The sequence below is a fragment of the Eublepharis macularius genome, chromosome 9 (assembly GCF_028583425.1).
Source record: "Eublepharis macularius isolate TG4126 chromosome 9, MPM_Emac_v1.0, whole genome shotgun sequence".
In the NCBI taxonomy this organism is placed as follows: domain Eukaryota; kingdom Metazoa; phylum Chordata; class Lepidosauria; order Squamata; family Eublepharidae; genus Eublepharis; species Eublepharis macularius.
In genome coordinates, this window is record NC_072798.1 from 59010128 (window position 1) to 59071075 (window position 60948).

At 42.9% G+C, this 60948-nt stretch overlaps 1 protein-coding gene across 5 annotated transcripts; it reads left to right on the forward strand.

The window, feature by feature from the left end:
* Positions 1-32583: 32583 nt before the first annotated feature.
* Positions 32584-60275, forward strand: CSRP2 (cysteine and glycine rich protein 2). Of its 5 annotated transcripts, none has more exons than XM_054988911.1 (7): positions 32590-32665; positions 41121-41257; positions 47913-48031; positions 50819-50987; positions 58545-58674; positions 59478-59571; positions 60002-60275. In XM_054988911.1, the coding sequence occupies exons 3-7, from the start codon at positions 47920-47922 to the stop codon at positions 60076-60078; spliced, it is 582 nt and encodes a 193-aa protein (XP_054844886.1). In that variant the 5' UTR covers positions 32590-32665; positions 41121-41257; positions 47913-47919; the 3' UTR covers positions 60079-60275. The 5 variants fall into 5 exon arrangements, with proteins under 5 accessions (XP_054844883.1, XP_054844886.1, XP_054844887.1 ...); XM_054988912.1 differs by lacking the exon at positions 32590-32665 and adding an exon at positions 32676-32788; XM_054988908.1 differs by lacking the exon at positions 41121-41257 and having other exon boundaries at positions 32584-32665.
* Positions 60276-60948: the final 673 nt, after the last annotated feature.

A 60948-nucleotide genomic window follows, 5' to 3' on the forward strand; every position in this document is an offset into this window, starting at 1 on the left:
GCTGTGTGCAAGGTCACAAAGGTTTCTTAATATGAATTTGAAGATAAAAAATCAACAGAGTCTTGTTTGGCACAATCATTTTCATCTGTGTTGGAATATTGTTGTTATTTACACAGTGCAAGTGAAAATACAATATAATCAACAGCTAAGACATTCAGTGAGCAAAGTACAATAATGAACAGCAATTAGGACATTCAGTGAAAGAGATACAATAGGGTATGGTAGAAGAAATTCCTGTGAATGCATTCACAATGTATATTCACAATTTATTTGTGAATGCAAATTTCCATCTCAAACGTTTCCCTTCAGCGTGAGTGCTGAACTGCAGAGATTTTTCTCCATATCTCCATTGTTATAGGTGTCTTGTCGTTCTGGGGTTTATTCATTGTTCCCCTCTGTTTCTCATAACTGGTGGTTTGGGAAAGCACAGATAAATGACCAGGAAACCACAAAAAAACAACAAATGGATAACTATATCATGAGGAAGATCAGAGATAAACTACTGCAGTTTAGCATAAACCACAGGAAAACATCTGGGTGGAAGATCCCATGTGTCTATCTCAGTATCTAGCCCTCAAATTAAGAAACTGTCTTGTTTTCTGCAATGCACATATCAAATAGATCACTTTTAGGTATATTTCCCAGATCCTGAACAAATACTAGAATGAGAATGTCACAGTTATGCCATATCTATAAGGTCTTGCACCATAAATGCTATCTCTGTGTTGGTAAAATATTCCAACAAACTTGTGAACATAACAGCAGCAAGAATAGGCCACAAATTATTACTTTGCACCATTCCAGTCTGCAAGAAACATGCCATTTCTCATATTTTGTAAATTTAAACTGATATGCTTTTTAAAAACATGATTTTCTTCTGTTGTTTATATGTTTTTATATGCTCTTCTGTTGTTTATATGCTTTTTAAAAACATTATTTTCTTCTGTTGTTTCTTCTGACATATATGCCATGAAACTATCAGCCTCCACAGAACTGAAATAAATTCATTGTATTTAGAAACTGGAGCAGTCATAAGATAATGTAGTCAGATTTCCAAATATTTAAAAAATTATCATACTTTCCCCAGACCACTTTGGTTTTCTTTACAGAGAAGATATAGAGCATTGGAATGTATTCCATCAGCATGGTGGGCCAACTTTCTGTCCATTCTGCTTAAAGCTGCAATTATTTATTACGCCAGTGATGTAATTTTAGTTGTTTAACAACTTGAGGTCCCATTATCAAGTTATTACAGTTACAAGAGTTTTCATTAAGTGACTTGAACCTAATTGCACAAACCAATCTGGGCCTGCATATATTTGGCTACGCCAATTACGAATGCAAGAACACAGGAAAAAAGTTGAACAGCTTGCTTCAGATGTTAACTGTCCACTCATTCTGAGATGCCATCATTAAGGAAGAATTAGCACTGCTTCTGCAGAGGGAGTTTTTGCCTGATCAGTCTTTAGAGTCATTTGCAAATGTCATCAAACACACATAAAAGGATAATCGAGTAGATATTATCCTACACCATATTATCCTACATTTCGAGTTATGATTAGAATGTGGAACTAAAACTTGGGTTCAAAAGCTCAATCAGCCATGATGCAGCTCAGATAACCTCAACCTGAACTACTTATAAGAGTTGTTGCATGTATAAAAAGGGCAAGGGAGAAATGTACTTTGAGAAACAGTGGGATAAAAATGAAGACAGACAAAATTCCACAATTGTGGAATTGTGGAAATTGTGTAACATAAAAATGAAGACAGACAAAATTCCACATGGGGATTTCTCTCCAACTACAACACAGTACCTGCAAGTCCTGGGGAAAACCTGCTTTGTTCCACTCAAATGAGGAAATGAGGAGTGATTTAAAAGAAGTGTGGGGTGGCTTAAAAGAAGACCTCTCTGTTCTTAGACAACATAAAGAGAAAGAAAAGGACTTGGTTTTGAAATGGAGAAGCTCTGTATGATAGACAGCCCTTCACTCCCTCACTTTGAGGCAGATTTTCTCACCAAAATTCAGTTTGCTTGCTTTGGCTGAGCTCCCCAAGTAGCATATTAATCTTTGTGGTTTGAAAGTTTGTTTGTCCCACCCTGACTGGGCTTTTTAGCCCAGCCCAGGAACTTGATAGGAGAAGCAGGAGCCCTTCTCCTTCTTGTTGAAAATAGCACTGGAAATTGTGTAACATTCAAAAAGAAGCAATGATTTGTTTAACAAGCAGGGACTGAATAAGAATAGTCAGGGAATGAAAGTGTAGAAATAAAATTTTGTTGGTAGTACAGAATACACACAGATACAGGCAAAATAGTTTCCTCAAAGCTTAGTTTCTTATCTTCTTGGTTCTTAGTAGTGAGCGGTGCTTTACTTAATACTTTAGTTACAGCAACAATGTTTCTTCACAGAGTTTCCTATGACAGCTCACGTTTCCTAGAGTTAGTTTAAAACTGTTTTCCCTTCACAGCATATCCGGGGTCCTCCTCAGAGCCAAATCTCTTTTAGAAACTAGGTGGGAATTAATCTTCTTCTCTTAACAAGATATAACCCTTCCTCTTTTGGCTTGAGAGGGAGTCTCAATCATACGCTTTTTGTAACCAGTATCTGAAAATACCGAATAAAGATTTTCTTCCTTTCATTAAACAGAGATCTGTCCATACTACATAAATGCCTAAACTGGTCCATGGTAAAGAAGATATAAAAAAGACAAAAAGAGACTCCTGCCTGGATCAGAATAGCAAGCAAGATTCCCAAGGCTTTTCTCTACATCTAGGGTAATTCGATGGCCAAGAATGGCCTAAGATTCTTTCAAGTGACATCAGTTATAAATCAACCATATGACTTCAGCTGTTAGGGTGACTGTTTAGACTTCCTTCCACTCTGGAAGTCTCTTGAACGGCCATCAGTCTATTCTGATGAGACCTGCTGCCAGCCTCGCTACTGTTATTCTCTCCTCACTGTCTATTACAGATGTGAAATAATTGCAATCAGAGTACTGCTCGCTGAACTTGGTGGCCGTGAAAAGCTACTCTGTTCAATAGCTCTCACCAAGATGCCCTATTGCTTCCTTGTGATAGAGTCATTTATTCACAGCGTATTAAACATACAGAGTAAATCATGCAGGATCATCAAGGCTGAAGCCCAGCGGCAGACTTCTGTAACAATTCTTGCCAATATCATCACCAGACAAATGCGAGCACTTGAAACATGTTGTTTTAATAGTTTTAATGTATGTTGTTTTAATAGTTCTTCTTGGTTTCAAATGGGACTTTAAATACTGTGCGACTTTAAATACTGTGCGATGGATGAACTGTTCTCTATAGAAAATATCTCCAGCAAATCATGCTGAGGTACGTTAAAAACTCTTTCCCCTGTGTTCAGTATTTTTGTTTTAAGAACCAGGTAATTTATTGCTTTAATTAATTCCTGCAATTACTAAGAAAATTGAGGTAAAATCTAGCATGAAAAAGATGAGATCAGAGATGTACCCAGAGCCTCTGTTCTGTGGTGCATTAATAATAGGAACTCGCCTCCCTCTGCCCCAATTTCCCACCATTATATAAAGAATGGTTGACTTCTGAACTCCCATCAAATGAAATATTAATACACTTCCAAGCACTTCTTGGGCTTTCATCAGTCTTCCCAACATTGTGGCAAAACTCATATTCTTGAATGTAACTGGACTACTAAAGCAAGCAGACTTACGAGGCCATCATTAGCAGAGGCACTCCTAAGTGTTGGTTTTGCTGTTCCCTGGAACTTCAATAGAATAAGCCCTCCTTCCCTTCCTCAGTATAGCACTGGTTAGCCCAACACATTGGATCCTGGTATATATAGGAAAAGATCTCAACATATGCTGCTGGTGCTATTCCATGCTTTGGATGTGCTCAGAGGGACACTTCTGAGGTTAGAGGGCAGACACATTAGGCCACTTGGGTAACACCTGTGTGTTCAACAGTAGTCGAGTGCAAAGACCCCATCACTTTATCACTGTACCATAAAAGGTTTCACCTGCTTAATTTTCATGGGACAAGAGCAAGGCTAGAAAAAAAGATGGCAATTCTAAGTGCTGCCTAGCAAACCAAATATGGTATTTGCTGAGATAGGCAACTCCCAATAAAGACAAACGTCCCGTATGGGAAAGTAAACAAATTAAACCACTATTTTTATCAGGTGTGAAAACACCAACGAAATCAAAGTGTTGTAATACATAAACACAAATTATGCCTGTATTTGGCATGCAATGGAACTGTAAGGATGGATACACTCTCCTCCAATTACAGATTAACCAGTCCATAAACACAAAACACCATAATTAGTCCTGGTGTGACTTCTTTTGTGGTGGAATTAGTCCTGGTGTAATTTCTTTTGAAAATATTTGGTGATCCCCACAGAAGTGGGATGAAAATAAATGATGATATCTCCCAACAGGATTCCGGATGTTTTCCTGTTTCACTGCATTCTTGTTCACGGGAACAAGATAGGCAACTCAGCATGCCTTGGACATCGGGGGACTCGGCATGTGTTACTCTTTTGATAAGTAAGCTGCTTCTCTTTGTCTAAGGTGGGAACGCCTCCTGACTTCTCTCCTCTGTTTATTTTTGGAGATTCTCATGGCCTTCCAAGGGGAAAGATGTATTTTTCAGATCTCGTGCCATGAAGGCCTCATCCACACACCCCCAACCAGCCTCAGTGAACTAGTTGGCCGTGGTATAGGGCAAGTAACACTTCATACAAGGCTCTTTCTTTCTGTAAGATACTGTTGTGAATTGAATCTTCCTCAATAAATGGTATTTCTTATTTTCTACAATTTAATTACATGAGGATCAGGGCTTTTTTTCAGGGGGAACGTGGGGGAACAGAGTTCCGGCACCTCTTGAAAATACTTGGCAAAAGTGCTTGGAAATAATATGATTTCAAAGAATCCCATGTGTTTCTTCCTCATTTTCCTCATGAGAGTTCTGCCACCTCTTTTCCAAGAAGAAAAAAAACCTTGATGAGGATTAATTACTGCACTCTGCAGAGGAAGGCAAAGGCAAACCACCTCTGCTTCTCAGGTGCCTTGACAGCCCCTGCTGGGGTAATGTGAGGGCGGCACCATTAAATGTGAGGGGAAATTGGTAAGTTCCCCTCACTTGGTAACCATAAGTCTGTTGTGATGACAGAACTTTACGCATACAATAACTGCACAGCAGGAGAAAACACTTCTGACTAGTAAACTCTGCTACCAAATAAAATAAATAACTATTTCTAATAGTATTTACTGTCAGTATTCTCCAAGGGGAGGACAATTGTGGCTTTTTGTACCTGTTGTAGTGAGTGATTCTTTATTACAGCACTTAGCCAGTACATTTACCATAAAAATTTAAGTGCACATTTTACAACCATTAAAACATGGAACATACGACTATATACAGTTTAAAACATAATTTCCTAATATCTATCAAAATTTATAAAAACCAGGAAGTCAGCATAGTTCTAAGCAAGCAACCAGAATGGAGGTCTACATTCTAATTTGTACCTGTTGTAGTTTCCAGACTCTTTCAAGAACTGTTCCAGTAGATCAGTGGTACTTGACATGTTGCTGATTTCTGTGTTACAGATTTTAATGTTGATTGCAGGTTTAACTATTTTTCATAACCTTATGACTGCTGGTCATTCATGTTTTATGATTAATTCTGGTTGTGCTGCTGCTAGTTGTTAACTTAGGTTTTCAGTGTTTATATTGTATATACTTTATTTTGTTATTCAATTTTAATTTGCAAACTTCTTTGGGTGTTGTTTTAATAGAAAGGTGGGGATAGAATTCTCTAAATAACGAAATAAAGAGCAGTATTAGCTGACCCTCTGAGTTACAAAGGCATGAATGGTGACAGCCAGATCCCTAGAAAAACAGGTTTTGGATTTAACTCTGTATGCAATTCTTGAAGTCTACTGGCCCGTGCATGGGATCCAGCTGTCATTTCTGCTGACAGAAGGACCTTTCAACATGGAATGGGACTTTCTCGCCTCTCTGTGCTGTTGCAGCCCAAAGTGCATTGCACTCAGGGTACAAACTCAAGAGCAGCATGAATCATGAGTCAGAGGCCGGCATTGGAATGAGGGAATCAGGAAAAATTGTCCCTCTCTTCCATTCTCAGACATTCTGCTGGACCCAACACAACACTAGCTCACCCTAAAAATTACTGGAGTCAAACTTTGTCTATGTGCTGAGTGACAAAAAGCATAAAAGAGATGATAGCACTATCTTTTGTGCACTGTTGCAACCTTCTAAAATACAAATTGGTCCTGCAACTTTCATTATGAAGCATATAAAATCAAAACAAACTCTTTCTCACAGACTGGATATTAATCAGCATTGCTTTGTTAAGGAAAGTGCCTTAGGCAGGGGCAAAGATTGATTTTGCTGTCTTTCTGCAGCTGTTAATGATGGTGTTAAACATCCTAATGTCATGCAAAACAAAGGGGGGGGGCGAAAGTAGAAAAGCCAGTGAAGCAACCTTCTAGTGTCAGTTACAGCCACTGGCCTATAGAGTTGCAAACTGCTGCTTTGCTTAAATAGCTGAGCTCTAGTAGGAAGATTTCCTAAAAGGCTACCTCCATTATAATACCTCTATAATTCAAAGATGTCAAGAATAACTTTTCTGCTATGGGAACTACCAATACATCATCAACATAATTCTACAAAGGACACCAGAATGACATTTTTCTTTCTTTATATAAGCATGCAAGTCCCGATAGCACTGTAAACCAGGTGTATTGTTGTTGGATTGCGATCTGGGAAACTCAGGTTCAAGTCCTCAGTCTGCTGTGAAGTAGGCCAGAGATCTTGGGTCAGATGCTCACTCTCTCTCAGCCTAACCCACTTCACAGGGCTGTTGTGAGGGAAAATGGAAAGGGATAAACCCGTGCATGCCCTGTGAGCCCTACATTATATGAAATAAATCTAGACAGCCCCAAGAGACAGGGTTTTCTCAGTTGACCCAAATTATGGAATCTTGGCCTCAACATCTGGAGATAATTTGGTCATTTCCCATTTTGAGCATCTTTCATATAGGAAGAGTTATTTTCTAACACTAACTTTTTATGGTTGCTGTTTGAGGCTTTAGATGTTATGATTGCTGCTGCTCTTCTATGGCAATGACACAGTTTTTAATTATGTTCATGATTGTAGGTGACCCTGGGTGCATTGTAAAAAGCAGAAAACTAGAATTTATATTTATTTAAATAAATAAGCATAGCACTATATTTCAATCTTGATACAGCTTAAAATTGTATTGTAAAGTTGTCATACTTTATGAAAATGAACTTCCTGCCAGACAAAATGAAAAGCAGTGATGAGAAGCTGACACTTCTTGAAGATGCGTGTTTAATAATAATGCTGTAATGTAAATGTATGTGTGCGCATGTTCATTAAAAAACCCTTTGAAGCTACTATAGAAAAGTGTCTACCCTATACCAGATGATCAATTTTAAGCAAAATGACACTAAATTTCAGTTTAGAAATTGACAGAAACATTATTGAATTTAAAATGACAGAAACATTATTGACTTTAAAATGTATCACACTTAGCTGAAAAGCAGCTCAATTTTAAAATAAAACATCTCCGTTATGATAGATAACAGCAGTGCTGCGAATTGTTTTCTAAGAATATTTTATTTAATAAAGTGTCCCCTGAGACAATATGTGCTGGAAGCAAAACACACCTGGGAATTTTAGGAACCATCTCAATGGGAGACAGGAAGAGGCTTCTATGTAACCAAGGAATTACTTCATCATGGCAACAAATATTGATCTGTGTGTCTGAATTAGGATTAATTTGTGATGTCCAACTGTAACGATTTTAAGTAAATGTGTGTATGTGTCTTTAAATGCTTGGTGTGGTATAGATAAAGAGTGGGGGTGAAAGAAAGGGATGAGTGAGTTCTAAAACAGTTCAGGCTACCACACAGGTTATATTTCTCTCAGACAACATGCACAAGCTCAGGCTGCACACGGTTTGCCTGCTTTTCTCTGACTGAATGTTCTTTCACAAACACACAGTTCAGGTTTCCACATAGGTTATATTTCTCTCAGAACTGCTCTCAAAAATACTCAGGCTGCACACAGCTTGCCTCTCTTGCCCTGACTGAATCTTTCTTCTTCACTCTCAGTCTAAAACTGCATCCACTCCACCCACACTCTCAGTCATCAACCAGTCATCTCACTCACTCATCCCTCTCTTTCACCCCCACTTTTCATCTATAGCACACCAAGCATTTAAAGACACATACACACATTTACTTAAAATCATTGCACCAACCATCAAACCATGCATTATTGGATCATCTGTATACATATGTCACAATAACTGGTGTTTGATGAAATCCCAATTTTTCACTATTTGTTATTAAAATATTGGAAAATCTTTGTATACAATACATGGAATGTAATGGGTATCATAAGAAGGTGTCCTCAAATTGCAACCAAATCATGGTGATTCCATCCACAGGGCTTTCCGGGCAAGAGAGAAGCAGAGGTGGTTTGGCATTGCCTTCCTCTGCATGGCAATCCAGTCTTCCACTGTGGTCTCCTGCCCAAGTATTGCCTATGACAATTTCAGGCTAAGCCTGGCTGTTCAGGCTGGTGGGGTGCCATAAGGATATCACTATTACAAAACTTCACATCATATGATCAGTGACACAATAAGATCTCTCTTAAATCTCTCTCTCTCTGTGAGTGTGTGTGTGTGTGTGTGTGTGTGTGTGTGTGAGAGAGAGAGAGAGAGAGAGTGAAGGAGAGCAAGAGAGATGGGCATGATTCCCTAGTGTTGATGTATGTATGGGAACCATGTATACCTAAGCTCCTTGAGAAATAACAACATGTAATAAATAAGGAAATCACCTATGTGATTCCCCATGGTTTTTTGTTAGCAGAGACATTATGTGCATATACAAGAATCACTCATGTGTACAAAGAGCGTTTCCCATTATGGGAAGACCCACACTTCAAACTGTGCTTTTAATTAAAATATTAATTTGTTAAAAATTGTGCAATGATGTTTCATGTACATTTCTGTCTATTAACATTAGGGGTTAATCTCTAGGGAACTCTTGCTATCATAGAGGACAGTAGGAATTTCTTAAGAGATTTCATTAAATTTGAGATTCCGACTCCTTTCTCATGTTAGTGGTGGTATTTACACTGGTTTTGTGCAACTGAAAATATGGTAATAGCGGCTGAAATAGTTTTCCTTAAAAGAGAGGTCATGTGGTTCATGATGCTGAAGTGTCAGTGCCTGACTGGACCCAGAAGAGCTTTAGTTGCAGTACAGATTAATGCGGTGTGGTACGGTTCATGCAGATTGGTGCACATTGGAACTAAGCTTTGCTGTTACCAGGTTCTCTCTGTCTGCTTTGGTGATCTCCCATCTGACTACTAACCAGCTTTGCCCCTGTACTGATTACAAAGTCCTTCTGTTTGTTTTGGGAACGTCACACTATGCAAGGAGAAATGGCTTTAGCCCCCCACCCCTGGCCTGTTTTCAAGGCTTCAAACTTAAATGTAGCCATGTAAGTAACATGATTTTTACAGAGGAACAAATAATGGCTCCATGGGGCAGTTTGCAGACATGGTTGCAAACCAAAAAGCACCAGTATGCATCTGGGAGGCACAAAACTCCCATCATATGTGTGGTATAAAGGTCTTGTATTGTTCCACAACAAACAAGAGGATTTTGTAATGTGATGATAAAGCTAAGAGTCTGTACTATCCCTTAAAGTGACATCACTAGGAATTAGGTAAAATGAAGCAGTGCTAAAAATGGAGAAAATACAGTCTTAGGATATAAGAAGTGTGTTGAAAACTATTTATATGAAGTCAAATAGAGAGTTAAAAGAAGGCAAGCATAATTTTTCTGGTGTTTCAAGGCTTCACATTTCAGTCAAACAAACAGATAAAAGAAACCGAGACAGGAAGGATATCCTACCTCCAAAGAGCTATTTAAATATATAAATAAATAATGTCAACATACATTTGGTAAGGAAAGAAAAGAAGGAAATTTGTATTTTGTGCATTCAATGGTAATGTGTCTTTTGATATTGGAACAAAGAAAATTCCATATATCCGGCATATTATTACAGTTTAAACAAACAGTCTGAAACCCACCCATGTACTCTAGCCCACCTCCTTCAACATCTGCTGTACTGATGCTTTGTCTTTAAAAGGATATAGATACTCCCAATAAGTGTTTTTGTTCTGCCATCTCTTCTATGCTGTACTGTGTTAATTTACAAATTATAGATTTGAAACAGAGTTTCAACCATGCACTGTTTTTCCTTTCAAGTTCTATTCACTTTGAACCCCCTCCTAACTTTTAATTATGTCATAGTCTGAAAGTATATGTGAAAAACATTTTTTCCATTTCATTTTGATCATTTTTTGCTCCCCCCCCCCCGCCGCTTTTGCTTCAATTTCTATTTGTTTCAACAGAAACATGGTTTTGTCTGTGACTTCTTTCTTTACTATCCAGCTGGGATGAGATTCCCAGGGATTGCGCCCCTTAGCCAAGTGATCTAGCCAACCAAACTTCAGAGAGCAGAAAGCCACCTCTGTTTCATACTCTGGCATTCATAGTGGTCATTCTCAGGGAACTGTTTGGCAAGAAGAATGACTTAAGGGTGGAATCAGCATATGGTTTTGGCAAGCCCAGGGGGAAAGATAAAGGTAGCATGCCAGAGCTGCCACAGTAGCTTGCATCTGACAACCCAACCCCACAACTCCGGTCTACCTACACTGGAAAAAATAACCACAGGATCATACACACACTGAGGGGTGCATCCACACAGATGACACTAGAAGTGGCATGGAAGGAAGGAGGAAATACCCCAAACACTGTTTAAATAGTGATATTCTCACCCTCATATAAACACATTATGGCCAATCACATTGTTTCACACTTAACAGGGTTTAATGTAGCAGCAGCAACACAGGAACCTGTAAGTCAGGATGCTCAGACAGCCACTGATTTATTGTCGAAGGCTTTCACGGCCGGAGAACGATGGTTGTTGGGGGTTTTCCGGGCTGTATTGCCGTGGTCTTGGCATTGTAGTTCCTGACGTTTCGCCAGCAGCTGTGGCTGGCATCTTCAGAGGTGTAGCACCAAAAGAGGTGCTACACCTCTGAAGATGCCAGCCACAGCTGCTGGCGAAACGTCAGGAACTACAATGCCAAGACCACGGCAATACAGCCCGGAAAACCCCCAACAACCAGCCACTGATTTGCTTACCTTCCCTGTGAACCGGGAGCTGATTTTTCATTGAACATTTCCTTAGCTGTTTGCAAGCAATTTGAACCTCTCTGTTGTATTACTTTTTGTGTATCCAAACACTATATTAAATCAATGGAACTAACTACACATAGTTAAGAGTGTGGTGCAGTTTTAACCTTGGGGTATGTCAAATTTTCCTCAGCAATCTGAAAGGCAGTTTTGTCAGAACATATCATATACACTCTGCCAGATAGTTTCTTGTATCAAAAATTTGGGGATACAACCCAAAAAATTTCTTCAGTGTTCATATCCACTTCTCTCCACCCTCCTCTATTTTCTGTCTCACACAGAGAGAGTTGCCAACTGCCTGGAGAAAAATGTACCTTTAATAGAGGCTTAATGGGATGTTAATAACCAAGTGATGTGATTTACCTTCATGCCATGAAAGCTTTACCTGCCCATTTCTACACATTAAGCCTCTTTTAAATAGGACATTCCCTTCCAGGTCTGTTGGCAACTCTACATGACAAACTCTGGCATTCCACTTTTGATAGAAGAAATTAAAATTTATTTGTGCATGGGAGAGGCTGCTGTTCAAACAGAAAAAGTTAAAATCCCGTTGAGTCAAATGGCCCCCTATGGATTGTGGCCATAAAAGTCTGAAACCTTGCTTTAAGACTCTTTCTTCCACTTGTTCCATTTTTAAGAGAGGACAAACTCTTATTTGTCTAGGCTCACTCAGAGAACACCACTCCGGTTAGAAGACATAGCCTCTCTCAAACTTATGGTCAATGGTTAAGGTTTAATGTATTGATAAGAAACCTATAAGCGTTTGTAACTGTAAGACGTGCATAAATGTTATGTATATAAAAATGTTCAATAAAAAAAAAAGTGTCCTCCCTAGGTATGTTCTGAGTTCCTGTAAGGATAAATCCTCCCTATTTGGCAACTGTGCAAGCCCTTCAGGACACTGACTGCCCATTAACAATTTAGCACAGAAGAATCTTGTTCTGGCTGTTGACAATCAATTATCACATCATGCAAACTATCACAGTTCAACATTTAAGGGTGTTCTTCTCTCTGTATCTCATCAAGCTTTGCAGCTTTGCCCTCTTGAATCTTGATTTCTTCCACTGTATCCAATGAGAGGTTGACACTTTCACATTGCTGCAATGTTCTTAAATGCTCCCTGTCACCTCCAGGGTCAAATGTGCTATAGGACTCACTTGTTTTTCTTCAGGGAGAAATGATTTTACTTGGACTCCACAAAGGTTAGCGCTCTCGATTCCTTGGTCATCTTTTAAAGAGTCCAGATAACCTTCATCTTGTTCCCAGGAGCTGGCAACAACATCTGTTAGAGAACTCTCCTCAAAAACTTCAGCAGGAAAAAAGTGGTCATTTTGAATCTGAAGCTGCTGCCGCCCCTCCCGCCCCGTCTACCTCCCTCTTCCTTCTTCCACTTGGTGGAGGAGAGCACAGGGGGGCTGGGCTAGCTCTAGGGAATGTGATGCTGGCTGGCAGTTCTGTTCTGGCTCACCTCCCCAGCCATCTCACCTCTTTTCTGGTATCCAATTAACCCCTGCTGTTCTGAAATGGCAACAGGCTCGGCTGTTAAGATTTCTTCAGCCCTGTGCTCTATTTGATCTAAATTTAGACACTGAAGGGCATGTTGTTCGGGCCCTTTAGTCAATTCAGTTCTATTTATGCATATATGATCTTTTATTTGCCAACTAGAGTTCTGAGAATTAAAGTTCAAAGGTATCTCACCCAAAGTTTCTTCAGTGAAGCACATCTCATTCTTAACTTCTTGGCAAGCAGCTTCCTTGCCTGGCACCAACTCTGCTTGCCCCTCTGCCTGAGCACTGGAAGGAGAAGCATTTGGCAGAGAGTTTTCCACAACTGCTTGCCACAACTTAGTTCTAGGAAGGGGAGTTGGAAGCAATTGCTGGACAGCTTGGTCTTTATCCAGAATACTTATGGTCATATGTTCCAAATAATGGAACATTATTTGCACATAATTATCTTCAACAACATAATTATGTACAACGTGAAAATGGGATTCCTCCCTTGCTCCCCAATGTTAAGCATTTTAAAATTAAGATTACTGACCAAATTCCATATGAGCTAGATAAAGCTCACATGGTTCTCATTTCTTAGTATGTGATGTATGTTAGAGGCATTTATTTATTTCGAAAAAGTATATGCCATCTCTCCAGAAATGTGCCTAAGGTGTTACCCTAAATGGGGCAGGGGTCTCCTTGTGAGTTGGTGGAATTAGTATTCAATGCATCGAGAAGGGGATTTCCACCAATGTATACCAGTATAATTCCCTTAGAGAAACTCTTAAATGAACAGGCAGATGTTCTAAAGGAAAGATTTCTTTGTTAACAAAGCAATAAAAGGAAAACATACAAAAAAATCACACACAGCTTCCGCACAGGGCTAACTTGAAAATCAGGGAGGAAGAGACGGTCAGGGTACGGCAATATTTACCAGTTTTGGAGAGAAAGCAGGGCTCATTTTGAGGGAGAACGCACAGGAATGCCGTCCCGGTAGTTCTCCAAAGAGGTCACATCAGGTGGCCCCTCCCACCTGATTTTCGGCCACTTTGGGCCCATTGTGGCCTGGATTGGGGCCGAAACGGCCAGGATCAGGCCTCTGATGGGTGCTGGATCACTCTCCTGCTCAGCAGCAGCCCAATCCTGACCATTTGGGGCCCCTTTTGTCCATTTTCAGCCCCCTTTTGGCCATTTTGGGCCCAATTTTGGCCCTGAATGGCCAAGATTGGGTCCAAAACAGCCAGGATAGGTGATGTCAGGGGGTGTGGCATATGCAAATGACACACTTCCGGCGATGGCAAGGGGTATGGCATATGCTAATGAGTTCCTGCAGCTCTTTTTCTACAAAATGGCCCCTGAGAGAAAGGATGTTCATAGAGGCAGCCGCGTAAGTGACCAGGACGTTGCACCAAGAAGAAGACTCAGACTCTGAGAGTGTGCATATGGATCCAAGGAACACACACAGCACTTGGTTGGGAGGAATGTAGTTAAAAGTGCAAAACGTACCTTGGGGCAGAATTACATCTTCTGTCCTTGAAACAATAGCTTAATGACTTGTCTAGAGGTGAAAAATAAAGTGGGAAAGGCTTGATTATACATATCTGGAAGGAACTATAGGTGAGAAGGGTGCTTGACGTCTTGTGACTGCTGGATGGGAAGGGCTTATCAGGTCCCTGAATAGCCCTGATTGGGAAGGTGGTAGGCAGGAGCTCCTGGAAGACCTCTTTGTTTCATTTAAGTGCTTCTCTGGAGTGTGGAAGGGCAGTTAGTTAATCTGACGCACCGGTTCTGCCTAGCCAAGCAGTGTGCTGTGCTCAAGGCACGTGGAAAAAAAGGGGGTTATGATATTCCATTTTCATAAACTGTTCAGTAAGGAGAAGGGGGTATGACTGCTAACAAAGGCAGCTTACAATTAAGATAATAAAACAAAACCAATAAAAACATCCATTAAAGACAGTCATTTAAAAAACAGACATAAAAAAACTAGGCCAATACTGTTAAAACACAATTGCTTAAGAATGGCCAATGCCATTAAAATAAATAAATAATGTGAGTTGCCCTGAGCCCATTCGTGGGGAGGGCGGGATATAAGTCAAATAAATAAATAAGTAAAATAAAACAAGCTAGAACATAATAACAGCATGAAATGTGCACAGAGCAACCTAAATTGATCCTCAGGCCAGAAGCTGACCATAAAATGTTTAAAAGACATACTCTTTAGTTAAAAGCCGTTTTTTTTTTAAAAGGCATGTTTTAGTGTAGTGCCTATAAGGATGCAAGATATGCGCCAGGCAAGCCTCATAGGGAACACATTCCAAGACAAGGCATCACCACTAAAAAAGCCCGCTCTGTGGTGGCTATCCACCCTCAGCTTTGAAGGTGGGGACACAGAGAGCAGAGCTTCAGATCTTAATTGGAAGGTTGGACAGTACTGGTGGAGGTGGTCCTTCAGTTACCTTGACCCCAAATCATTCAAGTCTTTAAAGGTAAGAATCAGCATTCTCAATTACTCCTGGAAACAGATGAGTAGCAAGTGCAGATTTTTCAGTTTTTGGTGCATAATTTTTGACTTGACAAGCTTTTAAGACAAGACTAAATAAGAAAATAAACTGTAACAAAAAACCAGATCTTCAAGCTTTGTGAGTGAGTATAAGGAACCACATGGAGATGTTGTAGGATCTCCTATGGAAGGGGATAGGAAATGAACAATTTTTTTGTTTGCCCATTGATTTCAGCTAGGTTCTAGAAATGTAGCATATCAAAATAATTTTAATGTACATTTAGGCACAGATATCTAATAATACTCCACATTTTAATCTATGGGCTTTTGTTCTCATCCAAAAAGATTGCTTTAAAAAACCTAATGTGTTTTCAGTTCACAGCAGAATCATATAAAGATGCAGAGCACATAGTAGTAGACTCTTACAAAAATGGTAGTTTTTCAGAATACAGCTACTCAAATAATCTTTAAAATTTGATGATTTATTGCTAGCACAGCTATTTGATGGATTACACCTTCAACCTTTATTGCACAAAAAGGTCCCTTTCATTAGAGAATGTAATGACTGCTAAGATTCATTAGCAAAGGTAATTTTGGCCTAATTAGCCTTCTAATATATCTGTTATCCCTTGCAGGAATATGCCCTCAGAAATTAGTAAAATGGTTTATAATTTATGTTAATCATCTTAATCTGATTTGTTTTTAATTATACATGCAATGGGAGAGCTAATTAGAAAATGAAGGGTATTCTGAAAAGTCCCCAAACTTATGTGAATTAGAAGGAGGCATTGTGAAGGGACGAGCCTGCTGTCACTTTTATGGTGCCTAGCTCTTGGATGTCGGGGACCAGCCTGGGAAACAGCTTGCTCTCTCAAGAGGGAAGTTCTGTAGCATCCGTGTGCCAAAACTGATGTACCCTTTGATCTGCTGTCATCTCACGATTGGGCAAAGGGAGTTCCTAGGCTTGTGGGGTCCAGAACCTTAACAGCAGATTAAGTAACTTGTCTGAGAGTGGGGGGCGGGGCTCCTCAAAGGCTGCTCTTCTTTGTGTGCATATGTGGATGTGCATGTATGCTGTCACTCATCAGTTCCCATTAGGGCTAATGTCCAGAAACAGTAAGTTCCTTTTAGTTAATACTTGTTTTTATTTTATTTAGCTATGATCTTTAGACTTTGCCTGCATTTTACTCTAGGGTTGTGTCTGAAGTAAATAAAGTTATTTTGTAGAGGTCTTTACCGATTCTTTCTTGCACACCTGACTGCAAAGCCAGGGCTTCCACAACATCCCTCTGGGCAACTGCCCTAGTACAAGGAGGGACTCCCAAGTTATGAGGGGCAAACAGCTAGGGATAGTGACAGGCAAGAACTAACTTGCAAGGTCACTGGGGGGGGGAGCAAGCGTGAGAGTGCACCTCCCTAGTCAGCTGGGGCATAGAAGGATATGACATGGTCACAGTGATAAATCGGGCAAAGAATCATGTGTAATCTGAGACTTGGCACAGTTGCTTTACTGAAAAGGTGCTGAAGTTTTTGTTTGTAAGGACATTTTTGTCAGTCAGGATGAGACAGGAAGGATTTATGTGATGATGACAGAACAGATAATTTGCAGGTATCTGAAATAATGGAACCAGACATGCAGTAGAGTTAAGAACTCTACTGCATGTCTGGTTCACAGATGTCATAACAACACTTAGTTAATATTACTATGATTTGAGTCCACCAAAAATTTTCAAAGGCATAAGGGAGTTCTGTCCACAGACCACAAATCTCTCATTTCCTCCTTCCCACTTTATCCCAAAGTATCCCCCAAATGCTACTGATATGGGGGCAGGAAACCCCCCTAGAATAACATGGAGGAATCCAAGGTCTGCAATGGGAGAGGGGAAATAAGTGAAAATCACTCCTCCTGTCTGCAGAAATCCTCTGGAGGATCCCAAAAACAACAAAACCAGGCCACCCACAGGCAAGGTAAAGGTTTCAGCTTACCTGGGGAATTTCCCAAGTTATGTAGGAGAATATGACTTTGAAAATTATCTAAAAGAAAAAAAGATGAGGCCTAAGCATACCCTAGGAAGCATATAATGTTTAAAGCCATTAAAAGTCAACTAAAAGAAAAGAGAGGCCAGGGGGAAATTAGCTTGTTTGAGCGCTTAAACATTTATAGATCTCGCCAAGAATGCAGTCAGCATTCTGTTCTAGAATTTGAGCAAGAAAAGCTGAAAGTGTTAACCATTTGTAAGGCCCTCTCTCTAGCCCCTTCTGCACTGGAGACATAACTCTTCACTTTCTCTGAACTCAAGCTGAAAGTCATAGAACTGGCATGTATGTGGCCATTCTCACTTCTCTAAAATTTTATATTAAAATCTTTATTTTTGATATCCAAAAATTTAGCCCCCTATACAACATTCCCACCCATGCCTACCTGCTCCTATGTATCTCCTAGCAGCCTTTGTTCCATCCCTCCATCACCACCGCTATTGAGTACACAGTGTAGCGTATGAGACAAGGAGCTCGACCCTCCCCCTTGCAAGAGTGCAGATCTGCAGACAGTGGAGGACTTCTCATCCCTTCCTAGTATGAGTCTTACATTGTAGAAGGATTAAGTCAGGGATTGCTAGACCTCAATCAAACAAAGATTCAGCTGTGACATATTTATTGAACAGGTCAAAAGCCACACAGCCTACACGATAGAGAGATTGAGGGGAAAGGGTTGCTGCTGTAGATAGGTGCAAGGGGCACTCATGAACCGCACTGGGTGTTTTCCCCTATAGCTGCCACGTTCTCTTTATTCCTTTCCTTGCTGTTTCTGCTTCTGAGTGATGGCAGGTTGATATTTGGCACGTCACTATGCATTGGCTGACTGCTTCCATTTATGGCTGCAATGAGATGTCATTGATATGCTGCTCCATAATTGACGGGTGGGGCAGAATTATTATGGAGCTATTATGGAGCTATGCTCTCTGCTCTCTTTTTCTTTATCTTCACTCTGTTAAGGGAGCATGGCTACACCAGCATCACATCCATATCAGCAACACGCTGAGGTCCAGATCCTGCCTGTGTGTTGCATTTCTGGCCATGGTTTTGTTTTGTTTTTTTAGTTCAAGGGTTTTTATTATTATTTAAATTCATTTGGGTTTACTTTTGGCAAATTTTCCTTAACACTCACATAAATTCGAGCTCCAAACAGACTTCACTAAAACTACAGCTGACATGTTTTAACAATGCTTGCTTGCAGTGGTTAAATAATTAGAACATTTTTTCCTGTATGAATCACCTTTTAAATCAGGAACAAATTCTCCCATTAAACAGGATGAAAAGGATTTAAATATCATTGGTAGGTTTATTCTTATTCAAGACTGACATTTAAAAATGTCTACAATTAGTTCATTTTTCTCCAATTAATGTAGCACTTTACGTCATCAAATAGTTTTCTAAGCTGCCTCTGTTCTGCTAGCCATTGTAGTTCCCGGGAGTCCATGCAATGCAGTCCCTGATTCTAACAAATGAACAGACTGTGGCCCAGCTCACCAAGGGTATTTGCTAATGCATACCAAACACCTAAAGAAGCAAGTGTTCCACTAACAAATACAACAACCTCGAGAAGCAACCTTGATTTCCATACAACAGTTGATGTGTGTGTCCGGGGTCTGAGGCTCAGCCCCTGGACTTGCTGGGAGGAGGGGACAGGAGGCAGCCAGGAGACAGGTTCCCAGCCACCCCAACAGACACCCAGGGCCAGAGCCCACCGGCACCAGAAGGAGGGAAAGAAGCACCCAAGCCTCAGAAGGTTAGACAGGGCAGGTAGAAGCTGGCCAGCCCCACCCTCTGGTGGGAGGCTAAGAGCCCAGGCTGGGAGAGTAGGGGCAACCAGGAGGGATCAAACCAGAGGGAGAAAGCCCAGGAAGCAGGGCCAGCCAGCTAGCAGCAAGACAGCCAGCAACCTTACCTGCAGTAGAGCCAGTTTGGTGTAATGGTTAAGAGTGCAGGACTCTAATCTGGAGAACCGGGTTTGATTCCTCACCCCTCCACTTGAAACCAGCTGGGTGACCTTGGGTCAGTCACAGCTTCTAACTCTCTCAGCCCCACCTACCTCACAGGGTGTTCTGTTGTGGGGATAATAATGACATACTTTGTAAACCACTCTGAGAGGGTGTTAAGTCATCCTGAAGGGCAGTATATAAATCAAATGTTATTATTGCTATAAGGGCAGCACAGGGCCATGTCCCAGCCTACAGGCAGGCTAGAAGAAATCAACCAGAACTAGGTGGGGCTGAAAGCAAAGCAGCCACAGGTGGGGCTGCCTGAGGGCCTTAGTCAAGAGAGCTTAACGGCCAGCCAAGAGAGCACAGCTGTAGCTGCCCAGGGGCCTGAAGCTCGGCGCAGAGGAGGCTTGGCAGCCAGCCAAGAGAGCACAGCTGTAGCTGCCCAAAGCAGCCAGACTAGCTACCCCAGGTGCAGCTGCTTGAGGCAGCCAAGGCTAGAGGGCAAAAGAGGGGTGTGGCTGGCAGGTGGAGCCAAGAATAAGGGACAGGATATAAGGGAAGTCTATCCACAGGCGGGTTGTTTGTTGTGTAGGAGTGTGGTGGAGTGAAGGAGAGAGAATGAGAATGAGAATGAGAATGAGAATGAGAATGAGAATGAGAATGAGAATGAGAATGAGAATGAGAATGAGAATGAGAATGAGAATGAGAATGAGAATGAGAATGAGAGAGGAGGTGGAGGAAAGAAAATGAGGAGGAGGAGGAGTAAGAGTAAGACCAAGACCGACAGCTGGATGGGAATAGCTGTCATAGAAGGCAGCTGGGACAAGGTCAGATTGAAGGGACCTGTGAGTGGACTGAGAGAGTGTGTGGGTGAGGTATACCCTCTCTCCTTCCACAAAGCGGGATCCCACATATTCCCTGAAGGTCCTTTAAGGCTGAAGTGAGGCCAGCCGGCATCTCACAGGGCGGCGCCCTTGGCAGAACCTGACAGTGTGAAAAAGAAATGATTAATACCTTAGTTTATATTATAGAAGTGAAGTTTTTCAAGAGTGTGAGTCTGTAGTTATGCATCCTGCTTAGAAACTAGAAAACTGCTTATTGTTGTAGTTCTTCTTTTGTATTTAATAAAAGTTAAAATGTTAAAAAAAAAAGAAACTAGAAAACTGCCAGGTAATATAAAGAGACTGTTCTTGTCATGAGACAGACTCAGGCTATGCTGATGGTCATCGTCAGATGCTACTGAACACAATGTTGCTTTTCATGCATGTTGCATTGGTCTTTTCTAGAAGCACAAAATGAAAGGTAAACAAAACCACAAGTTCCAGGAATCATTTGTTCTGGTCATCCTTATGCCGCCCCTAGGCAATTTACATTAATAAATACATACTTGGGGAATCAATTATATAGTGGGTCAAAGCACTGTAATTTCCTACATAATTTTGTCCAATTGCTAGAGGAACTCATTTTGAGTTATAAGCAATTGTTAATAAATCATTAACACTCATTAACTTTAAGATAGCAGCTAATCAAGATCTCTAGACTACATTCTTGCCTTTCTAGGTTCCCCATTTATCAAGTTACTGACAGAAGCAACACACATCAGGAGTAGTCAAGGGATCCCCTATATTTAGAAATATCAAAATTGCCCTAGTATGGTAGTGAGTGACAGATTAAATATGCTCCTTGCTGTCAGTGCAAAGAACAACTACATTGTTTTGATTTTGAATTGAGAGACACAAACAATTCAAAGGTGAAATGTTCACCAACATCAGATTATTCCTTTTGAGGGCTCATAATTAATGTGCTGGTTCTCCTGGAAACCACTGACTAAAGCCACAATTAATACTTGCAAAATATAAACGGAGGTGAATATTTTCTTTCCAACCTATTCGTTTTCTATAATTTTAAGTGAACCCGCCTTTCATTTTTAATTATTCTTGAGACCAGGCTACACTCATCTTAAAAATGAGGAGATTTACAATGAAAGAGGTAGAGAACACAGAAAAATGATATGTATATGTAATATTTGAATACAAATATATAAACAGCATGCAGATTACACAAAATATTCTATGAACTATAGCATTTTTGTCATGTCAATATTCTGTAAACATGTTCTTTTACTATGTATCAACCAGAATTGAATCCTTGGCATAATTCTCTTTGTGCCTGTTTGGACTGGAAGCTCTAACTAACGGTTAAAATGTCTCTCTCTCTCTCTTCTGAAGCTGGGCCTCCAGCCGTCGTTGAGAGAGGAGAGGATCCTTTCCCATTTACTGCTACAAGCCCACATTGTATCTCTTCTCTGGTGTGCCAGTGTAGTGCTGGAAGGAGAGCAACATGCTGAGTACAGAGTAACTGGAGAACATTAGGATTAACAGATTAGCCACTGGGATTAATTTACTTAGAGATAAACTCCTTGTAGCTGTACTTCACAGGGTAAAGGGATGTTTAATTGGTTCACACTTGCAAAGTTCTTAGATGACGGCCTATCACGATACAGGGCGATCTTTTGTTAGCGCTATTGGCTTAACAAGCAAATATCGTCCACCATGAGAACAGTTTTCCCATCGAACTCTATAAACATGCATAATATCAAACTCTATTAATAGTAGGTTTATTACAATGAGTTCCAAAGGAGTCAGAGATGGTTTGTTGCTAATTGAAAAATGGCCTTGATAAAGGTTCTGAACAAGTGGATTTTCCAAGGCCAATCTTTTCCACCGCCTAACTGATATTTTTTTCATCAAACTAGGAACAAAATGACCATTAATAGTAATGCCAAATGCTATCTAAAGTCACTTACATAATTTGTTATTAGACAGCTTCGTTTTTTGCATGGCTTTTTGGTGTTTGAGCTTACTCAATGGCATTTTGAGTGAAACCCATCAACTACTCCCTCAGAATGTGTGATTAGGCTGTTTGAAAACAATGAGACATCTATACAAGACTTAATTTGAGAAGATACTATTTAAGTCCCTGCCAGGAATTAGCTGCTGCTGTGGCTGGCTATAAGGCATGGGAAGAGGCACTAGGAATCAGCACTGGTTTTGATTTTTGGCTCCCAAAGAGTTCACAGGAAATATTCTTGCTTACATCTAGGTTTTCACCAGGGTAACACTATATTGGCACAGGGACAGCACATGGCCTGTGGAGGTTTAGTATAGTGACTAATCCCACTCCTCCCCAGCATACTCTCAGTGCCACCTAGTTCTAGTCCCTGAATCTAGTGTCTGTAGGTATGTCTGAATTACATCATTGTATATCCTAGTTGCGCTGCCTAGCCAAGCCTAGATTTGTTAGATCTCAAAAGCTAAGCAGATGCACTGTCTCTGAGAGGGTGTGGCGTTGAGGGGTGGTGGCTGATGCAGCAGCCAGTGATTGGCTGCACCAGTGTGTACCACTTAGGGGGAGTGTCGCTGGGTACCCCTGCCTCATTGGTGGGGTTGCTCTGGACTCCAGCATACTTGCTATGCTGTCTGTGCTTTGTGGAGAGGAATGTGTTGTTTTGCTTCCTGCAGAATGTCCACAGGGATCCAACCAGCACCATCACTGTTACATTGGTCGCTGGCTGACACCACTGCAGCAGCCTGCACAGTTGGGATGCCTATTTATCGGGAAGGGGATGTTAATATAACTCTGATCTCTATAGCTCTTTTTAAAAAAAATTACTTCAAAATAGGAGTCCTACCATGTCTAGCAACCAATACAGTAATCCAAAAATAACATAACATTCAATTTATATACATGAAGAGCAGCCTCAGCTGGCTTCAATTTGATTAACACATTTGTGAATCACAGGCACAGTAACATATAACTGCATGTTGACATTTGCTCTCAACATCTTTTTCTGCCAAAAGAGGCATACATGGATCATTTCCATGGTATACTTAAAATATCTGAGCCAGTAAAACTGATAATCAGATGTTTTCTTCCTAAAGAAGTTTAAAGCAGTAAAAATGCCTACACTGTGAGAATAACTGTAATAGCACTTTAGAAATTGGTGGCAACATACAGCCTTCTGCCTCAAAGCAGTGGTGAGATTGTGTACATTATGTGCCGTTAAATCACTTGCAACTTAGGGCTACCCTAGGAATTAATGACTTCCAAAACCATATAATTAATAGCTTTGCTCAGGCCTTGCAAACTGGTGAGATAAGCAAGACTTAAACTATGCCGCAAAGGTATCTGAAAATACAGCATCCTGGTATCACACTGTGCCAGAGCACTGAGCACCTGCCACAAGGCCAGCATAGCTACTATACATTTCAGACATGTCTGAGATACTGTAAAAGGGAAGTGGGAACAGCTGCACTCCATGTTGTGCTTTTCCTCTCAAAGTTACAGAACCTGTTAAATTCTGCATAAGCAGTTGAGGGATGCTGCCCGTGTTATGATTTTACAACACAGGAACGATCATGCCAGTCACACTGAAATCTTAAGATGAAATGAGAGATTGTTGAATATGTGCAACGATGCCATCTGGGATATGTATTTGTGACCCTGAAAAGCAGGAGGCTGGAGTTCTTCTCAGGCAAATGGTGAATCTAGTCTATCATTATCATTATCATTATCATTATCATTATCATTATCATTATCATTATCATTATCATTATCATTATCATTATCATTATCATTATCATTATCATTATCATTCAATTTATAGCCCACCCTCCCCACAAGCGGGCTCAAGACGGGTTCCAGCAGCACAATATTACAAAAATAGACATTTAGGTAGCATTAAAAACATAGTCATCAATATCTATATACAATCAAGAATCCCAGGATGGCAGCCCCTTCCACTCTTTCCCAATCAGAAAGTAAACAAGGTGGGGAAGAGAGGGTACAAACTGATGTAAATGCTGTTTACATAGCCCCCCTTGACGGGAGACCGGTAGGGAAACATTTATAAGAAACCTTAGACTGGCCTCAGCCGTAAGCCTGGTGGAACATCTCTGTTTTACAGGCCTGCCAAAAGAATATAAGATCTTGGCAGGCCCAAGTATCCTCTGACAGAGAGTTCCACCAGGTTGGGGCCAGAACTGAAAAGGACCTGGCCCTGGTCAAGGCCAGTTGAACCTCCCTGGGGCCAGGGACCACCAATAGATGTTTTCCTGCTGATCTAAGCACTCTCCGGGGTACACATATGGGAAGAGGTGGTCCCTCAGGTATGTTGGTCCCAGTCCAACATAACCAAGAGCTTTGAAGGTTAAGACCAAGACCTTGAACCTGATACAGAACTCTACAGGGAGCCAGTGCAGCTGCTGCAAGATCAGAGTGGTATGTGCCCTATATGGTATCCTCATCAGGACACATGCAGCAGCATTCTGGACCCGCTGCAATTTTCAGGTCAGGCCCACAGGAAGCCGTATGTAGAGTGAGTTACGGTAATCTAACCTGGAGGTGACCATTGCATGGATCACTGTAATTAGGTCATGGGTAGACAGATGGGGCGCAAGCTGCCTGGCCTGCCAAAGTTGAAAGAATGCAGACTGGGCAACTGCCGTGACCTGGCCCTCCCTTGATAGGGAAGAGTCCAGTGTCAGTCCAAGACTCCTGATCAATGGGATGGGCATGAGTGGTGCCCCATCAAAGGTTGGGAGATGGATTTCTAAATCTGGCGACCCATGGCCCAAGTCCAGGACCTCTGTCTTCACCAGATTCAACTTCATTCCTAAAGGGGAACCAGGGGAAAGGAGGGATGTGCGTTTCGGCTTTCTGAATGCCGAAAGAAAGCCGAAACAAAAGTGTTTCGGCTTCTTTCGGGTTAGCCGAAACGTTTCAGAGAAAGCCGAAACGTTTCGGCTAGCCGAAAGAAAAAAAGCCGAAACATTTCGGCTTCTTTCGGCTTTCTTTCGGCTTTTCAATGGGAAAATGCCTCCGTCTTCCCAGACGTCTGGGGGAGGCATTTTCCCACCGAATCAGCCCGAAATTGGTGGGGACCTTCCTCTAACCCCTCTCTAAAAACCCCCCAAGTTTCAGACCGATTGGACTTTGGGGGGCCATGTTATGGCCCCCAAAGCAGGTCCCCCTATCCTCCCATAAGAAAGCGAAGGAGCAGCATATTGTTAGCATGCTGCTGCTCATCTTCTTCATTATTTCCTATGGGGAAAAAATGAAGAAGCAGGCTTCCTTTGCCAGGGGTGGCATTTTGCATGCAAAATGCCCCCTTACCCTCAGGGGCCCTTCTCCCACCCTTCCTCCCACCCCCCACCAAGGCTCAGACTGCTCCCACTTGGGGGGGCATTTCATGGCCTCCCCAAGTAGGTGCTCTTTTCTCTACCACTGACAGCTGGGGGAGGCTTGTCTTGCCAGGGGTGGCATTTTGCATGCAAAATGCCCCCCAGCCCTCAGGGGCCCTTCTCCCACCCCTCCTCCCACCCCCCACCAAGGCTCAGCCTGCTCCCACTTGGGGGGGCCATTTCATGGCCTCCCCAAGTAGGTCCTCTCAGCCCTCTCATGCACCAAAGGACATGATAGAAGTGTACTACACAAAATAATACAACCCACTTCACCGTTTTTGACAGCAGTTGTGTTTGTGTGATTCTCTGATGTGAAGTGAGTTGTGTTATTTTTATGTAGTACACTGCTTTCATGCCCTGTTGTGCCTTCCTACTGTGTAACCTAAAGCAGTTAAGGAAATAAAGTGCTTTTGACAGCAATATTTTGGGGTGATTCTCTGATGTTAAGTGAGTTGTGTTATTTTTGTGTAAGATACTGCTGCCATGCCCTTTGGTGCGCCCCCCTGCTGTGTATCCTAAAGCTGTTCAAGAAATAAAGTGTTTTTGACAGGAATTGTGCTTTTGTGATTCTCTGATGTTAAGTGAGTTGTGTTATTTTTGTGTAAGATACTGCTGCCATGCCCTTTGGTGTGCCCCCCTGCTGTGTAACCTAAAGCTGTTCAAGAAATAAAGTGTTTTTGACAGGAATCGTGTTTTATGATTCTCTGATGTTAAGTGAGTTGTGTTAATTTTTCTGTGTGGGGGACTGCTGGTGTAATGTGTCATAATGCTTTGCCTACTTGTACTTTGAAAGGGAGATAATAATTTTTAAAAAACTTTATTTTGTGTTGTTCATGTTTTATTCTTTGTTGTGCAGTTGGTTCCCATCATAGGGAACAATGGGGCTGGCTGGCCAGCCATCTCTGTAGGTGGTGGGGGAATTTGAGAGAGGGTGTCTGTGGTTCAGGTGCTCTTTCACAGGGACCAGCTGGCACTCAAAGGGTGCCCACCATTGTGGCACCCCTGGGCTGTGCAGAATTGCCCAGGGAAAGAGAGTTTAGAAGTTCCCAGCATAGGGAACAAAGGGAGAGGGCTGGCCTTTGCCAGCCTGTTCCTGGGGTTATGGGTGTGGGGCAGGTGGGGGTGGATTTGGGTCTGTGAGGGGCTAATGTGGGGATTTGGGTCTGTGTGTGGCAGCTGGGGGGGATTGGGTTTGTGTGGGGCTGTAAGGGGTGGACTTTAGGGGCTGAGAGGACCTACTTGGGGAGGCCATGAAATGGCCCCCCCAAGTGGGAGCAGGCTGAGCCTTGGTGTGGGGTGGGAGGAGGGGTGGGAGAAGGGCCCCTGAGGGCTGGGGGGCATTTTGCATGCAAAATGCCACCCCTGGCAAGACAAGCCTCCCCCAGCTGTCAGTGGTAGAGATTAGAGCACCTATTTGGGGAGGCCATGAAATGCCCCCCCCAAGTGGGAGCAGGCTGAGCCTTGGTGGGGGGTGGGAGGAGGGGTGGGAGAAGGGCCCCTGAGGGTAAGGGGGCATTTTGCATGCAAAATGCCACCCCTGGCAAAGGAAGCCTGCTTCTTCATTTTTTCCCCATAGGAAATAATGAAGAAGATGAGCAGCAGCATGCTAACAATATGCTGCTCCTTCGCTTTCTTATGGGAGGATAGGGGGACCTGCTTTGGGGGCCATAACATGGCCCCCCAAAGTCCAATCGGTCTGAAACTTGGGGGTTTTTAGAGAGGGGTTAGAGGAAGGTCCCCACCAATTTTGGGCTGATTCGGTGGGAAAATGCCTCCCCCAGACGTCCGGGAAGACGGAGGCATTTTCCCATTGAAAAAGCCGAAAGCCGAAAGCCGAAAGAAAGCCGAAACAAAGCCGAAAGCCGAAAGCCGAAACGGCTGGCCGTTTCGGCTTTCGGCTTATTCGAAAGAGATTCTTCTTTCGGCTTTCGGCTTTTGGCTTTAGCTGAAATTTTTTGGCTTGCACACCCCTAGAGCATACTGGTCCATCAGATTTATAAGTGAAATATATCAGAAAGATTTCATCCTCGACACTTCATGCTGGAGCTCTTTCACTTGAGCAGATCTGCTTGCAGGGAAGATGTTCTCTAGTGTCCTACTAGTAACAACAAGCTGGGGTACCTAATAGTGATGGAAGTACCTACCTGCCATTACGAGCTAAATCTTATTGTAGGTAATATGAAGGACACTTACCTGTTTTTCATGAGGCACTAACTTCCTTGCAACAAAACCCAGGTGAAGACTTAATCAGGGATACTACCTGGAATGGGCAGGGAGTGGACTTGGTGGCTTACACTGGAGCATGCTTTTCTCAGATAAGTAAACCAATGCAAGCCTTTGTCAAACACTCCAGACTAAGAATATTGATTTCAAGTGGCTTAGACTGGAGTAATTTGTGGAAGGAGTGCACACTGATTGCAGCAGTCCCAGATGGTACAAGCTCTCAAATTCCACTGAATACATAAGTGGTAAGAACTAAAGATAAAAATTACTAACAAGTATTTTCCTAATTGATTCAGGACTAGGTTTTAAAATCCTGGCACTAAGAACTGAGAAGACATAAACAGATCCATGAGATGGTATGCTTAAAAAGCAGTGTGACTGCTGGCTTGTTCTCTATTGTACTACATTGACAAAATTAGACCAATCAGCAGCAAAATCTGGTAATTTTAAAGATCATCCAAGTTCTGTTTTACAGGGTTTTCTCTGGTACCAGATACAAATCAATCTAATGTTGTGGTCAGTAAACAAAGCCATCTTTTTAAAGGAACGCAGTACTTTTGATGCAAATGTTGAAGATAACTGGAACGGGTATTAACATCCTCTTGAACAGGAAGGAAAAGGAACATATGTTTTGCCAAGCATTTTAGAGGGCTGTTTCCAAGATCCTCAGGTCTTGGATTTCATAGCCTTCTTCTGTTGCTGGGCTTCTTAAGCTCAGATACTATGATAGCATCAACACCTGTGGTTTGCACAGCACACTATTTTATTAATTATATTTAGAACTACACACAGCTGCATGTTTCTCTCATCTTCTTTGTGGGTCTTCGTTACCCCTACTAATATCTCAAGTGGAGGTTTAACTATGGGGGAAAGAAACCAAATATAAAAGAAAGATCATATGTATATGAGCACGGTTTGTAAAGAGATACTTAAAGAATTTAACTCCATCTGCTTAATGAAATATAAGTTTTGCTGACTGAACAATATTTTATAAATACATATCTAAGATTTTAAATTAGCAGAGGTTGTTTGCAGGTTTTTAATAACACGTAGGTAACTGCTTTATATGAGGGACTAGAGAGAGAGAGAGAGAAAGCCATTTTAAGCCAAGAAATGAATCTATGCAAGGCAATCTAGCAGGAGGAAATGTAGATTTAAAACTACTTCAATGCATTATTGCATGGCTTCACTAAGCCCTAGATTATGAATATCAGGCATACATACTGAATTCACACTTGCCACTTAAAACACAGCTGTTGATGTGCTTATGTGAAAAAGCACCTGACCCAGATTTCACAATCTAGTACAGATGAGCATGCAAGAAAAAATGACTTGCAGCAAAATCTCACATGTTGAAAATACAATTATAAATCAACCTTTTTGCACAGCCATCAATGGATTCAGAAACACAGTACAAAGGCATTTAAAACTACTTTCCCACATGAAGTCCTAATGTCTGCAAATGTACAGTGTGTCCAGAGACAACCGCATCCCTCGACTTATCACCCCACCCCCAGCAGCGCTGCCCAGCGGAAGACAGGCTGGCAGAGACTGCAGGAGTTCCAGCCCTGGAGTCACCACAGCAGGCCAAAGTACACCCTGGACCCTGGAGGTGGGGTGCTGTTGTGGCTGTTGCTGTCTTTTCCTCCTGTCCAGAGGAGGAAAAGACAGCAACAGCCACAATAGCACCACACCTCCAGGTGGATCAGGCAGCCAAAAGGAAGAAAGGAGAGTTGGCCACATCAGCAGTCTTGGGCAGTTGGCAGGTGTTGAGGGGCATCAGTAACTTACCAACTCTTCTAGGCTCTTCTTCCCCTTTCTATGCCTTCTCAGCCTTTCCCAGCCAATTTGTTTTCCTCCCTTCATCACTCTTGACATGTCCACCCATGCTAACCCAGCACTTCTCCTTCCTTCTCCGAGTTTTGTTCATGTCTTGTTTGATTGATTAAATTTATAGCCCTCCCTCCCTGCTAGCAGGCTCAGGGCGGGTTACAGCAATTAGTAAATTACAGCAAATAAAACAATAAAATCACATCTCAACACAGTAGCATAAATTTCAATATCCCAGATGGGCCCCCCTTCCCCTTTCCCCTGCACACCATACACAAGAGAAGAAAAGGGTGGAGGTGTGAGTTGGTAACTCTAACTCCCCAAACATGGGGGGCAGATGGACCATATGCCCCCCCTTGGTAGGAGACCAGCAGAGAGGCTAATTAGATGGATCCAGTGCTGGTCTCAACCATATGCCTGGTGGAACATCTCTGTCTTAAAGATATAAGATCTTATTGGGCCCGAGTGTCTTCTGACAGAGTGCCACCAGGTCGGGGCCAAGACGGAAAATGCCCTGGCCCTGATTGAGGCCAGCCGAACCTCCCTGGGGCTGGGGACCACCAGTAGGTATTTACCTGCACATTATCTGGATGTCACTTGTATGCAGATATTTTAATTTTACAATGTACCACTGCTTGAGTGTATATGAATGTTGTTTTCAAGAATACGCACAAAATGTGATAATCTGGAGCTCTTCAATCCAAACTCCAAATGGAAAAGGTTCTTTCACTTTGGAGCAATTAAATGTGCTGCTAGAAAATGCCCACCTTAAGGAGAAAACAATGGTTTTCTATTGCAGTATGATTCAGAAGTTATGGCTATGTGATGAAATCAAACAAAGAGGGCCTTGTGTTTAGAAATACTCATCTGATTCAAGCCTGGTCCTCCAAAGCTCTTCTGGCACAATCTCATTCAGACTGAATTAGGGCCTTTTAATCTAACCAAGGTCTTGCAGCTGGGTAGGTAGTCTTACTGTGAGGAGGAAGGGGTAGAGTTCATGTATTCATGTTCTCTGCTTTTAAATTTTTGCTAAAGTGCTGGAGACAGGTAAGACACACTCATCATAGAATTAAATGAATTATTTAAAACACACACACGTACAATTATATGCCGTTGTTCCAGTAGGCATAGGCAAAGAAGGATTACCTTGCTTGAATTTTCCATCTTTCAAGACAAAATGAGCACTCGTGCATTTGTGTTAATAGCTGGGGAGTATTCAGTTTCACAAAATGCCGAAGGGCATGGGTGGGGATTATGCCATTTGTGATCATTCTCATACTTCTACCTAATAGTGCTGCTGTGTCCACGCATTATATTGAGGGCTTAAGCATATGCCCTCCTACAATGTAAAATAAACAGCTAGCTATTCTGCAACTAGGTTACCACATCCCCCTTCAGTAAGTAAAAAAAAGCTACTTGTTGCAGTTGCCAGATCCTCCATGTCTTTAAGTGTTGTATGGGAATACTGGCTAAGAGTGATATAGCAGTTATGCATTGGACTCAGATTGTGAGACAGCATTCAAATTCCAAATCAGCTATGAAGCTTGTTGATTGACTTTGGGCCACTCTCTCTTTCAGCCTAGCTTACCTCACAGAGCTGTTTATGAGTATAAAATAGAGAAGGGAGGTCTGTCTGCTGCCCTGAGTTCCTTGGAGGAACGGTGAGATAAAAATGTACTAGATAAAGTTGAGAATTAACCTAGTGTGGATTGTCCTATTAAAAAGCTGCAGCAATAATAAGAGCACTGACTTCAGGCCAATCACTCTCTCTCAGCCCAACCTACCTCACAGGGTTGCTGTAAGGATGAAATGGAGAGCTGGGGGAGAATGATGTTGTGAGTTGCATTGGGCCTCCATTGCAGAAAAAAATGAGGTATAAATAAAGCTGCTGCTGCCGCCTATGGAGTCAGACCATTGGTTCATCTTGCCTAGTGGTATGTACTTTGGTTGGCAGCAGCTGTGCAGGGAATCAGTTACTTTTAACTAGTAATCCCTGTGCCCTTTGCACTGAAAGCCAAAACATGGAGACGGAGAGAAGCAGCATTTAGTAAAAGTAAGAGGAGACTCTTACAGTCCAACCCAGTGCATAATCAGTCCCATTGATTCCAGCAGACATATCACAGTAAATGTGCACAGGACTGCAGCATTCAAGTACAGAAGCTACCTCAGGACTATCACATGGTAACCACCATTAATTGCTTTAATATAGTTAAGGTGAAGTACGTTACTGAATAGTGATGGACAGCGTTGAGTAGTCTTGCTTCCACTCTTTTAGTAACAGCCTAGCATGCAAATGTTAAGCTTTACCTGCTTTTCCTCTAAACACCCTTTAACACAGGGCTGTTTTTAAAGTAGAGCCAGTACAAAAATTAGCAGCCCTTCAGTCTAAAAATAGGTTTGAACTAGGCCACTGTTATTTTGCGGCAACAAGTACTAGGTGTGCTCCTATGGAAAAATACCTTTATCTGGAAAACACCTTGTTAACAAAGCAGAGCAAATTCAGTCCAGCCTTCCTGAACATTCTATTCCATGGCTGGATTAAGACATACAGAGGCCCTAAACAATGCCCATTTTAAGAGGCCCCAAAGCATTACTCCCAATTTAGTTTAATAATTTTTATAATGATTTTCTACATAGAGCTGCCTCATAATCTGAGGCCATAAACTCTACTTGGTTCAGTTTCTACATAAATTCAGCAATGATTCATTCCAGCCTATACTTTTTTTAAAAACCCAAATAATAAAAGCATTCCTGATACAGCCAAGGCGACAGGAGAGTTGTAGGAGTGACTGATTAGTGTGAAATATGTAAACAGCTGCCAGTTTGAGGGATTCTGGAAAATTTATGCGGGGAGTGGGAGGAGGGAAAACCCGACCTTGGGAAAAAGAATATCCGTAAAGCGGCAAAGCGGGTGCCTGTGAAAGTGAAGGGCGGTCCCGCGAAGAAGGAGCGACTGAGGGCGGGGAGATCTACTAGCGCCGCCCCGTCCCGCTATGTGGGAAACTATAAGCACCTTCGGGGGCGGGCCGCCCGTGCTAGTGGCCGCTGGACGCCTGGAAAGTGGTTCTGCAAGCGCCGAGGTAGGAGAGTGCGAACGGGCGGCGTTTTCTCTGCCTGGCCGGTTGGGCAACTTTACCATCTCGCGACGGTTAAGATATTGAGAGGCTCATCTGTGGTGGGCTTAGAAAAGGGCGTGGAAAGCGGTGAGCTGCTAACGACGAGGAATCGCCTCCTTTCTCCCTCTCGTCTCTTCTCCTCTCCTTTTTCTCATATGTATTTTATTCTTAAAACCAGAGATTCTTGGGCTAGGCTGAGAGCTTTTAGGATGACGAGAACTGGTCCATTCCTGACCTCGAAGTCCGGTTTCCTGATAATCTGCACAAGTGTGGGGGTACTGTTGAAATTCATGCTCAAGGGGAAAAAAAACTCTGTATCCACTCAGAGGAACTTCGCACTCGCATACAGTTTCAGGACTGTAGAATTAACCGTATTGAGGGCGAGACCAGGTCTTAACAGAGTAGCAGGGCCATCCTGACCTGAGTTACAGCCTTCTAACTCCATTTCAGTCAATGGGTTTAGAATGGTGTAACAGCTTAGGATAGCACCAAAAATCTTGGTTGAAGGACTCTCAGACTTGAACTTGAATCCTGGTGCATTCTGTGCAAGCTTTTTAAAAAAGCTTCAAAGTGTGGTAAACAGGGCTTCTCTGCTGCTTGCAGGCAGAGTCCACCAGTAGCTTTGCTTTTTAGATCTAGTACTGCATGAGTATAAAACAGATCTTCAGACACAGCTTCTCTGTTTTTCTCCTTAATATGTGATATTATTTTTGGCCAAGTTAGACAGTTATTTTCAGGTGGGAAAGAATTATTGACTTAAAGAATATCAGTCTAAAGTAGCATTGTGGGTGGGAAGCAAACAAACAAAAGTTAACTGGCTAAGAGACTCTCAGTAAGTAGGGTGTTGGTAAGCAAGGGGGGTATTAAAGAAGGAAAACGGCTTGCATCTTTACAAGTCTGTAATTCAGTGATATTATTGTAACAATAATATCCTCGCTCTCACCCCATTTTCCTCATCAAATATGAAAATTAATTCTAGAGTCATGAAATGCAGGAGTTTGGGAGTACAGAGTGCCCTTGAGTGACATAAAGTAACATACCGTAACTTAAATTATATCATTGATAACTAATATCGTTGGGGGTCCTAACTCAAAATAAGTGGCCATTTAGCCTTCATGGAACAGGTGTGAATGGACACTGCCTAGTGATTTTTGTGGGCTCTTACGTTTTATTTCCTGTAGCATAGAAGCCAGGCCCTTGGTACTAGTTTAAAATGGGAGAGGAGGCAGGATTTTTTGCAATATACCTGTAGTATTGTTATGGTTGACTGTGAACGTGTGTCTGATAATCTCTTGGAGGTTTCCATTTCCTGCACTGCAAAACTTCTCTTTAATAGACTGGATGTATTAGAAAAAGTACAGCTACCTGCCATAGGCCCCTCAGTAGAAAGCTAGTCACTTAGGCCTTTCAGGTGATCTAAGTTTACTATCCCGCTTGCTAATAATGTCTTGAACCTAAACTTAGCAGGCTGATGGCTGTTTCCAGATTGATGTGGTTACTGTTACTGATTTATGAAATCTACTAGTTTAGGAAAGGGTTTTCCTAAACAATTGCTAGAAAAAAATTCATTTAGAGAATGTGTAGAGAAATAGAATGCGTTCTAGGGTTTGTTTAGGGTTTTCCTAAACAATTGCTAGAAAAAAATTCATTTAGAGAATGTGTAGAGAAATAGAATGCGTTCTATTTCACAGTGTATAGAAATAAGGCATTTTACTTCAGCTATTATAAAATCTTTTCAACTTATCTTTCCTCATTGGAGCCTGAGGCAGATTAACAACAAATCAATTAAAAGCCTCTTTCAATAATAAAAATAACAGTACACTAAAATGAAATATTCAGAATATTTAGCACTGATAACCAAATACTTTAGAGTTTCAGATGTTGGTCTGTGGTAGAAGAGCAAGATTTGACTCCAGTAGCACCAGTTGTTATCCACATCATTTACATTTCAACTATGTTTCTGTCTGTAATATACATAAGAATCATCATCATCATCTAAGTACTGTAGATTATGTTTGCTTTAAAAATGTCATACTATATACTGGGTTTCTGAAAAGGCAGGGGGGATCATAGGATTTCTTTCAGGTCCTGCAAATGACCCAATTTTTTGAATTTAAAAACATGGAAAAAAATTTCATGCTAAATGTTTTGAAGGAAAAAACCCTTGCCTGTAGAAGCACTGCACTCACTTAGAAAATTGAAAATAAATCCTCAGGGTGTTGATTGGTGAACAGAAGTTGTTTTCTGAATTTTTATGTTTCTTTCCGGGCCTTCACATCTCTAAGCACGTTACAGTTATGCAGCTGAGAGATGCCTTGGTCTGCACAATCCACGAGGGAAGATGAGCCTGAATCTGACTGAGGAAAAAGCCGTTTTAGCTATGGCTGCTTGCCTCATCTTCATGCCGTCAAGCAAAGAAAAATCCATCTTCCTCATCTGTGTACATCTTGCCTGGATGTACATTTGGAATATACATGTTGGTTGGATGCCTTGATGGTAAATTTGCCAAAGACGTCCTGCGTTCAACAAACCCATTATGAGATTCAATATCATGAGAATCTTGTACAGAATGGCACAAGTAATTTCTTGATAGTGTTTCTAGAGTTATGTTCTTGCAGGCATTTCTACTACAAGAAAATCCCAATTCTTTGGCTTTCTTGTGCCTGATTCATAAAACTGGTTCTACAGCCTAGTTACGCCATAGAATATTTTTCTTCTCTGAATGAACTCCTGTGGCAGCTGATAGGCTGGTGCTCCTATAGCTGAAACCATTTACCACCTCTAAATGTGAAAGTCCAGTAAGTGAATGGGAATGGTTGGCAGTGCAGTCAAAATACCTAGTTCCTGTTGCTATGGCCAAGCCAATATAGATGACTTCTTGTGCATTAGGAAGGAGCCCCACTAATCCATTGCTTAAATGCCTGCCCAGGAGGGTAAAGATGTGCCTACCATGTTATATTTTGCCTAGCTATAAGAGCCATTGACCTTGGTATAGATCCAGAGGAGTTAGCCATGTTAGTCTGTAGTAGCAAAATCAAAAAGAGTCCAGTAGCACCTTTAAGACTAACCAATTTTATTGTAGCATAAGCTTTCGAGAATCTATATCTGACCAGTTTCTTTTAGCCCTCCATGCATCTGACGAAGAGAACTGTGATTCTCGAAAGCTTATGCTACAATAAAATTGGTTAGTCTTAAAAGTGCTACTGGACTCTTTTTGATTGACCTTGCTAGCAGACTAGAAATGCCTGGAGGCTTGCAAACAGAGTGTTGTTACATTCCCAACATAGCTGAGTAAAGACCTGCCAGGGACTATACTTGCATATAACACCTAACATTTGGGTGTTATATGCAAAACCTGATTGCATCTTATATGGTATAAAACGTAGGTCTTGTTACATAGTGTTGAACTAGTACACCAAAGAGTGTTTAACTTTGACCATCTGCCTGGTGTATAACTATATAGTGCAAAGTTGAATGTTGCATTCCTGGGTAATCTCAAAATTTGTCAGCTCTTCACAATGCTCCCCCCTTTAAAATGCTAATAGCTGAGTCAGAGGGTGGGGCAGCTGATTTTGGAAGCATACCCAGCTGAAAAAGATTAAGGGGCTAAACCCATTGTTCCTCTCTTGCATGACCCCAAGGCAAAATTAAGTTGCATTTTATGGAAGAAAAGCAGTATCTGTTTAAGCCAGACATGGCACAAAGTGTGGAGTCTTCTTTATAACAGGGTTCTTAGCTTTCATTTTTTGTGCCTTTCCTCTGAGAGTCATTTAAACTTGAAGATTATGTGATAGAATAGAATTTTAGGTTGGTAAATGGGTTACTTAAAGGGTTTTGAACTTTACCTTACTGATACATCTGTCTCACCCATGGCATATGTAAGAGTCGAAGCATAATGATAATAAATTGCTTGCCAGAAGCATAGGTGTCTTCTTGGAGGGAGGCATCACAAGAATGAAAGTTAAGAACTCTGATGCAAACATCTGGCAAAGGCCCGGTACCATCCTGTATTGCTCTTACATAGACTGTGGGCATGTTTGTACAAGCCTATGACAGCTCAGCAGAGAAGCAAATAGAAAATTAAGCTAAATCCAAGGCTGAGATGGTTTACTGTAACACAAAACGGTAATTCATTTTGAATATATTAATTTGTTGTAGCTGTGAAACTCCAGCAAAAAACCAAGCAGTAATATAAGCATTGGTTAACTTGCTTGCATTAAGACTCTAAATACAACTTAGAGCAGAACCACAAGTGACAAAAGGCACAGATTGGACACTTGTCTGCTTCCCTCAAGTTTTGATGGGAAACGTAGGCAGCTCGGCGGAATGTTGGACAAGTGACAGTTGAAAAGTCCATAGGACAGCAGTCAGAGAGCAAAGCTGCGAGACCAAGATGCCTACATTTCCCATCAAAACTTGAGGGAAGCTGACAAGTGTCCAATCTGTGCCTTTTGTCACTTGTGGTTCTGCTCTGAGATATACAGTTATCTGTTTGGGTTGTTTTAAAAAACATTCTTGGTCACCATTCTAATGTGAAGAGTGGTGAGAGAGGGGGGCATGTTTCATGTGTGGCCTTGTTTTAAAAGGATGGCATTGCAGAGAGCCTCTTGTTCCACACTAACACCTCTTGATTCCTGTTTATATGCAAAGATATTTGAGAAGCAAGGAAAGATGTACATGAATTTCAGACCAGATTTTTTGCTCCAATGTGTTTAAAGCACAGTATAGCTATTTAAGGGAAGAACTTGTCAGGAGATCATTTTTAAAAAATCATTTAGTTATTTATTCCATGCTAGGAGGCCCCTAGTGGGCTTACAACATTTTGCTCTCTTTTCCTCCCATTTTATCTCTGGCAACTGTACTGACTGTAGCAGGCTGACTAAAACACACAAGTTTCTCTGCATTTGCCTGCTATATTGAGGTTGGAGAAAGGAGAGAAACTACTTTGGCTTCTCCCTGTGGAGCTGCTGAGAGCTGGACTGGGCCCCCAGTCACTCTAGCCAGAATAAATCCAAATATCATATAAAAATGACATTCCTGGCTTTGTTGGCTTATCAGGCACTACAGTGTTTTGTCCCCCTATTAATCCCCCCCCCCAGGGCCTTTTAGGTCTTCTCTACAAGTGGATTGGTAAAAAGGGAGAGTTCATGGTGATCTTGTTAATTATTCTCTACACTTCCCCCACGCTCAAGCTCTTGTGTGCGTGTCAAAAACAACAGCTGGAGGACATGGTATAAGGGTAGCTTCTTCTCCTCTGTGTAGTGCTGTAAAAAAGTTGTCCAGATTTGTGGGTTTGAATAAGTATACTGAATTGTAGATTTGCCACATTTGTGAACACAAGCATTGAAACACATCTGCCAGTGCTACCCTGCTGCTGCTTATGTATAATTGCAACAGTGTAAAGATTGACCTCTCTGGGGTGTTGCTGAGGGTTAGCTCTGGAGAAAAATCTTCCCTATAAAAGAGAGAGAAATTCATAATATCAGACATTGGGAAGAAACATGGATTTCAAAATAGGCCTGAAGGGATCTGTAAAGTATTAAGAAACTTATATATAGTAAATGTAGAAAGAAATGTTAAAATCAATGATGCTTTCTAAGAAAGTAACATAGAAAATAAAATTCCTTCTTGAGAGGATTCTATCAAATAGGAAAGACTATTTATAAAGCAGAGGTTTTTGGAAAACGAATGCAGCCTGTGTCCCTCTCTGAGTCCTGTTTGCTATGATTGATATCAGCTGCTGCATAGTGGTGCAGCCAAACCCTTGGATAAATGTAACGGAATCTCAACATTTAGACTCCATTGGTGCCAAGAATGTCAAAATAATAGTAGTGCATGTCACAGGAGTGCTAAAGCATGGGAAATGAGTATTAAATTCTTGGGACTCTTCAAGGCATGTGCTAAGTAGCTAGTTCTAATGTTGCTATCCGGAACTGTTCTACTAAATAATCCCATGTGTCCATGCAGAAAAGTACATTTCAAGAATTCTTGGTTCTGTTTAGCAGCCCTGCTTTATAAGGCTTACCAACTGACTCTTTCCTTAACGATTTAACTGAACTTGGGTACAAGTGTCTAAACTGGTAGGATTGTACTTTATGTGAGAATCTTCAAGCTTTTACACACAAACCTGCTGGCTGTTGGAGGCAGATTGCATGCATCTGACGAAGAGAGCTGTGCTTCTCGAAAGATTATGCTGCAATTTAGTTAGGTAGTCTTAAAGGTGCCACCGGACTATGTACCATATTGCAACAACAGACTGACATGGCTAACTCCTCTGGATCAACTTTTGATGCAAGGCTGGAGGTGCGGGGGTGGGGGTGGGGGACTTGAAGGCAAAGGTGATGCAGCTTGTCACACAGAGCCATTAAATGCATTTCCAGTCCGTGCCAATGTATGTGTCTCTCCCCTGTTCTCTGTGATAGTTTAGTAAGTGGTGCTGCAGAGAAAACATGGGGAGAATAAAAGTAACGATTTCTTCCCCAAGGCTCATCTGAACACCAGCACAGCATAACACAAGGCAGTGTCTGTTGAAAGCAGCACACAATGTCGGAATCAATGCGTGGGGGTCCCAAATAGGGTTGCCAGCCTCCAGGAGGTAGCTGTACATCTCCCAGAACTACAACTGATCTCCAGGCAACAGAGATCAGTTGCCCTGTAGACAATGGCAGCTTTGAAGGGTGAACTTTATGTCATTATGAGGCACCTCCCCCTACAAAGCCTGCTCTTTCCAGGCCCCGTCCCCCAAATCTCCAGGAATTTCCCAACCTGTACTTGGCAACCATAGTTCCCAGTCAAGGGAGCACTGGACCAATCAACTCATTTGTGGGTTGCTACTTTGGGCCGTTTGCAGAGCATGCCCAGTAGCATCTTAACACTTTTGTGCTGTTACGCCTCACTGCAGTTACGGCGCCAAAGAGAAGAGGTGTCTTTGGAAAGACCAGGAGGTTGAGATCCTCCTGGATCTTTTACTGTAGTCAGGGAAGGCAGGATGCCTAATGTGAAGCACCCATCTACCCACCAGGGTGATTTTCAACAGCGTAGCCAGGAAGATGGGTGACAGGGGCTTCCTGCGGACCCCCCCCCCCCCCCCCCGATCAGTGCTGCTTGAAATTCAAGTGAGTGAAGGGGTTGTTTTGTGATGCCTTGGAGGCCTGGCAAGGCATTCCAAGGCAGAACGGGAAGCCCCTCCTACTTCGCTGCTATGATGCCTGATTGGGAGGAGGCCAGATGACCTAGCTGGCAAGACGGCTGGCATGCCTGTAAGTATTGAGTGCACCTTCAGCATCGCAGCCATAATGCAGGGCTTCTTGGTCACAGTTGAGGTTTCGATGTCCTAACCGTATTTTTCACCTCATTCACCATTCCCTTCTCCAAGAGCAGGGGTAGGGGGGTATGAGGGTCTTCCCTCCCACTTTTTACCATTCACAACGTCGGCCGTATTTAAACCAACAATGCTATCCCTCATAGAAAGCCTGGGGGGGCCGGGGGGGATAGAAGAGAGTAGGAGTCCACTGGCACACATAATAACCAGTAAACTCTCTGTAGGGTGAGATCTTTCCTGAGGCGCTGCTCAGTGCTGAATGCATGACGTTAAATGTGATCTTGGGAAAATACAGCAGACTCCCATGTGAAGACACCATGCAATAACTTCAGCAAGTCATATGGGTGCCTTTTGACACACACCCCTTTTTCTACTGTAAAGAGTTTTGGGGTATCACTGTGTGACTGGCTGACAATCATCCTGCGAGCTTCCAGGGCACAATGGACACGCTAGAGTTCAAGGGAAGAGGCAGCACATTTCACCACTTTGCAAAAGCAGCAATGAAATGTTGACTTGGGTGTTCTGAAACATTAATTTAACTTGGCTTATAATGTAAAAGACAAGACATGGCAGGCGGCTTGTCCTGTGAACTACTTTGAAAGATTGATGGTTGTGTCTGCAACCTCCACTCACCTCAATTTGCATTGTCCTTGCCAAGTCAACTGTGGATTCAAGCTACTACTAATGCAGAAACACCCCAACTAATGACAATGACAATCTGGGGGTGCTGTCTGCCTGCTCTAGGAATCAGGCCCATCCTTCGTGCTGTGTAATGTACAGTGCACCTTCTCCCATTACTTGTTAAGCTTCAGTGAGGAAATGGTAGGGGTGAATAGCAGAAAAAGGCCTTTTTGTCTATCTTTACCCTCTCTCCTGAAACTGTTCCGAAAAATGGGTGGGGAAAATGTGACAGTTACTGAAGTGTTCCTAGTCCAAACCACTGCACCGAGGTTTATTGTTATCCTGGTGTTCACTCAAATATGCAACATCAGTATGGTCTCAGGTATGACACTGCACACCTCGCCAACTCTGTCATGCTTTACTTCAAGGAAATCACCAGCAACAAGTGACCCAAGTGTGACAATTTGTGTTTTCCAGCTGTTCTGTGTGGAAGAGAACAGCCACCAACTGAACAGGAAGGGCCGGGAGGGATGTTGCCTGAAGCGAACCCCTGCAGGCAGAGGCAGACCCATCCGTAGAGAGAGATGTCGAGGAGACTGGAGAGACCGACAGAGGCAAGAGAGAAAGATGAAATCACTGGCTTGTAAAAAAAAAAAAAAGGCTTTTGGAGCACCACTTTAAGCCAATAAATGTGGAAGAGTAATTTCCAAGAGGATTCTCCTTCAAAAAGAAGTTAGTGTAAACAGCATGCAGCAATAACACCTTTTGGATGTGATAGCAACCCAGAGACATCTATTTCATAACATTTCCCTTTATTTTAAACTGAATAATCATAAAAGTCCCAACTTCTTCTGGAGAACAGTTCTGAGGAAATTGATAAATCAGTATTTCAACAAATGGCTGTTCTCAACATGCCAGTCTCTGAAAATCCATAACCATGGATGAACGACAAACAAACACGCTGTATCAGTGGGTGACAAACATGTTAATGGTTCAATTTATTTTTCAAACAAAAATTCTAAGACCAACTCCTCTTGCTTCATGTTCCCCATAACTAATGTTCGTGGAATCTAAACAGATTTTAACTTAACCTGAGGAGTGCATTAACATTTCAACCTGAGGAACATATTAAACTGTAGAAGCAGAAATGACTGTGATTGTCATTCTAAGGAGAGAATCTTCCAGGACAGCACTCTTTTGACAGGCACGTCTCATCCTAGGTCTCATCTCAATTTTGAGACACCCATTGGTTACCCCAGAACCAACCCAACATAACATCAGAGTGCGGTGATGACTGATGCCACAGCTATATTTGAAATGAATCAGAAGTATAGATATTAACTGCAGTACTAAAATCAAATTATTTCTTTTGATACAGAGGAGGGCACAGGCGAAGCAAGTGGGATGCTGTCCAAGGAACCTTCACTGTCAACTAGTCAGCAGGTTCCTCTCCAGGACAACAAATCATCACGCACCACTGATGATCTGTTCTCTGCCCTTGAAGGCATGGAGAGGCGCCTCATGAGTAGAGATGGGAACGAATCTGAATACGAACCCAAAAAACCACAAACCAGCCTGGTTCGTGGTTCGCGGAAGCTCGTTTCCATGAACTGGTCTACTGGTTCATTTGGTTCATATTAAAGGGCAATTTAAATGGCCATTTCCCTGGGGAAATGGCAGGAAACTTCCCTGGGGAAGTGGCAGGAAACTTTTCCTTGCAAGTGGCAGGTCCCTTTAAACTATCAGCTGGCAGATGGTAGGGGGGATCCCCCCTCGCTGCCTGCCAGCTGATAGTTTAAAGGGACCTGTTGCTTGCAAGCGGCATGTCCTTTAAATGCCCAAATCCCACAAACCCTATCCCCAGCCCCCCAGCCCCAGCCCCTCACTTACCTTGTCTTCTCTGTGGCCGTGACCACCTCCCCCTCATCCTGCAAGGGGCAGGAAGGCTGTTTTTGGCCTCCGCCACTGCATGGGCCCGCAGAGCGGCGGAGGAGGCTGAAAATGGCCTTCCCGCCCCTTGCAGGAGGAGGGGGAGGAGGCCGCGGCCACAGAGAAGACAAGGTAAGTATGGGGCTGGGGCTGGGGTTTGTGAGGATTGGGCCATTTAAAGGGCCCTTTCCTGCCACTTGGAAGTGTCAGGAAAGGGCCCTTTAAACAATTAAAAGCCCCTTTCCCTGCTGCTGAACAGCTGGAAAGGGACATTTAACCCCCACGAACCACAAGCTGGTTCGGGAACTTGCCCCAGTTCGTGGGAGTTCGTGGTTCCTGGTTCATGGAAACCCATGAACCATGAACTGCATGATTCGGTTTTTTTGTGGTTCGTGCCCATGTCTACTCATTAGCACACGTAGGTTTCCATTTTCTTATTCCTAGAATGTTATTCTCTAATCTTTTCTAAACAAAACTTTATTTTGTAGTCAACAGTTTCCAAAGAAGATTAACAAATTTTGAGGGGAGGATGACGCACATTAGACGTTGCATCAGCTCCCTTGAAAGGAGGGCATGTCAGTGGGAGATGATGGCCACAGAGGCTTGGGGGCAGGACCCCCAAGTGTATATGTAAATAGTGGGGTTTTGCTGTAATTGTTTATTCTAACGGTTGATATAATCTGTAAATAGTTTTTTTCAAATTATAAAGATTGCAAGTTTACCACCTTTGCTCTGTCTGGTTTTTTTTCCTTACCAGTGCTAATTGCAGGGGCCAGTCTACATGCTCACAGTATTGTTACTCCCCCCATACCCCAAAAAACCACCAAAAATACTGTTGTGCATATTTGGGTCGTCCCCACTCCGCAGAAAACTGACATCTCCATTGAACACACTACAGTGTCAAGCGTTCTCTTGCCCTCCCCACAGAGGCACGTTTTGCAGGACCTGCCCTTGGAGCGATGCTTTCGGAGTCCGGAGCTTTTGTTGTATTGTTATTTTGGACCACCAGTTGCTGCTGACAAAGCAACACTTTGCCCAGGGTTTGCAACATGCTTACTGAGATTGCATGATTTCCACATTCTGCTTCCATGCCTTGAAATTCATGCGCTCCTATCTTGTCTCCTCTGAACTCTGACTGCAACTGTTTCTCCTCCTTATGCCATTGTCTTGCCTCCTCCCATTTGATGCACCATTCAGCAAGCTGTGACCGGTGTTCTTCTCCGGACTGACTCATCATCCTGTCCACCACAGCAAATAGGCCAGCATTCCTCCTTTTCCTGTTTCTGATATTGGCTAGACGGATCCCAGGAGAGAGTTCAGCAATGCTCTTAGTTGGTGTTCCTGTAGAAAGCAGACTAGAGTTGATTACCTGGTCAGATGGTTTTTTTTCATTTATCCGAAGAACATTATGGAATGACCATCATTATGGAATGACTGCGCAATGCATTTTCACTCAGGAAGCAATTTGACTAATCAGTTACACAGTTCTGTAGGACCACACACATGCTCTGAACACCTGCTTGCTTGTCTGATCAAATGCAACCACAAAGCTCATGCAACGTTGATGCAGAAATTCTGCATCTTAATTAAATGTAACGTGACACGTGCCCCAAATCTGCTCATGCAAAGGAATTGATCACAGGCACCACACCAAGCAACATGATGGTTTCATCAAAGGAAAAAAAAAACCCTAATGCAGAGTGGTGTGTAGCATGTCCTGCTATCAATCATTTATGGTTTCCCTTAACAACTATATAATTCAAACCAAACAAGCAACATATATTCAACATGCTTCATCTAGGGATGCCCACTGTGTCTGCTGCCCTGTGGCGTTGAAGGCAAGTTTTTCTTCTTTCTGGGATCCTTCTGAGCATCTCCACACGGTTCCTTGTTTTCTGGCCAAAAGAAAGGGGAGAACAGGAACCGTTTAAACAATGTTTAAAGTTTCCTTTGTGAGCGTGCCATGAGTGTTAGGGTGCAGTACTCCTTTTTCTTTTTTTAAATGAAGCAGTTTTACATAGCAAGGCACCAACCTCACTCAATTCCCGTGCAATTTTTGAACATTCTCCCACAGCAGGGCAGTCAACTGCATCTCCAGCTTTTCCAAAGTAGCCATGGTGGTGATCACCATTGTGGTAAACTCAGCTTTGTATGAGAGCATTGTTGAGGAAAGCATGAAGTGAGTCCAATTTGAGGCAAGTACCACCTCGCCACTGTCATCAGAGTGCTATTGGCACCTTAATGTATTTATGGTGCCATATCAATGAGGTCTTTTACTGGTTTGATCTCTCTTACCTTTGTCTTCCAGTCCATCCAGTGTTGCATCTGGGCCACCTTCCAGGGAGCTCTCAGTGGAATGTGTACTCTGTGCGGCAGAACGAGAAAGGAAGAAAAGGGGTGGTGGGTGATCCAATGATTTCATGCCTCTAAATGCGCAATCGTGCTTCTAACAACATTTGTCCTATGTTGACATAACTTACCTCTAGGGCAAGGTGTAGAACTCCGAATGTGTCCCCCAGGTCAATAATGACAAGGTCATGGGTAAATAGCTCCTCTGAACCCTCCATAACCATCAGTGGTTCTCTGCAGGGCTCTCCTATTACCTCCAGCGTGATGCTCCACACAGACTCGTTTAGGCTTCACACCGGCATCTCCTCTTAGAATGCTATTCAATTCTCTGAAATAGGCACAGGTTGTGGGCACATTTCCCGAAGTGGCAATGTGTGCCACAACCCTCTTGTATTCCAGTCTCATTGTTTTTGTCTTGGACCTGCACTCCGTTGCTGATCTCCTGTGCCCTTGTGAGGCCATCTGTTCTGTAATTCGCTCGAAATAGTCTATATTTCTGTGAGGGTTCCTGCTGGAGCCTCGCCCCAGAATGACAAGAGATCCAGGATCTCCCTCTCACGCCGGGCAACACCATGAGCGCCAGTCTGCCTGTTTTCACACATTTTTCATCCAATTTTTACTTCCTTATGGTGCCTACAATCTTTTCTTTTGGTGCTTGCAAAGTGACGGGTGTGAAATTGGATGTGGTAGTAAGAACACCTTCAGTCCAATATCTCTAGGAGAATGCAAGAAGTCACAGCTATAGATGGCAGGAGAATCGGGGACAACAATGGTCTCAAAATGGCACACACGTGCTCTGCAGAATGCTGGTGACCGTTATGGTCCTGCTCAAACCCAAATCTCTTCTTTTCTAGCGGATTTGCACTATATCGCTGACCTTAATGTTACAGTTTTTAAAAAAATTAAGTCAGAGGCTGGAATGCAATGACCAAACATCCTCCTTTTTTAAAAAACAACAACAACTGGGTGCTGCTTTCATACCAGCGAAGGGGTTCTTGATTTGAATGTGAGTTCGCAATAGCGCAAGGAAAGCAAATTTAAAGAAAAAAATATAACAAAGAGAAGGAGTGCGGGTGAACTTTTGTCCAAGTCCTGGCCATAAGCATTCATTGGCAGAGGGAAAATTTGTACTTTTAAAGAGAGGCATGCAGAAGCAGGGGTAGTTTAGGGGGTGGACTCTTGAGAAGCATTTTCTAAGCATTCCCACGCATACCGAAAGTAGCGTGAAAGAAGCATTTCCAAGCGGGAGAAATGTTAACAAGCTGTTCTTAATTGAAGTGCAACAATGATGGGTGAATGATGTAATTGAGTGGAACAATTGCGAACACGTGAACAGTGGTGAGTATAGTGCCACAGAAGCGAATAAAGTGGCGCTAATAGGACGTGTGGACTCAGCCCTGGCCAGCTCTTTTCCACACTTGAGAGAACTTGATTAGCCTGATATCAACTGAATCTTGGAGCTTCAAAGAGCTGCTCTGTTTCATGTTGAGTTGCTAGCACGAATAGATTATTGGCTTGGGCAACCACCAATAGAGTGGGAAATAGTTGGTCGTGTTGTAAGCGGTGGACAGATGTCATGCTTTTTGACCTCAAATGAGTGGTATGTTGCACCACTTCTAGCTTAAAAGAAAAGATGAATGGGAGAGAGCCTTTGTGGAAGGCAATATCTTCAGTGAAACATCATGTGGCTAGTACAAATCTTGTCTCCAGCATTTCCAGTGACAACAGGATCTGGTGTTTATAAATTGCTTTCTCTTTGCAAGAAGGAATTACTGATTGTGTGGCAGAAGACTGTCAGTCCTTATGTGCACTGTAGCCAGACCTGGGAATTTAAGGTGCATTAAATGTGCTAAAACAAAAGATCAGCAGTTTGTGGTGGTTGTGAGAAATTCTTGTAGTGTGACCTTAAGATTTTTAAAGGTAAGATGTGAACAGCTGTGGGAAAATGGAATTCTAAAAATCTTGTAAGTGGGCTATGAACCCAATGGTAATATTTTTTTTTCCAACTTACTAAATATATTTTAGGTTCCAGAATTGTAGCTGCAGCAAATGGGTGAACAAGAATGCCATACTAGTGGCTCAGAGGGATCATGAATCTAATTTCTTGTATTAATCTTGCACATAACTTAGCTGTGAGTTACACTGTGTAATCCACCTTGAGTCTCAGTGAGAAAGGCTGACTATAAATAACATACAAATAAATAATAAATATTTGACAATATTGCCACAGGCTGTGACTAAACTGGTGAACTTTGCTGCTCCACTTCTAGTAATAGTTAATACATTAGAAAATGCTGTCTGGGGGACATGTGGGTTAATGGTTTAACTAATCATTCTTTTCAAAGCTGCTTCTCCTTCCTCAATTGAATCTTGTAATAAAGTTCTCATCGTATTCCCTTGCCTCTTATTGGTGGAAGGGGAACATGAGGGAATTGCAAGGCTGTGTTCTATTCATGATAGACGAGAGAAGCATGTTTGGAAGAATAAACCATTTGGTGTTATCCCTTAAATTTAACGTTTAATCTTTCTGCAAGTGGGAAAGGGTGGCAGAAGACATTGAGAGTATGGATGTTGCAGTTCATCCTGCCTGCTCTAGGGAATGTGAGCATTTTTTGCTTAACACTCTCTTTGATCTTAATGCTGTCTGTTCACTGCAGTGAGTAGATAGCTTTAAGCCTAATCTTGCATGTTCCATGTGCCATTCTACAGGATGCTGCTGTTAAGGTTTGGGAAATCACTGCATAATGATTAAAGATCTGATTCCTTAAATTTAACTTGTACGTGGTGCATCAGAGAAAAATGTTTAAACTTACCTTGGTTTACAGGGCCTCTGGGCTACATTCCTGCTGAAAGGAAAGTACTGGGGAAAGAAAATTGTATGGGATACTTAATCCAATTTTTTTCCTGAGCTTTGAGACTCTTGACCTTGGCTGCTGCTCTGGAAACACACAACCTTTACCTTGTTGCTAACTGTAAGCATCTCTTATGTAGGCACAGGATGCCAAACTGGGGAGGTGGCAACAAATGTGGTGCCTGTGGCAGAACAGTGTACCACGCAGAAGAGGTTCAGTGTGATGGGAGGAGTTTCCATAGATGCTGCTTTCTCTGTAGTAAGTATTGCTGTAGCTCTTGTAACAGAAGTGAAGTGTTCAGGCTCCATTTCGAATGTATGTTACCAAACATAATGGTGGAGATTGGAAGCAGCAGAAAGATGTAACTACACGGGCAGTCAAGATACTCACTTAAGGTTGCACAAAGCTGGGAACTAAGAATGTCATGTTACAAGAGAGAAATTTTTCATGTTGTCAAAAAAGACCAAGTCTTACTTTCTTACACTTCTCAAGATATTTATACTCCACCTTTCCTTTGTGGCTCAATGGGGCTTACAATTCCAAATTTAAAAACATATAGGGTACAATAAGACCCCAAGTCATACCCCAAATGCCTGCAGCTCTGTCCACATTAAAATCATTAGTGAATAAAATGGTGTTGTAGAGCCATCTAAAGATGGCACCTACTTGGGCAACTTGTTCTATGGAGTGATAGGAACACTGCAGGAAGAAACGTGGATAAATAGATGTATATAGTTCCATTACATAAGTTCTCAAGGTACCTTGAGATGCTGATGGCAGGCATGGCAACAGGCAGTGGACCCTGTTAGGTCACAGGAAGTACATTAAGATCCAAAGCTGCTTTCTGTCTCTTGAAAAGCTTCCAGAAGAACCAAGCCAGTGGCCAGGGTGACAGTACAATCCGGGCAACCCTGGTTCAATCCCTCACTGCCATCCATGGAAGCTCACTGGGTGACCTTGGACCTAACCTACCTCACAGAGCTGTTGAGAGGGATAAAATGGAGGAAAGGAGAATAGTGTAAGCAATTTTGGGTCTGAGTTAGGGAGGAAGGTGGGGTATAAATGAAGTAAATAAAAATAATACTCTATGTAACATTAAGACAAATTTAAAGTTTAATAATGATGGCCTTCAGAAACTTTAACAGAAGTTTCTCAGTCTCCATCTTTAAAAATGGCATGCTTTGTTTCCCCCCTGGCACTTGTAGATGTGCGTTTCAGCTGACTGGCTGAACAGAATGTTTTTATTTTACAAAGTACATTAACAAAATGCAAATATCAATTTGTCAAAAATGTAGTATCATGATGGCAATCAAAATACCAATTTTCACACTGTAAATCATTCCAGCAGTTCACATTTAAAAACATTTAGTTAAAAACATTATTTATTTATTGGCTCTCAACTTCACTTGTACCAAGTAAGTTAATTTAATTATTTGGTTGATTTTCAGCATAACGGAGCCAAGATTCTGTTAGGCTTTGCAGACTAGTGCACATGAGCACAATCCAAGTGATTATTTTTCAGCCTAACAGCTTATTGAAGCATTGAATTTTGTTTTAAAAGCTTGTTCATTAGAGGATGGTGAACAAAGAATCCTGTCAAATAATAGATTGCTTTGTGACACAACTGCTTGGCTAAAAATCAGCGCTGTTGTGTGAGCAAAATTTAGACTGCAGCTTAACACAAGATTGTATCTTGAAATAACTTGATGACCAAGTAGGTTTTCTTGAGAAAAACTAACATCTACTGTTGTGACTCTTTCTGGAACAAGTTTATGGCTGCTAATTGTGAAACATAATGGGAAATGAGGTCTCATTTTGCAATAGTGAGAAATAAGCTCAAAATACGTAGTAACTTCATTTTATAAGGCAGCTTAGTTGCATTTGATCTGGGGTCTGAAACAAGATGTAATCCTAAGCACACTTACTAAGGAGTAAGTTCCATTGAATTAAATTAGATTTTTTTTGCTTAGGATTGCACTAATTATGGTTAAATGCAAAAGCTTGGAGAATGTGTACCACCTCAGTTATGATAGAATCCAGTTCTTGATACTGCCTAGGATGTCTTTTTGTGCATGTTTTGAATTGCCTTTTTCTGTTTACATTAACATACTGAATTGCCATAAATGAGACATTTTGAAGTACACCCATGAACATGGTGGGAAACACTAAGCCCAAGCAAAACCCATGGAACGTTTGTTTTGCTGTTTCTTAAACATGAGTAGTACAGCTCCAACTCCCAGAAAGGTGTAAATGCAGAACTAGGGAACAAGTTGGTAGCAGCATAGGAATTTAATTTAATGATATGAATTTAAGCTAGTTGAACAGCAGGCTTTCTCTCAGTCTCCCTACCACCACCACAAATACTAGTAGCTATCTGTTAAAAAAAAAGGTAAAGGTAGTCCCCTGTGCAAGCACCGAGTCATTACTGACCCATGGGGATACGTCGCATCATGAAGTTTTCTTGGCAGACTTTTTGTTACGGGGTGGTCTGCCGTTGCAGGAGTACCCCCAGGAAACTGGGTACTCATTTTACCGACCTTAGAAGGATGGAAGCTGAGTCAACCTTGAGCCGGCTACCTGAACCCGGCTTCCACCAGGATCAGGTTGTGAGCAGAGCTTGGGCTGCAGTACTTCTAGATACTCTCGTTTTCTCAATAAAAATGGACTGAAGAACTATTGCATAATTAAACATGTTGGCACTATTATAAGTGCTCAGTCTGTGTGAATATAAAAAAAAGCAAGGAGGAGGGAAATTGCTAACCTCAGTTTCTGGGTTTGTTGCAGCCTTGCTAATTAAATCGCATCAGGCTTCCAGTCTGTAAATGTCAGGGCCATGAAAAGGCGGGTGTGGTCTATCCCTTCATGGAATAAAATATAATTCACCAATTCAAAAGAAACTGCCCATTCTTTAAATTTTCAACAATCCTCTATAGTTTGTTAAACCCCCACAGGCAAGAGCACATCTGGCACTTGATGTTCCAAGTCCGGCTAAACAGGCAGCTATAAAAGAGCCACTTTTGAAAAGCAAATGATCTTTTTTCCCAGTGGTCTGCAGGAAAAACTTAGACAGCACAACAGTAGCCATTCATGACGAAGAGGTATATTGCAAGTCTTGCTATGGAAAGAAGTATGGTCCGAAAGGATATGGCTATGGCCAAGGAGCAGGCACTCTGAATATGGACAGAGGGGAAAGGCTGGGTATCAAGCACAACAAGTAAGTATAGCTTTTTGTCACAAATAAAACTAGCCACAAGTTCCCTAAACAAAATCAGGGGGGATGGCCTTTACTCTAGGAACCTTACAATGCAATCCCAACCAGAGTTACTCCCGTCTAAGCCCATTTGGAGAGGCAGTTTGGTGTAGTGGTTAAGAGCATGGGACTCTAATCTGGAGAGCTGGGTTTGATTCCCCACTCCTCCACTTGTAGCCAGTTGGGTGACCTTGGGCTAGTCACAGCTCTCCGGAGCTCTCTCAGCTTCACCCGCCTCACAGGGTGTTTTGTTGTGGGGATAATAATGACATACTTTGTAAACCGTTCGGAGTGGGCATTAAGTTGTCCTGAAGGGCAGTATATAAATCGAATGTTGTTGTTGTTATTGTAATCAGTGGCCTTAGACTGGAGTAACTCTTCTTAAGATTGCACTGATAGTGCCTTAAGGCTCTTCAGGGGGTAGGCATCTTCAGGAAATGACTCACCCCCCCCCCGCCCCCCTGTACTTTAAAGGTAATGATATTTTCCAGGACATTTTCAGAAATTAATGGCTGAACAGCCCCAACTGCACAGGTAAATTCAGATGAATGTTTCAAACAAGAAATCAAATGAGCTTGTTCTTTAATCATGGAAGTGATGCTAGCCTCATGATGATTATCATTGAATGTAAGGGTTGGGAAGCACAATGTCTTTGCCATGCAGTTCATTCTTCTGTTCAGATTTGAGACTTCAGAGTTTTTCTTCCAATAGGGCTTCTAGCTGTCCAAGGCTGTAAAGACAACCTTCAATATAATTGTGGACATAACAAAGTCTTTTAATTTTTGTAATGCATCCAGTTGTTGCTTTAACATAAAAAGCATTTTTGTATCAAAATGAGTGTGCCAGTGCAAAACATCAACAGCCAGTGCAAGATTTTAGGTCAGCCCACTGACTGGAAACCTTGATTGCTCAAGGCACCTTCCTGTTATAGTAAGTCCTTGCTCTGAAGACTTACTGTACATAAGACACAGATTATGAGGGAGAGGTATGCTTTAAGAAGGCATGAATCTCACAACAGCTGGATTCCTTTCCTTGCTGAGCCAAAGCTTCAGCTACAAACGGGGCTGTGTTGATGATGACACTTAGAACTAACGCTAAAATTCAGTGCACATCTGAGGGTAAGCATCACTGAGTAAAGTGGGATTTAACTTTTAAGCATGCCTCCTAAATTCCATTGGACAGCAAAGAAAAACCTAGTAAGACTTTTTACTTTGAGCCTGTTTCTATCTGTAGTTGTAAACATAGAAAGTTAAAGGAAACAGTGTTCACAAAACTTCTTGAGACTGCAAGTTAAATATATGGGATGTTATCAGAGACCTGACTTGATTCCAGTTGCTGAGAATGGATGCTGCTTTTACTGTACTGGCACCAATAGCTGTTGGACCAAGTGAAGTTGAAAGGGCTCATAGAACTGGGATGTGAAGCTCTTGAGCTCATAGTGACTTGTGCATAGTCCTGATTGTATAGAAGTTATTCTGGACACTTATTAATAGGACACTTTTATAAGCACTATGACTTGAGAGGCTTGGCGATAGTTGGCTAACAAAAAAATTGTTTGGTAACATTAAAGAATTATAGCAAGCAACATATGCATGGTATCAAGTCACTTAAACTGGATATCAGTAATTCAGGATAAGGCTAGATGTGTTATTCTTTTCCCAATTTGTTTGGTTCTAGCACAGAAATAGCCTATATGACCATCAACATAGAAGATCTGTACCTTTAATCTGAGAGGCTAATTGACATGCAGATGCAGGACTTTAGAAGCCTCACTTCGGGACATTGCTCTCCTGTTCAATGGGGGATTCCATTTAGTGATGCGCCGGCAGAGTATTTTTCCTGTTTAATCAATCCCTGTATTCGAAGGGCATTTATGTTGGCCCGTTTTAATGTGCTCCCTTCTGCTGTCCTATTTGGGAGATTCAAAAAAATCCCATTTGGAGAAAGGTTATACCCCTGTGGGATGTTGGAAATCGAGGATACAGCCCATGTACTTTTATCGTGCAGATTTTATGATGATTTACGTGCATTTTATTTGGATTACCTACTGCAATCGCTGGAGGGCAAATCTGTTGAGAGTAAAATAGTGAGTTTTTTAGCCTCAACCAAGGTTGAAGTCACTGAAATGGTGGCAAACTTCCTTTACCGTGTATACAAGAGAAGTGTGTTTAGAATGTGTAATGTATTGGTCGAACTCTAGCTGATAGAGAACTCAAGGCTTTGCTATCAGTGGCCACTAAGTACGGGTGGCAGCAAATCAGGAGAGCCAGATAAAGACCAATCACTGAGCTGTAAATAAGTTACAATGTATGTGAGTTATGCAAACGAGGGTATTCTAAAGTACGTGTTCTCATTGGCTATAACTCTTTGGGAGGGAAAACTGGTATGTATATATATTGAGGGTTTCTGTCAGTTGTGTGTGTTGTGTGTGGTTATACTGAATAAAGAGCTGTTGGTTTACTTCAAGTCTGAACCCACTATTTAATACTGGCGACGAGGATGGGATCTCTGATTGGGTATGCAGCCCCAATACCCGAGCGATATCACTAACAAGGTGCTTGGGTAGGCAGCCCCAAGACCTAAGCTGAAATCTTAAGCGTGAGGAATTGTCACCTCCGCCATCCGACATACGCTCGCGTCGTCCAGAAGGCAGACATGGCCGCTAAGGGCCACTTCGAACCGTTTGACTCAACAGCCGAGGACTGGGAATCCTACATCACCCGCTTCGACTTCTACCTTGAGGCAAACAAGATTGAAGACACAGATCTCGCGAGAGCAACGTTCTTCAGCGTGTGTGGGCGTTCCACGTTTGATATAGCGCGGGCACTGGTGGCGCCAGCCCAGCTTCAAACTACACCGTTTGACACAATAAAGAACCGACTCAAAGAACACTTCTCACCACAGCCATCAGAAATAGCCAGCCGACACGCATTCTACAACCGCAACCAAGCCCAAGGGGAATCCCTAGCGGCATTCGTCACAGCCCTCCGGCAGGCAGCCCGGCATTGCAATTTCCCTGACCTAGAGATGGCACTTCGGGACAGATTGGTGTGTGGGCTGCGAAATGAAAAACTCCAAAGACGACTCTTTGCGAAGAAAGAGCTGACTTTCAAAACAGCGCATGAGGAGGCACTCGCTGCTGAAGCAGCAGAACAATCCGCAAAAGAGGTCCGGCAGTCGCACACTCCCCCATCCTCCCGCAGGGCCGAACAGGTACATCAGGGGTGTGTAGAGGACGTGTCATCATCAGAGGATGACGAAGAAGAGGTCCTGAGAACTAAGTTCCACGGCAAGCAACCGGGGGGGGCCGCAACAACTCAGGGCACCCCTTGCGCAAGCTGTGGAGGACCTCACTGGAGGAAGTCCTGCCGGTTCCGGGAAGCACAATGCCGAAACTGCGGAAAAATGGGACACATCGCTCGAGCCTGTCGCTCTACAAAGAACCAAGTCGGATCGCCCAAGTCCAGCCACAAGTCAGCACTGGGCTACAACAAGGCACCCAACCGCAAAAGCGACTGCCATACAGTCACTATACGCCACGCTAATGTAGCCCAGACTAGTGAGTCATCGGTGCAAGCATTACGACCTCCAAGCAGCAACAAAATAAAAGTAACCGTGAAAATCCAAAACATGCCCTGTGAAATGGAAGTCGACTCAGGGTCCGCGTTATCCATCATCTCTTCACACACCCTCAAGCTGATACGCAGAAAGTCATCCACACCTCATCTTGAATCAGCAAACATGGTGCTGAAAGACTTCCAAGGCCGCCGCGTGCCGATCATGGGCATCGGCACATTCCAAGTAAAGTACAAGGACTTTATTGGCCCACTACGATTAGTGGTAGTTCAAGGCCGCCAACCTAGCTTACTCGGCCTCGACTGGTTCCGTCCTCTCGGCATCCAAATCGCAGGCGTGCAGCGGCTGCATCGTGATGAGGTAGCATCAGTATGCAGAGAGTTCCCAGCAGTCTTCGACGGGGCCCTTGGTAATTACACAGGACCGCCTGTCTCGTTTGACTTAGACCCAGCCGTGGCCCCCATCTGCCTGAAGCCTCGCAGGGTTCCATTTGCGCTCAAGCCAAAGATAGATGAGGAACTGGATCGTCTGATCGAACAGGGGATCCTGGAGCCAGTTTCTCACGCTAAATGGGAAACTCCCATAGTCACCCCACTGAAACCCAATGGAGCGGTCCGAATTTGCGCAGATTATAAATGCACAATCAACAAAGCACTGCAGCAACATTCCTACCCAGTACCAGTCGTGAGCCATCTCCTGGCATCGCTTCAAGGGGGAAAGATTTTTGCCAAGCTTGATCTGGCACAGGCTTACCAACAACTACCTGTGGACGAGGCGACGGCAGAAGCCCAAACGATCGTGACACACCGGGGGGGCGTTCAAGGTTAAGAGACTACAATTCGGCGTCAACGTCGCCCCAGGAATTTTCCAAGGCATCATGGAAGGACTTCTACGCGGAATTCCAGGCGTCATCCCGTACTTTGATGACGTCCTAATCGCTGGGGAGTCAGAAAGCGCACTTGCAGAGAGGCTTCGCTGTGTCCTTCGCAAACTACAGGACGCCGGCTTAAAGGTAAAGAGAGAGAAATGCCAATTCGCTGTTGAGAGTGTGGAGTTCTTGGGATTCCTCATTGACGCAGCCGGTATTCATCCCACACCAGCAAAGGTACGGGCCATTAAAAGTGCACCTCCTCCAGGATCAAAGAAGGAACTACAATCCTTCCTGGGCCTATTAAACTTCTACCACGCATTCTTGCCACATAAGGCCTCAATTGCAGAACCCCTGCACCGCCTTCTAGATTCCTCAGCCCCCTGGGGGTGGGGCAGAAGAGAAGCCGCGGCGTTTGAAGCAGTAAAAAAACTACTGTCGTCAGAGAGCGTGCTGACACACTTTGATGAGAAAAAACCACTAGTACTCGCCTGCGACGCCTCCCCATATGGTATCGGAGCCGTCTTAAGCCACAGAATGCATACCGGGCATGAAGCGCCCATCGCCTATTTTTCAAGAACCTTGTCGGCCGCGGAACGGAACTATGCCCAAATAGACAAGGAAGCTCTGGCAATCGTTGCTGGAGTGAAAAAATTCCATGATTACCTCTATGGCCGGAAGTTCCTCATCGCAACCGACCACAAACCACTCCTGGGACTACTTTCTCCAGACAAGCAAACGCCTCAAATCCTTTCGCCCAGAATGCTGCGGTGGACGGTGTTCATGTCTGCCTACTCCTACGACTTACAGCACCGCCCCGGCAAAGCAATGGGACATGCCGACGCCCTGAGCCGCCTGCCACTTGCTGACCAGGGGACCGACCCATCTCCAGCTCATCACATCATGCTGCTGGAAGACTTGCCGAGTCCACCACTTAGAGCCTCCGACGTGGCGTCACACACTGCTAAGGATCGCACCCTCAGCCGCGTTCTCAACTGGGCGTGGAGGGGGTGGCCATCAGGCCAGCTGGCCGAAGAGTTTCGGCCATTCCTCATTAGGCAGCACGAACTCTCAGTGCACAAGGGCTGTCTGCTATGGGGAAATAGAGTTGTAATCCCCAGCAAACTGAGACAACAGGTGCTGGAGGCACTACACAGCGGACACCCAGGCATAGTCCGCATGAAGGCAATGGCACGCAGCTATGTTTGGTGGCCAGGCATGGATAGGGCTATCGAGGAATGGGTCCGTACCTGTCAGCCGTGCCAAGAAACACGCCCAGCTCCAGCGCAAGCCCCAGTACATCCTTGGGAGTCAGCGAGAGCACCCTGGTCGAGACTCCACATTGATTTTGCAGGGCCATTTCAGGGACAAACCTTCCTAATAGTTGTGGACTCTTATTCAAAATGGCTAGAAGTTGTTCCCGTCTCCACAATGACTACTGCTGTGGTCATTAGGGCCCTACGTCAGCTGTTTGCAACACACGGTTTGGCTGACACGGTAGTGTCGGATAACGGAACACAATTCACGTCAGCGGAGTTCCGGCAGTTCCTGGCCAACAACGGCATCAGGCAAGTCACGTCTGCTCCGTTCCACCCTTCCACCAATGGGCAGGCAGAACGGATGGTGCGGACAACAAAGGACAGCCTTCGGCGAATCAGCCAAGGAGACTGGCAATCGCGATTGGCTGCGTTCCTGTTACAGCAACACGTCACGCCGCATTCTACGACAGGGCGTAGCCCCGCTGAGCTACTCATGAACAGGAAGCTCACCGTGACTCTCGACAGGCTGCACCCCGACCTAGCGGATGAGGAAAGGCCCATGCCGGAAGGAGAGGTAAGGACCTTCCAGCCAGGGGATCTCGTATATGCCCGCGACTACAGCGGACGTCTGCCATGGGTGCCTGCGACCGTGGACACCACAACGGGACCAGTGTCATACGCCGTTGTCGCTGCGGATGGCAGGAAACTACGAAGACACGTGGACCAGCTACGACGCAGATGGCCGACCAGGACAACGGGAGCCAAGAGCTTACCAACGCCCAGTGAACAGGATACCATCCCTCCAGAAACGGACAGTGAAGCTATACCACAGCAGGCACCAACAGTCAGCTCACCGGCTGCAGAGGCAAGTACTAACCCCGAGAACCAAGCGGAACTAAGTAACGGGCTACCAACTGCCCAAACACCGGCTCAATTGTCGGACGCACTTTGTCCCTCGCCTCAAGTGACCTTACGGAGGTCCCAGCGGACTCGGACTACTCCCAGCCACCTGAAAGATTATATTTGTTAGGAGGTCAGTTCTGACTTAGGGGGGAGGAGTGTAATGTATTGGTCGAACTCTAGCTGATAGAGAACTCAAGGCTTTGCTATCAGTGGCCACTAAGTACGGGTGGCAGCAAATCAGGAGAGCCAGATAAAGACCAATCACTGAGCTGTAAATAAGTTACAATGTATGTGAGTTATGCAAACGAGGGTATTCTAAAGTACGTGTTCTCATTGGCTATAACTCTTTGGGAGGGAAAACTGGTATGTATATATATTGAGGGTTTCTGTCAGTTGTGTGTGTTGTGTGTGGTTATACTGAATAAAGAGCTGTTGGTTTACTTCAAGTCTGAACCCACTATTTAATAGAATGTTTAGCAATTAACAGGCTCCACTTGTTTTCAACACTGTTGCGGTTATGCCAATAAAGGTTCTGTCTTGTCTTGTCTTGTCTTGTCTATATGACCACAGATCTACTCACAAAATATTCTTCTCCTGCACAGCAAAACAGGAGGTCTTGATTTTCAAAGGCCTGTGGTTTCAAGAACTAGCTGTCAACGTTTAGCTCAAGATAATGCCAGTACGGTGGAAAGAACTGGCATAATTATGCTATGAACTATTTTATATTTTTAATATTAAGGGAGCTGATAGGGCCATGGATACTTGAAGTGCCTATACCTGAAAGATTAGCTTGTATATGGCGGGTGGGAAGAGAATGATGGTACTTCTCCCCCTAGGTTTTGATAACTGCTTCTTGGTGAGACTTGTACAAAACCAACGTAATTTTTCTACTAAGATGTGGTCTTTTTACACTAGTACACCTTCTCCTCGACCTACAACAAGTCCAAATACTTCAAAATTTGCCCAGAAATTTGGAGGAGCAGAGAAATGTTCCAGATGTGGCGACTCTGTGTATGCAGCTGAGAAAATAATAGGGGCTGGAAAGGTAAGGTGACAGCGTGCCTTCCTTGGGTAAATTTATTCTGGAAAGTGGTCTTGACTTCTAGTGGGGCAGCATAGATCTACATTTGCTTGCCCTCTCTTTGGAAATATGCCAATGGGTATGTTTGAAAAGCAGGAGATAAGCAGTTTGGAAATAGCAGCCAGCTGAATCCAATGTGTTAAACTTTTTGAACAATTGTGGCCAGACTGGTGTAGTGGCTAGAGTGGCAGACTAGGTTCTGGGCAACCCAGGCTCAATTCCCTGCTTTACCTTTGAAGCTTGCTGGGTGACCTTGGACCCATCACACTTTTTTAGCTTAAACCTACCTCACAAGGTTGTTGTCAGGAAAAATGGAATAGTGTAGAATTGTGTAAGCTGCTTTGAGTCCCCATTGGGGAGGAAGGTGGGGTATAAATGAAGTTTAAAAAAAAAGAAAAGAAAACATGGTCTCTATGAAGACTGGCAAAATGAAATTGTTCTTCAGCGAAGGCCTAGTTTATATGTACATGTGTGTATGGTGATGGAGAGTGCTGACAAGTCATAGCTGACTTTTGGGGGTTTCAAGGCAAGAGAGTAACAGAGGTGGTTTGCCATTGCCTGCCTCTGCAACTCTGGCTGTCTTTCAAGGTCTCCCACCCAACTACTAATCCATGCTGACCCTCCTTAGCTTGGAGATCTGACAAGGCTTGCTTGAGCTGTCCCAGTCAGGGTCTATGTGCATGCACACATACACATAAATAAAAACAAACAATAGGTGGAATTCTTTGGTGCCATGGAGAAACCCAAAATATCTGTGTTCTCTTTAGCCTTGGCATAAAAACTGTTTTCGATGTGCCAAATGTGGGAAAAGCCTGGAGTCAACAACTCTGACAGAGAAGGATGGAGAAATCTATTGCAAAGGTAAGAGAACACAGGAATTGAACTGGTCTTTGTGCCAAGTGATGTATTTTGATACAGGGATGAAATGGGGTGGGCAAACCATCTAAAGATTTTTACTTAGTTGTCTTGTTTTTAACTGAAATGTGTATCTTAGTATATCCCTGCAAATAATACTTGAAGCACGGTAATGAAAATAACACTTTCTCAGGTAATCATACTATCTTGCAATTGAGAAGGCAGAGGAGAACTGATGTTGACACAGGTAGTGTTCCCATCTTTCATGACACCTGTAAATCAAATGAAGTCTATGTTCTTGGCCTTAGTACAGAACAAATGCTGACTCTGAAAGACACAAATATTTTATAAATTTACCCATTTAGTACATGGCTTACTAAAACCAGAGGAGTATCATGAAATTGAACTAATGACCTTTTTTTTTTAATCCTTGCAGGTTGTTATGCAAAGAATTTTGGCCCCAAAGGATTTGGCTATGGCCAGGGAGCTGGTGCTCTTGTTCATGCTCAATGAATTGCTAGTTCCACTGCACTGACATGGTTCTGTCATTTGAGATGCAGTTTAAATGTTACTGTGAAAATTATTCTGGTGACTTGTGCTATTGTATTTGTTTTAAACCAGACAAAGTCTATTTCCATGCATTTTTTTAAAAAAATATGCTTGGGTCATTCATGCACAGTTAATTTCAATAAAAGTTTGTCTTTAGAATATTCATGTGTTAAAAGGCTTGCTGAAAATAGTTGATTGGATTCCAGAACTTTACCTAGAAATCAATTATTTCCATGGACCACTTTCTTCTCCAAGGCATCTGAAGTGTGCTATGTTGGATCCTTCTGGACTTGAGGATGTCATGGGGATATGAGCGCAAAAGTATATTGACCACTTAGAGTTAGATACGACACTGCTGCCTCACAACTGAAGTCTTCCAACAGCATTGTTAAAACTTTAGCTGTCTCTAATGATCAATCACAGGCCTACTGATTCCTCATTTTTTCTGCATAGGGACCTTGCTTTAAAAAGCCACAGTTAATATCATTATATATCTATTCTACCTCTTGCCTGCATCACTCACTCTGTATGCATGTGCACTCACACAAGTATTATGCGTACAGAAATCTTGTGCACATACTTGAGTTTCGGCAGTGACTCAGCATAATTGGGATCATTAGCTATGCCTCTACTCACAGCTGATAAACCTGTCAGTATAGTTGGCTCCATCCATGATTGAGAATGCTGTGAGGATTCATGAACGGTGGGATGGAGCTTGCAAATGATTTAGTTCTGTGCTAGGCTAGACTGGGCAAGTTGGTACTATCCTGTTTCCTCTGTATGCAAACTGGCTGTACACATTCTGTGTGTTCCGGGCTGCAGTTGTAAGGTATT

Coding starts and splice junctions, on each gene's coding strand:
- CSRP2 (XM_054988908.1), top strand. CDS start 47,920: ATGCCAAACTGGGGAGGTGGCAACAAATGTGGTGCCTGTGGCAGAACA. Junction 58,675..59,477: donor AAATAATAGGGGCTGGAAAG/GTAAGGTGACAG, acceptor TGTTCTCTTTAG/CCTTGGCATAAAAACTGTTT. Junction 59,572..60,001: donor TGGAGAAATCTATTGCAAAG/GTAAGAGAACAC, acceptor TAATCCTTGCAG/GTTGTTATGCAAAGAATTTT.